General features: G+C 42.4%; 2 protein-coding genes across 3 annotated transcripts; both read left to right on the top strand.

Annotated features, from left to right (window-relative positions):
- The first annotated feature begins 11,653 nt into the window (after window positions 1–11,653).
- LOC108707419 (interferon alpha/beta receptor 2) lies at window positions 11,654–44,545 on the top strand. Its single transcript, XM_041581563.1, has 8 exons — window positions 11,654–12,314; window positions 14,943–15,046; window positions 22,140–22,266; window positions 28,094–28,266; window positions 30,875–31,035; window positions 34,782–34,947; window positions 42,055–42,188; window positions 43,385–44,545. Exons 2-8 carry the CDS (start codon window positions 14,998–15,000, stop codon window positions 44,051–44,053), a joined length of 1,479 nt encoding a protein of 492 aa, XP_041437497.1. The 5' UTR covers window positions 11,654–12,314; window positions 14,943–14,997; the 3' UTR covers window positions 44,054–44,545.
- An 11,127-nt stretch (window positions 44,546–55,672) lies between these two features.
- On the top strand, window positions 55,673–69,115 carry il10rb.L (interleukin 10 receptor subunit beta L homeolog). 2 transcript variants are annotated; one of them, XM_018245931.2, is made up of 7 exons: window positions 55,673–55,839; window positions 60,399–60,525; window positions 63,434–63,594; window positions 65,023–65,183; window positions 65,301–65,451; window positions 66,115–66,272; window positions 68,533–69,115. In XM_018245931.2, the coding sequence occupies exons 1-7, from the start codon at window positions 55,791–55,793 to the stop codon at window positions 68,644–68,646; spliced, it is 921 nt and encodes a 306-aa protein (XP_018101420.1). In that variant the 5' UTR covers window positions 55,673–55,790; the 3' UTR covers window positions 68,647–69,115. The 2 variants fall into 2 exon arrangements, with proteins under 2 accessions (XP_018101420.1, XP_018101421.1); XM_018245932.2 differs by having other exon boundaries at window positions 55,835–55,857.
- The last annotated feature ends 2,974 nt before the right edge of the window (window positions 69,116–72,089 follow it).

Genomic DNA, 72,089 nt, shown 5'->3' with positions numbered 1-72,089 from the left:
GCGGTGTCACACATTGTGCATGCAAATACATGGCCATGGAGGAAGTTTTTAAGCTTGGTGCAGTTCACATAAACTCTAGACTTAATACTTAGAATCACACCTGCTCTCTTCTTGCTAAAAACCTTGTCTGGCTGTTTGTTTGATACATGATCATTATTGATTTAGCTCTCTCCTTGTCTTTCATTGTTGCACAGACAAAGAAATAATGAATATTCACATAGGCTGAAATCTCAGTTTTGATGTATCTATGTCTGGCCACCATTCACCTCCCACTATATAAACAAATATATATACTATACTAGATACAGATTCCTTGCTGACCCATTTATCCCATGCTTCCCTCTCCAGACACGTCACCCCTCTTGTATTTTCCAGCAGTCACTTGTATTTATACCCGGCCAGGGAAGATAGTGGTTGAGGAGCAAACTACCCATTGCGGTGCCCCCATGTCAGAGCAGCCTACTCATCAGCTTTAGGTCCCCCTCTTTACTTCCCAAGTGCTGGGATTTTCACGGGACAGTCTCGATTTTGACAGCTCATCCTGTCATCCCAGAATCCTCCAGAGGCTACTTTTGGCAATTAAGCAATAAGTTGGGCATACCGCCAGTGATTTCAATTATTGGCAATGGAGAGGCATTTTTAGGAGATTTGTACCCACAGCCACGCATAGAAAATTGTGAGTGACAAATCTTCCAGTGTGCCACCTCCCTCATTAAAATATCCCGCACTGCTCTTTGATGTAAAAGCTGCACTGAACGGCCAGAAAAAGTGACAAAGTTCCACAAACTTAAAGAGATAAGGAGGCTTGTGGCAGAGTGCCCAGAATACACAGCATTTCAATTAGATAAAACTGTAATTAATAAGATAAGCAGGTCTCTTGAGTGAACTGAGACTTGTAGCTGGGTTAGTTCACACGAGGAGATTCTAGGAGATTTTGTAGCCTGGCGACTAATCGCCTCGTCTTCTGAGAGACTATCTCTCCAAACTCTTTCCCACAGGCAACTTCGGGCGACTATAGAAAACGCATCGCCACATGTGCATTAGCGCAATCAACTTTTTATTGTAGCCTATGGGAAAAACGCTGAGGCGGTTCAGGGAGATAGTCGCTCAGAAGACGAGGCGATTAGTCACCAGGCAACAAAATCTCCCCTGAATCTCCTCTTGTGAACTAACCCTAAGGGTCTGGCCACACGGGCAGATTCGGTGAGATTAGTTGCCAGACGACAAATAGCCTCTTCTTCGCAACGACTAATCTCCACAGTCTGCCTTCCTCTGCCTTCCGTCGGCTAAAATGTAAATCGCCTGGGGGCAGGCACATGGAGTGCTTCGTTTTTCAAGGTCGCCCGAAGTTTCCTCGTGAGGCAATTACTGGTGACTTCGGAAAACGAATCGCTCCGAGTGCCTGCCCCCAGGCGATTTACATTTTAGCTGGGGGAAGGCAGATTTTGATGAGAGGGTTATTCTAAGCACTTTTGCAATGTAAATTATTTTTTTTTTTTATTCCAAGATATTTAAAGTTACATGTGCTGATAATCGGAATGGATTTTGTGCCACCTGATGGTCATTTTTCGACCAGTCTGACCATCAAAGAGAAAGATAGAGGCTGCTCTGATATTTTTCTGGTTAGGAAAGATTTGAGAAAGGTTTCTAACTTTTTTCCTAAGCGAAAGAATTACTTGGTGGTCAGACTGGTCAGAAACTGACCAGCAGGTGGAGCTGTTGTAACAAAATTCATTGACGTATAACAGTACATGTATCCCTTAATATCTTGGCATTTAAAAAAAAAAAAAAAAAGGAATTTACATTGCAAAACTTCTTACAATAGCACTCATCAATTTACACTTGTTTTTAAGGTTTAGTTATCCTTTAAGGGCAGAGGCTGACAAATCTCTATCCATAACATCCATATCCATTGGAAATAAATGAAAGGAGTGGCAAAAAGCAGCTCTAAGTTTCTAAACTGGTAATTCAGCTCTTCTACTGCAAGAGAGCACCATTGCTCTCTCTGCACTAGCGATGCAGCCCCCCCCCCCGGACAAACACTGGTGCAGGAAGGTAACCACTGAGGGTGAGAGACGGGGGATATGGCATAGAATCACTGCTGTTCCCACTGACACAAATCCTAAGGTATTTTCAGAATACCTCCTATGGGTAGCACAGATTTCCCATGGGTGACAAATCTGTCTGAATGCCACAGGCCTAAACAAAACCAAAAAGGGCTGATACTCAGCTTGGGGATAAACAAAGGCCATGAATCAGCCAATCCATTGGCTCCTGAGTCTGTACCAATAGGCACTGTGTTGGTCTTGCTGCAGACACTCAAAGCAGATTTCGGTGCAAAAATGACTACTCACAAATTTCCTTGCCAAAATTCCTTCCATGTGTCTGTAGCAAGGCTAATGTGTAGGCAAGAGTGCTAGTGTAGGCCAGTAGACCAAGAATCAGCCCCATTTGGCTGTCGCCTTATATTTAAAGTACCACCCGAGACAAGGTTCTATAGAGAAGCAGCCCCAGTGTTGGACTGGGCCCGGCTGGACACCGGGAAAAAAAACGGTGGGCCCCCGGCTCGTGTGGGCCCTGCTGGCCCAGGTCCGTGTCCGTGTCTGCCTCTCAATGCAGCGACCCCCTTCATCGGAGGTCGCGGCAAAAAAAAAATTTGTGCGCACTCTGCACACAACCAAGGCGCCAGTCACATGTGTATAAACGGGGCGCCCGCACGCATGCACAGAGTCACAGCGCACACGCACACCCTGGGGCAGTAGCCCCGATGGGCCCCAGGCTCCCCCCAGTCCGACCCTGAGCAGCCCTGACAAATACTCTTTACAATCATCGTACAGGGTCAGACTGGGGGGTCTGGGGCCCACCAGGGTTGCCAACTCAGGGGCCCCCGCCCCAATTTTGACTTGTCCAGAGGCCACAAGCCTCCCTTTCCTTCTCCCCCACTACATGTACCTTTTCACTGCTGTATTTTTGCGGCTGCAATCAGGGGGAGGAGGTCAGGGGGAGTCATTCAAAAGCCCACAGTTTTCAGCAGGGGTGATGGGGAGCAGGTCTGGGTCAGCAGGGCCCATGAAGACCAAGGCCCACCGGGTTTTTTCCTGGAGTCCCGCTGACCCAGTCCGACTGTGTATAAACAGGAATAGACAGGAATAAATCAAAAACACAGTGATTGGAGTCAGTGATTAGATGTATAATATGACAATTTCATGGTCCCCAAATAAAGAAATAAACAAGACAGTGAGCAATGTCAGTAATTAAATGGATACAATTAAAGGGGGAACGCCACCCAAATGCAGTTTTTTCCTCATAAAAGAAAATGTAATTCTGATCAACATCCATTACACATTTTCAGTGGTTTTTAAGTTATTTGTAAATGTAATTACTATGCAAGAAGCATCTCTCTGTATCTGTTTACATTCGCTGAACTTCTGGTTGTGACTCCTGAAACTGTGTCTCAGAAGTCGGTTGATTCATAACAGACCTGACCTGCTACATTGTTACATGAGTCACAAGCAGACAACAGGCAGAAATGAACAGACACTGCAGCAACAGCAATTCCATTTCTAAATGACTTAAAAACAATGAAGATCTTTCATGAATAAATGGCTTAAAATACATTTTCTTTCATTTTGCAAAAAAAAAAAAAAGGTTTTTGGGCAGAGTTCCAATGTAACGTTTGAACTGTTTCTACAATAGAGTAACCTGTGGGCTGAGGTTCATCATAGAGGTTGAGCAGTCCACAGGGGGAATTACCAGTGCTTGGTGGCTGTGCATTTAGGGGATCCCCTACTGTAAATATATGCGCCAAACTGCCTATTTTTAGAAAGCTGTTCTCAGACACTTCTCACCCGCTTATGACTTTCCATCGGATCTCATTGTGCCCTCCTTTGTGCCCACCAACTTTTGTCACCCATATATATATGCCATCCCTGCTGTACCTCTCTCAAACACTTATGTATAGTGATTGACGGATCTGTCCTGCTTCACCAAAAAATTTGCGAAACTTTGCGAAATGGCGAAAAATTAACAGAATGCATTGAAGTCAATAGGTGTCAAAATAATTACAAGAGCGACCATTTTTACATGCGCAGCTTTTTTGTCGAAATGCATTAAAGTCAATGGACGTAAAAATTAATTTGACACGCAACAATTTTTTACACTAGTGACTTTTTTGTTGCAGCAAAGTTTTTTTGCCTGCGAATTTTCGCAGCAGAAACCATTCGCAGGTGACGGAATGTGGAAATTTGACGCAAATCCATGCCTCACTACTTACAGTATATACTACACGTGTGCTAAATCTTTGCTCACATAGGGGGCACCTAGGAGTTGGGGCAAGGTGTTGGCTCTGCAGGAAAGTACCAAAACTAAGTGTCAAGGATTAGGTAGGGGGCGCTGTGGAGATTGATAGGGAAAGGGCGAGTCCTTGAGGCAGGAGCTGTATGTGCCTAGGGAACATGTAAAGGGAAGGCAAGAACAGGTTGATGAGGGCGAAGTGTCAGTCTGGATCAGGTACAGAGCAGAACAGGACTGGAGTAGGCTGGATGAAGAGGGTGACGACTCAGGACAGGAACAGACTGGATGGGACAGGATGGTGCGGGCGTAGATCAGATCAAACTGGGGTTAGAGTGCAGAATAGCAAGACAGGACTGGAGCAGATTAGCAAAACAGGACTGGAGCAGATTAGCAAAACAGGAGCAGATTAGCAAAACAGGAGCAGATTAGCAAAACAGGACTGGAGCAGATTAGCAAGAAAGGACTGGAGTTGAGGATAGCGAGAGAGGGGTATGAGTTTCAAGGCAGGGTCAGAAAGCAAGAATCAGGAACAGGCAAGACAAGGTCAGTACAAGGTGAAGTCAGGGCAAGGTACAAGGTGGAACAGGAAGCATAAATCAGGAACAAGCAAGGCAGGGTCAGGTCAAGGTCAAGGCTGGGAAGGTACAAGAAAGGGTAAAGCAAGACAAAAACAGGCAGACAAAGAGGAATAATAAGGTGCAAGAGCTAGAACTACCTAGTTAGGGGCGGTGCCGCAGTACTAGGGAGAAACAATGCAATACTCTGGTAAGGAGTGGTCTAAGTGCTGCCCTTAAATAGGGAAGAGTCAGCCCTGATTGGCTAATTGCAACTAGGCAGCAGCTGGGTTGGGGCTGCAGAGGCCAAACAGGCTGGGGCTGGAGAGGCCAATCAGGCGGCAGCTGGGATTGGGGTTCAGAGACCAGGTTACACATAGCGAGCAACCCTATAGGCTGCTCATCTGGCCAAATGGTTAAGGTATTGAGCCAAAAACCCAAAGGTCCCTGGCTTGAATCCCAGCAATACCTGACATGAAGGTAGGCAAAGCCAGCAACAATGGAAACCACAGTGAATTATATGCATGGCTGAATGCACCTATGCTGAAACCAAATTCACATTTCCTGTACAAGTAATTGTACAGTTTCCCACAGGACATATTGTGCAGCTTCAAACACATATTTGAACTTATCTCCAGGAAATGCCTGACAGGATATTATTCTCAGTGTGCAATGAACGGTTTAATATAAATTATTGTCTCTACCAGTGATTCCTACCGGTTACTAACTGCTGATGATCTGGAGTCCCTGTGTTAGTGGGGCTCTCAGTGTTGGCTGATAAATGCATTTTCAGCTTTCCCATTGCAGGGTAGGTGCAAATCGATTGTTAACCTTCTATTCAGGGGTCTTCTCCAGTAACATTCCTTCCTATATAAGCTGCTTCCAGTGATGTCTGATTCACTAGCTGTGTTGGTCTTCAAGCCCAGAGAACCCAAGTCTCTGCAATGTGGCAGCCGCCAGGTGTTAGTGACTTCAAATTACTTACCTGCTAGCCCAGGACTGTGCTCCTCTTGATTTAAAAATCACACCAGCCCGGGGACCTGTTTGCTGAGGGCTGCGCCTTCATAATTTCATCTTTCAGGCATCCCCCATTAGGCTTGGGTAAGGGCACGTGCTTACCCCACTGTTCCTACAGGCACCATCTCTCCCTACTATACCTGCTATCCCACAGTCACACTCCCTTCCCAGAGACTATTATCCACTGTTACTATAGACACCATCTCTCCCTACTATACCTGCTATCCCACAGTCACACTCCCTTCCCAGAGACTATTATCCACTGTTACTATAGACACCATCTCTCCCTACTATACCTGCTATCCCACAGTCACACTCCCTTCCGAGAGACTATTATCCACTGTTACTATAGGCACCATCTCTCCCTACTATACCTGCTATCCCACAGTCACACTCCCTTCCCAGAGACTATTATCCACTGTTACTATAAGCACCATCTCTCCCTTCTATACCTGCTATCCCACAGTCACACTCCCTTCCCAGAGACTATAATCCCACTGTTACTATAGGCACCATCTCTCCCTACTATACCTGCTATCCCACAGTCACACTCCCTTCCCAGATACTATTATCCACTGTTACTATAGACACCATCTCTCCCTACTATACCTGCTATCCCACAGTCACACTCCCTTTCCAGAGACTATTATCCACTGTTACTATAGGCACCATCTCTCCCTACTATACCTGCTATCCCACAGTCACACTCCCTTCCCAGAGACTATTATCCACTATTACTATAGGCACCATCTCTCCCTACTATACCTGCTATCACACAGTTACACTCCCTTCCCAGAGACTATTATCCCAATGTTACTATAGGCACCATCTTTCCCTACTATACCTGCTATCCCACAGTCACACTCCCTTCCCAGAGACTATTATCCACTGTTACTATAGGCACCATCTCTCCCTACTATACCTGCTATCCCACAGTCACACTCCCTTTCGCAGAGACTATTATCCCACTGTTACTATAGGCACCATCTCTCCCTACTATACCTGCTATCCCACAGTCACACTCCCTTCCCAGAGACTATTATCCCACTGTTACTATAGACACCATCTCTCCCTACTATACCTGCTATCCCACAGTCACACTCCCTTTCGCAGAGACTATTATCCCACTGTTACTATAGACACCATCTCTCCCTACTATACCTGCTATCCCACAGTCACACTCCCTTCCCAGAGACTATTATCCACTGTTACTATAAGCACCATCTCTCCCTACTATACCTGCTATCCCACAGTCACACTCCCTTCCCAGAGACTATAATCCCACTGTTACTATAGGCACCATCTCTCCCTACTATACCTGCTATCCCACAGTCACACTCCCTTCCCAGATACTATTATCCACTGTTACTATAGACACCATCTCTCCCTACTATACCTGCTATCCCACAGTCACACTCCCTTTCCAGAGACTATTATCCACTGTTACTATAGGCACCATCTCTCCCTACTATACCTGCTATCCCACAGTCACACTCCCTTCCCAGAGACTATTATCCACTATTACTATAGGCACCATCTCTCCCTACTATACCTGCTATCACACAGTTACACTCCCTTCCCAGAGACTATTATCCCAATGTTACTATAGGCACCATCTTTCCCTACTATACCTGCTATCCCACAGTCACACTCCCTTCCCAGAGACTATTATCCACTGTTACTATAGGCACCATCTCTCCCTACTGTACCTGCTATCCCACAGTCACACTCCCTTTCGCAGAGACTATTATCCCACTGTTACTATAGGCACCATCTCTCCCTACTATACCTGCTATCCGACAGTCACACTCCCTTCGCAGAGACTATTATCCCACTGTTACTATAGGCACCATCTCTCCCTACTATACCTGCTATCCCACAGTCACACTCCCTTCCAAGAGACTATTATCCCACTGTTACTATAGGCACCATCTCTCCCTACTATACCTGCTATCCCACAGTCACACTCCCTTCCCAGAGACTATTATCCACTGTTACTATAGACACCATCTCTCCCTACTATACCTGCTATCCCACAGTCACACTCCCTTCCCAGAGACTATTATCCACTGTTACTATAGGCACCATCTCTCCCTACTATACCTGCTATCCCACAGTCACACTCCCTTCCCAGAGACTATTATCCACTGTTACTATAGACACCATCTCTCCCTACTATACCTGCTATCCCACAGTCACACTCCCTTCCCAGAGACTATTATCCCACTGTTACTATAGGCACCATCTCTCCCTGCTATACAATACCAATATTGAATCCCAAATTAGTGAATTCAGTGCATCCCCAGTTTATATGCAGGCAGAAATACAGCCTGTTATGGCTTTAGAGATATTATTTCTTACATTCTTCCTCCCTACAGCTGCTGCTTGGACCCCCATTAAATATCTTATATCACTATTCTTATATCACTATTTAGTTGCATCTTTTATATTTCATTGTTCTCTTTAGTTGGTTCTTGCCAAGTGCATTACACAACAATATTTCTTGCCCACCCGGCTCCTTCAGTTCATTTTATTTTCTTGCTGCTGCTCATTCCACCCACGCCCCCTAATTTGTTTTTTATGATCAGTTATGGAACACTATTAAATATAATTCTAAGTTTAATCTAGTTGACACTGACAGGAAACCACAACTATATATCAGTATAATGCAAAAGAACATGTTATCTCTTTATCAGAGATAACACAGACCCAAAGAGTTATGCTTAATGTGCCCATAACAAGAAGTAACAACCATAATAAGGAATTTGGCCAACAACAAATCGCCAGGCCTAGATGGATACACTGCTATAAAATTCTGAGGCCATATGCCACTCGACTATTAACAAATGTATATAATACCATCTATCAATAAGGAGACATCACCAAAGAACAAATAGTGGCTTACACCACATTACTCCCCAAGCCTCATAAGGATCCAACTCAATTGAATTCTTATCGCCCAATCTCCTTGTTGAATGCCGATCTAAAAATTTCATCTAAGATTATAGCTCAAAGACTCCAAACGCTACTACCCGATCTTTTAACGCATCACCAATTGGGCTTTGTGCGCCATCGACACTCAACAAGGGGGATTCGAACAGCAATAGCAGCAACATTAATCTCTACAAAACACCAACACACGAGAAATGTCCTTCTAAGCCTTGATGCGGAAAAGGCATTTAACAAAATACTATGGCCCTTCCTGTTCCAAATATTGCGGTGTAGAAACTTAGGAGATAGCTTTGGAACATATACACGCAACTTGTATATCAATGCTCAAACGAGGCTATTAATTAATGGAACCATAACGGACCCCATTAACATACACAGAGGTACGAGACAGGGCTGCCCACTATCGCCCCTGCAATTCAATTTAATGTTAGACCCTCAAGAATCCTTCAAGACATGATGACTTTCCAAGGCATTAAAGTAGGAGACCATGAAACAAAAATCACGGCCTTTGCGGATGATCTCCTCCTATACATAGCGAATCCTAAACAAGCTTTGCCACACATCCTCTCCACAGTCCACTAATACGGGTTGGCCTCACGAAACTGCATCAATGTTACCAAATCAGTGATAATGCTGTTAGGAACCAAGGGGAAACCTCAATGGAGTAATAAATATAACCTAACTAAAGACGAAATTACATATCTGGGCATACAAATACCGAAAAGGCCACATGAGCTATACACCAGTAACATCACACACAGCATAGTGGAAATAACGCAAGATATAAAAAAACTGGCAAACCTATCACCTTTCTGCTATGGGGTGAGCCAATCTGCTTAAGATGGTGGCGTTCCCCAAACTCTTATATAAACTACAGAGTCTCCCCTTACTAGTACAAGACAGGGACATCCAAACACTTTACAAACTGTTTAGGAATTTCATATGGAATGGGAAAAAGGCACGAATTAGTTAAAAAAAAACCTCCAAAAAAACACCTTAAACGGAGGCCTCAACTTTCCCAATATCAAACAATACAACATAGCAGCCACAATGAGACACTTAAAAGACTGGATCCATAACTCTGACATATATACAAACACCTACCAAGAACAACAGTTCATCCCACAGACGAACCCATACCTCCCAACATTTTGGAAGTAAAAAGAGGGACAAAAATTTTTTTTCTGCACGTAGCTCAGCATTTTTTTTGACCACACCCCTTTCTGTGGCCACACCCCCTAATTGCCATGTTTGTTTTACGAAATTTGGCAGGTTATGAAAGTTTGAAAATATTTCTCCTTATCTAAACTGTGTTTTTGTGTCTCAAAATTGTTACAAAGTATCTTATTTGCACCTGTTAGCTGTTCTGGGCTCTCTGCTAAAAGCCAATTAAGTGAGAAACTTTGTTTCTTTTTCTGGCTGTTCAGTGCAGAGAAAAGAGGGACTTTCCAGTACAAATGAGGGACTGCGGGTTGAGCTGTCAAAAGAGGGACTGTCCCTCTGAAAAAGGGACAGTTGGGAGGTATGCAAACCTACTATATATTCTACACATGCATAGAGCGGAACTTACTACTGGCATTATAGACAATCCCTTGCTATATTCCACTTGGCAAACCTGGAAAGAATTAAGAAAACATAACAGCTTAAATAGCAATCACTCACTATATTTACCAATCTTATTTAATCCAGAATTCCAGAGTGGGCGGGCACCGACAATATATCAGAACTGTGGTAAAGAAGGGGTGACAACAATACGCAAATTGACTAAGAATGACACCCGCAAGCCACTTACATTTGTACAATTGCAAACCACATTTCCCTCCATAATGCACAATGTATTTGCCTTTTTACAAGCTCAGATGTATACTAGCAGGACTATGAGACGCCTAACAGATAAAGATTGGGATAACTCATTGGACAGATTCCTTTTACAGACTTATGCTGGCTATAGACACACAGATCCTATCGTACGAATCGAGGATTAGTACGATTTTCGGATTGTGTGTGGAGTGTGCCGACATCTTTCGTCTGGCGGAGATCGATCGTTTGGTCGATCGGTCAGGTTTGATTTTGACCCGACCGATCCCGCCGGAGCCCATACGGCCGAACAATCAGATTACCCCCGATGCTTGTTAATGGCATATCGGGGAAAGATCCACTCGTTTGGCGATGTTGCCAAACAAGCGGATCTTTGCGTCTATGGCCACCTTAACTCTACTAGGGGAACCATGTCGCAAAACTACAAGCAGGATAATATTGACTATGACAGCATACCCAAACAACGGACAGTGGACATACCAGAATTAACCATGGAAGAGATATTTAAAATGTATAAGCAATCATGGCGCACCCTACCTTCTAGCATATATAGGGAAATGTTTTTGAACTTGTTACACAAAACTTATCTGTCCCCGGAAATTCTTTATAAAATGCAGAGGAGGGAGAGTAGCGACTGGCCAAAATGTGAACAAACCGGAGCTGACCTTATACATTGTTTATGGACCTGTCCACACATACGAAGGTTCTGGAATCAGTTACGAGACTATGCAAGTAGTAGACATTTAGTGAATTTTGTCCCATTATCAGCAGCCTGGGCACTGGCGAGGAGAGCAGAAGGAACTGCTCCACCCGAAAACTTGATGTGGGTCAGGCGGGTTCAGCCAGCCTAATCATCACTACTACTTGGGTTGCCACCGTTTCTTGGGCCAGCAAATGGGCAGGGGACGAGGCAGATGACATCAGAGGTAGGGCGGGGGCAGGGCCGGTGACATCAGAGGCGGGACTTGTAAAAGCAGGGGTGAGACTGATGACGAGGTTATCAGCGATTGGCTCATCACCATGTCATTATTTTCTTAATTTTGGAAATCTGAACAGGAAGATTTCACCCGGACAACCCCACCAAATACCAGGCTGTCCATGTAAAACCTGGACAGGTGGCAACCCTACTACAAATGTATTTTTTTTTTATTGATACTTTAATTACTTTTACTTTTTTTTATTCACTTTTATTTACTTTTGAAGCTGCTAAACTAGATTGCTGGAATTGCTGAAAGCTGGAGAGCTAATAAAGTCATAAACCACAAGTAATGAAAACCAATTGCAAATTGTCTCAGAAGATCACGTCATACTAAAGCTAACTTGGAGGAGAACGATCCCTTTCAAACTTCTAACAAGCCGAAACATCAGTGACGAATCTAACTGGAACGCGCATTTACTCATTCCCCAGAACCCGCATCGCTTCCCATACGTCACTTCCAGATACAGACTGGCTCCAAAACTCAGTACTAGACACGTGATGCCTCTCGCTGCCCCCTGGCGTGGTTTGTTGGAACAGACGCCGATCACTGCTTACTAACCAATGAAAACACCGTTTTTTCAGCTATTCGTGACAGCACGGGGGGGCGTGGTTAGAAATTGAAGGCGGCGCTATGATTAGTTGGTGAGTGCCTGTCCCAGTGCTGGTATGAAGGAGGCAAAGAGCTGGTTGTTACCTGTCAGGTAAGTCTGTGCAGAGTGTTGTGTGTGGATAACGGATTCTCTATGTGTAATAATACTGTAGCAAACCACGCCCAGTGACTTTGTCTGAGTGTGGCAAATCCCGTGTTTATTTCCATATTCACGTGGGAATCTAAATCCCCTTGTGTAATGGAGCTGCCCCTTCTATCTGAGCTGTATATGAAATCGACTTTACCTTTACACAGGAATCTGTAGCCCAATAGACTCACATCTCTACGTTATACAATGGCCAATTGGTCTTCATTATTTAGTTTTTCTCTTTTTTTTATTATTTGCCTCTTTCTGAGCTTTCAAATGGGGGTCACTGACCCCATCTAAAAACAAATGCTCTGTAAGGCTACACCTTTATTGTAACTGCTACTTTTTATTACTCCTCTATTCAGGCCTCTCCTATTCATATTCCAGTCTCTTATTCAAATCAATGCATGGTTGCTAGGGTCATTTGGACTGTAGCAACCAGACTGCTGAAATTGCAAACTGGAAAGCTGCTGAATAAAAAGCTTAATAACTCATAAACCACAACTAATAAAAAATAAAAACCAATTGCAAATGGTCTCCAAACATCACTCTCTACAGCATACTAACAAATAATTTAAAGGTGAACAACCTCTTTAAGCATTCCGTGAAGCAGCATACCCCCTGTCTGGTGTCATTCTGTATACCTGTAGCCTGTAGGATTATGAAATCTTTGTTAGGGCAGAGACACACACTCCGATTCGGAGAGATTAGTCACCCAGCGACAAACAAGCCTTTATTCTGGGCGACTAATCTCCCCGAACTGCCTCCCGCCGGATAGAATGTATATCGCCGGGGAGATGGCAATCGGTGCGCTTCTTTTTCTGAAGTCTCCTGAAGTTGCCTCACGAGGAAACTTCGGGTGACTTCGGAAAAGGAAGCGCTCTGAGTGCCATCCGGGCAGCAATTTATATTCTAGCCGGCGGGAGGCAGTTTGGGGAGATTAGTCGCCCCGAAGAAGAAGCGATTTGTCACTGGCAACTAAATCTCCCCGAATCTTCGCGTCCGCCTTTACGCTAAAGGGAGCTTTTCCTACCTTTAAGGGCAAGTGGACCCGGTTTATGTAATTTTCAAATCCTTAGAACCAGCAAGAAAATCTTAGTTCACCTTCCCAATGAAAACAGTATCTTGTAAGGTTTAGTTTGCCTTTACAAATTTTTATTTATTTTAATGCACAGGGTTGTGTTACCTAGTACCCCATTTTTATAGAAATGCTTGTTACAAGGGCAGTGCTAGAGGTTGCAATTGATTCCAGTTGAATGCAGTGGGGCAATTTGACATTTTATTATATAACTTAGAAGCGGTCTCGTTCATATGATTGTTACACCAAACTGGCTGGCAATCCAGCGGCCTCTGGTGGCCAATAACTTTGCAAACATTACTTGTAACTGCTAGATGCCTCAGGGGGGTTGTGCCCATGGGGTCACCAGTCAGTTGGGTTTTGTTTTGTTTGTACCAGTCAGCACTGGTGTGATTGCCCACCTGACGCATGGGTTATTTAAACATGGCCGAATCATACATCTTGCACTTTCCTTTTTAACCCCTTGCCTGCTGGGTTGTGTGGTATTAAAGGAGTGGCTCACCTTTAAATTAACTTTAAGTATGTTATGGATGTCTAATTCTAAGCAACTGGTCTTCATTTTTTCTTTATAGAATTGTCTTCTTCCAGCTTTTAAATAGGGGTCACTGACCCCATCTAAAATCAAATGCTCTGTAAAGGTGGCCATACACGGGCCGATAAAAGCTGCCGACAGACCGAGTCAGCTGCTTATTGGCCCGTGTATGGGGCCCACCGACGGGCTTCCCCGATCGAGATCTGGCCGAAAGTCGGGCAGATCTCGATCGGACGGGACTAAAAATCCCGTCGGATCGCGGCCGCATCTGTTCGTTGATGCGATCCGACCGCCCGTTCCACGATCGGATCAGCCCGATATTGCCCACCTCAAGTGGGTGCTCGTTTGGCGACATCGCACTTGTGTTGTTATTGCTACTTTTTATTACTCTCCTATTCATATTCCAGTCTCTTATTCAAATCAGTGCATGGTCAGTGCTAGGGTCATTTGGACCCTAGCAACCTGATTGCTAAAATTGCAAACTGGAGAGCTGCTGAATAAAAAGCTAAATAACTCAAAAACCACGAATAATAAAACATGGAAACCAATATAAATCTCTACAGAATACTAAAACTTAATTTAAAGGTGAGCAACCCCTTTTAAGGTAACCCAGATAGCTAAAACCAGCAGTGTGGTAGTCAGGGCCTTTACTGATGGGTTACTCATGATGGGTACGATTATCTGCTCTAATGGGGGAAACCTGTCTCATCGTGAAAGAGAAATGCCTTTTGTTGGTCTCAAAATCTAAGGGTCAGGCAGGTTGTTGGGCTAACAGCATGTGTTTGGGCTGGTGATGAGTATGAAGATCATTCAAAAAGAAGAAAAGCTATTAGGAGTCGGTACATTTTTGGCGACTCCAACTCAAGATAGCCAACTCCAGATACCCAAAATTGTTCCAGACTCTGGCTCCACAGCTCTAGTTGGAAATGAAGGCTTCTTTGTTGCAGAAATTTATTGGCATGCTTTATATTTCCTTCAACAGGACTGGATTAAAGGAGACAATGAAGATATCTCATTGGCTGTAATATTCCGGCACCATGACAGGTCTATGTCTACTGCTGCTGATCTGCCATCTAAGCTCTTCAGGTAGGTGTTATTCGGAGAACAAGATAAAATATGAACTAAGCGAGTTATTTATTAAGAGTCGAGTTGTTTTTTCTCAAACAAATCAAGTTTTTCGAGGTTAGTTACACTAAAAAACTCTTTTATGGGGAAAAGCTGCTTAAAGCTGGAATCCGAAAATACTCCAGCTAAAACCTGTCAAATTCATGTAAGACTCAATGGCAGAGGTCCCTACAATTAAACTAGGGATGCTCATGCACCGAATACACTTTTTTGGATTTGGCTAACCCCCTGAATCCTTTGCAAAAGATTCGGCCGAATACCGAAACAAATCTGAAACCTAATTTGCATATGCAAATTAGGGGTGGTAAGGGGGAAAATTTTACTTCCTTGTTTTGTGACAAAAAGTCAAATGATACCCTCCCCGCCCCTAATTTACATATGCAAATTAGTATTCAGATTTGGTTCGGCCGGTCAGAAGGATTCGGCCGAATCCTGCTAAAAAAGGCTGAATCCCGAAACGAATCCTTGATTCGGTGCATCCCTACTTTAAACCATGTTAAGATGTTTTTTGCCTTCTCGATTTTTCGTTGTTTTATGCTGGTTAGCACTAAAAAAAACTCGATAAATTAGAGGTATTCAAGGTTTTTTTTAAGCCTATAATCTCGATAAATTCAAGGTTTTCATCCAATCGAGTTTTTTTTATATTTGGATTCCATCACAAATAATCAAACATTCGAGTTTGTTTAAATTGTGAGTTTATTCGAGGTAGAAAAAAAGCCTCACAAACTCGACCTTTAATAAATAAATGAAGGTGTTTTTTTTGTAGGGAGGGGCCAGGTAAGTTCTCATATCTTGTATTCCTTGTTCATATTTGCTGCAAAACAACTGGAACAATCACAACTAACAGAATACATGGGGCAAGAGGCAGTGATATACATACCGGTAATTACAATGTAATTCTCCTACCGCACACCTGTAGTTCAACAATCCTGCAGTTGGTGGTGCGTTCCTTCCGTTGACCCGGCTGGGTCCCTTAGCAACCAATGTGTATAAGAAACACACACTGATTAATGCAGTCGGGGAATATCTCCTTTTATTCAGCCACCAAACATCAACGTTTCGGGGGGGAAACCCACCCTTCATCAGGATACAATTATTTGTGCAGTAACCCATTGTATCCTGATGAAGGGTGGGTGTTCCCCCCCAAAACGTTGATGTTTGGTGGCTGAATAAAAGGGGATATTCCCCGACTGCATTAATCAGTGTGTGTGCGGATCCGTTTCTTATACACAGTGATATACATAAAGCATCTTTGGCACTGGAATCTAATAACCGTCACAGTTGCGTGTGTTTGTTCAGCATAAGAAAAGTCAAATCGGGTCATCTGGATTTCTCTGTGCACTGCCTGCCAGACTACTGAATACTTGTACAGTACTTCTTTCTATGTAGTAAGCCTTTATGGTCAATATGTTTTTCAGTGACAGTGGCCCAGAATGAAATTTAGGAGATAATACACCATATTTACTTGGCAGCTCATCGGTGGCAGAAGATTTTCCAGTTGTAAATGAAAGGGCAAGGTTTTTGCCAAATCAGGAAACATCTATTTATATTAGTCAAGTGCACATGACTTGTTTTCTGTGGAAGTAGTGCAGAGCCTTACACAATCGCAGTGTATGTCCCACGCTCAGAATCACACAACGATAAAACAACTAGCAAGGGGAGAAAGGGGAAAATCTATATATGCACCCTCTCCTGCTGAGCTGTGTGGTCCTCCACCCTTTTGCATTGTGCCTGTAGTCTTGGGTGCACCTCATTTACTAACCAGTGTGGCAGACGCAATTAGGAAGGAATTCTAAGGGGCAGGAAAAACATGGTGGTTGTATAATGTATATTTTATTTAATTAAAGTATGGAATCCACACTACCCATGTTTCCTTATACAACTTTGTAGCTGTTCACGTTTCCACCCTGGATATCCATTTAATTAAACCATTTTACCACTGGAGGTGGCACCGCTGTGACCCATTTGTGCACTCGCTGCCTGTGTTATTTCTTCCATGGGCAATATTAAAGGGGTTGTTCACTTTCCAAACACTTTTTTTCAGTTCAGTTGGTTTCAGATATTTCACCAGAAATAAAGACTTTTTCCAATTACTTTCTATTTTCTATGTGTGAAAAGTGTCATTCTCTGGGGGGGGTCGCCGACCCTGTAAACTTTTCTAAATTGATACATTTAGTTGATACATTTCTTATCTTTGTCCCTGCTGAGCAGAATCCCTGGGTTTCATTAAAGGCAGCTGTTAGAATTGATACAATAGTTGCTAATACTCCAGAGATGCTGCTGAGAAATGGATCAACTCAATGTTGCAAAATTGTAACAGTTCAGAGTCTGCATCTGAATTACTGAGCTGCCAGACTCAAACACCAGAGACACGGACATTCAACTTTAAACTTAGATTTTGGGAAAAACGGTAAAAAATAAAAAATAAAAAATGGAAAGTCTTTGAGTAAAGTATTTATTTATGGCGAGGAATCTGAAAACAACTGAACGGAAAAAAGTGTTTGGAAGGTGAACCACCCCTTTAAGGAGGTGGTTCACCTTTAAAGGAGCGTAATAGAATAAATCCAGCACACGAAATCTGCTCAAGGGTTATTACCCGTGTTTAATGTCAAGCCAAACAGGTTACCTTCGTTTGGCTGAAGTTCACTTTTAAAGGAGACAATAAATGGTAAAAACCCTAACTGTGTAGGCAATTATAAGTAATATAAGGTGTTGTTTTTACATGGTGCTAAAAAATATATATATCTTTAAAAATAGTCGCTTTATTGGAGCTCCCTATAGATGTTCTGTAGTCCCTGTCTGTGTTTCACATGAGGGGTGGGTGTGTCCTAACTGTCCCTGCCAGAAGCACAGTAGGAGAGGGACAGCCAATCATAGCCCTGCAGTCATACAAGCACAGATAGGCTTTAGTTCCCTATCAGGTCCTCCTAGGTGCTGATTGGTTCCTGTCATGCAGTGCAGTGAGTTGAGATCTGCTGGTTCCTCTGCACAGCCTGGGAATCCCAGGAATTTAGGGAGCAGAGAGGGATTATTGGGGTTTTTGCAGAAATATTCAATAAATCAGCCTGAAACACTACTTTTTTTTAAGCACAATTCTTCTATATCTAATGCACTGGTACGTTCTTATTTTTTTTTACACAATATGTCTCCTTTAACTTTTAGTATAATAGAATGGCCAATTCTAGGAAACTTTCCAATTGGTCTTCATTATTTATTTATTTTTTTTATAGTTTTTGGATTATTTGCCTACTTCTATCTTTCCAGCTTTCTAATGGGAGTCCTGACCCCATCTAAAAACAAATGTGTTGTTATCGCTACTTTTTTATGACTCACTTTTATTTTCAGAGCCCATTCCTATTCCAGTCCCTTATTCAAATCAATGCATGGTTGCTAGGGTAATTTGGACCCGAGCAACCAGATTGCTGAAATTGCAAACTGGAGAGCTACTGAATAAAAAGTTTAAATAACTCAAAAACCACAAATAATAAAAAATGAAAAGCAATTGCCAATTGTCTCAGAATATCACTCTGTACATACTAAATGTTAATTAAAAGGTGTGCAAACCCTTTAATGGTATATATGATATATATGAGAAGTGGAGTCCATTGCACCTTCTGAGCAGTCAGGAGAGTTGCCAACGTATCACAATAATGTTGGTTGTTCCCTGGGATCTGGAAGCTAAGCACATCTTATGGCACAGGATAAAGCTTTTTGTCCCTTAATTTTGGGGCATTTTGCCAAGAGCTTTTTTTATTTCCCAAACACACAGCAGCAGCCAAACACTTCCTCTGTTCACCCCTATGAGAATTTCCCGAAAGCACCAGAACCTGCACTTGGAACATAATTCATGGGGGTGTTTTAAAGGTACCAGTGGGGGGTAGTTTGTGAGGTGTTGCTTGGGTTTTTTTTCGAGCTACTGAAAAGCACTGCAGCACCCAAAAATAGCGTGCTACTACGTGTGTGACCACAACCTGTCCAGTTGTATTGCATAAACCTGTGCACATCTGATACATCAAACACACCAGCAAGACCACATATACATATATATAGAGAGAGACAGAGAGAGAGAAATTATTTGTGTTTTTTTTTAGTTATTTAGCTTTTTATTCAGCAACTCTCCAGTTTGCAATTTATCTGGTTGCTAGGGTCCAAATTACCCTAGCAACCATGCATTGATTTGAATAAGAGACTGGAATATGAATAGGAGAGGACAGGATAGAAAGATGAGTAATAAAAAGTAGCAATAACAATACATTTGTAGCGTTACAGAGCATTTGTTTTTAGATGGGGTCAGTGACCCCCATTTGAAAGCTGGAAAGAGTCCGAAGAAGAAGGTAAATTATTCTATTTTTAAATAAAATGCTTAGAATTGGCCATTCTATAAGAACTATCTTTAAGAAGATTGTTACAGGTTTATTAGCTAAGCGCTCCCATTTTGTGGGTTCTCAGAATTGCACTGGCTGTTCCCTTGTAATCAGAGCAAATGTTCTGAGGTTTCATTAAATGGTAGTGAGTGTGCAAATAAAGAGGTTTGTGTGCTGTCTAAACCCCCCAGACTTGCTTGCTTCCTCCCCTTTGGTTAGACAGGATATCTACAAGCAGTCTGTGTGTACAACTTGTTTGTGCCGTATCAGAACTAAAAGAGGAACCAGCAACTGCTGAACCTTCATAAAAAGCACCGGCCAAGGACCGGCTCCAGCTGTGTAACCATTTGTTTTCCAGGCAGGGGCTCTTGCGATTATACCTCCCAAAGTAACAGACGCAGCATGTTACACTAAGAGTGCAGAATTTACAGTTTAAAAACAAAAATTATGTTCTAAAAGTTTAGCTTTTTGTCTCATTATATTGAGTGGATCAGCCATGTGCAAGAAGGCGAATGGCAAGTATTTGCTTGTTCAGTCTTTGGGCACAACTGTTACATGAAGTTAGGAATGCAGCACAATACATCTGAATCAGTTGTATGTACGTAGCCCAAGTCAGTTGGATTGCTAGTAGGGTGCAGCCTCATCCCTGGATTACCTTTAGGAGTGCAGCTCCAACCAATTACATCTGTAAGCGTGCAGCCCCATCCATTTGCATCAATTGTAGGTATGTAGCCCCATCCATTTGCATCAATTGTAGGTATGTAGCCCCATCCGGTTGTATCAATTGTAGGCATGCAACTCCATCTGGTTGTATCAATTGTAGGCATGCAACTCCATCTGGTTGTATCAATTGTAGGCATGCAACTCCATCTGGTTGTATCCATTGTAGGCATGCAGCTCCATCTGGTTGTATCAATTGTAGGCATGCAACTCCATCTGGTTGTATCAATTGTAGGCATGCAGCTCCATCCAGTTGTATCAATTGTAGGCATGCAGCTCCATCTGGTTGTATCAATTGTATGAATGCTGCTCCATCTGGTTGTATCAATTGCAGTCATGCAGCTCCATCCAGTTGCATCAATTGTAAGCATGCAGCTCCATCCAGTTGCGTAAATTGTAGGCATGCACCTCCATCCGTTTGCGTCAATTGTAGGAATGCAGCTCCATCTGGTTGCATCAATTGTAGGAATGCGGCTCCATCCAGTTGTGTCAATTGTAGGCATGTAGCTCCGTCCAGTTGCATCAGTTGTAGGCATGCAGCTCCATCTACTTACATCAATTGTAGGCATGCAACCCCTATCAGGTTGCATCAATTGCAGGCGTGCAGCTCCATTGAGTTGCATCAATTGAAGGCATGTAGTCCAATCCAATTGTATCAATCGTAGTTCATTTTCTGTTTGGGTGTTCAATCCTCACACTGCCTTTTGGGCCAGCAAAGCCCTGTACTTCATGTTTGGCTAGTGAACCTCCACGGGTGTTCACAAAATGCAATGCCATAATTTAGCACCTTTTTGGGAGGTTGTTTTGCATTGGGTCAGCCAGTGCTCCCCTCTTCTGGAATTCTCTCCCACTGTCTGGCCGACTTTCTCCCAATCTTTCTGCTTTCAAAAGATCTCCCAAAACACACTTAGAGAAGCCTACCCTCACTCTATTTAGCTGCCAAATGCAATACCATATGCCACATCTCTTACCTGCTTACTTCTGATTTTGCCCACTCCTGCGCCTTGTGTCTCATTCCCTTTCCCTTTAAATTGTAAGCTCTTTTGCACAGGGTTTTCCTCACCTCTTGTATCGTTACTGATTGTTATATCTTTAACTCTGTATGTTCCATGTATGTAATTCATGTGATTTCTTTGTATAAACACATTTATTTTACAGCTCTGCTCAGTATGTTGATGCTCTGAAAATACATGTTGTTAATAATAATAATAATTCTGTGTAGCCATGGGGCAGACATTCAATCTGATGTAGCGCAATAGGAGACACAATAGTACATGCATGTAAGTTAGACTCCTGCGCGGAACCAATTTGTTAAACCCGACCCGTGACCCGCAACCTGCATACTTACCCGCTTGGACCCGACCCGCAAGTACCTTATCCGCAACGCGATCTGCGACCTGCTGATCATCAAGAAACAGGAAGTGCTGTCATTGTAAACCGGAAGTGACATCATTCGAAGTTGGCATGATCAGAAACAAAGGTGTAAAACAGGAAGTGCTGTCATTGTAAACCAGAAGTGACATCATTATAAGTTGGCATGATCAGGAAAAAAGGGGTAAAACAGGAAGTGACCTCATTAGAAGTTGGCATGATCAGAAAAAAGGTGTAAAACAGGAAGTGCTGTCATTGTAAACCGGAAGTGACATCATTAGAAGTTGGCATGATCAGGAAAAAAGGGGTAAAACAGGAAGTGCTGTCGTTGTAGACCGGAAGTGACATCATTGGAAGTAGGCGCGATCAGAAAAAAAGGAGTAAAACTCGCTATTGAGAAGACCTGTGACCCGCAAACCCGGAGAACCGCTGACCCACCTCTATACACGCTCCCCAAACTTCAACCTGCAACCCGCAAGGTACCGCAGGTTTTTGTGGGTCTCCCCCGGTAACCGTCCCGTTGCAGGACTCTTAATGCGTGTAGCCTAACAAATTGTAATCAGCCATACCTATTAATGTTGCTTTTTTTTATTTTGTAGTTCTGGCTGTGCTGCGGAGTCCAGAGAATGTCCAGATCCATTCTGTAAATTTTCAGCACATACTGACATGGGAGGACACCAATAATAACTCTCTTGTCTACTACAAGGTGCAATATAAGACTTCCAGGTGGGTATGCTTTAGGTACATTGAGAAACTAATTACACTGTGTATTTCCACAAATATGTTCCTTGGTTTCCAAGTCTTGTCTAGACCCCTCGGTTAATTTAATTGTGGGAACCTGAAGCTCCACTTCCAGCTGACTTTCTCTGTACCATGAGAACTATTGTTCTGCAGTATCTACAGGGAAGCAGCTGTCTTACCCTCCTCATACATTCCTGGATTCTTCCCCAGTCTGTCTGACAGTTGGCAATTGAAAGTTAAAATGTGAATCACTGGGAGCCATTTTTCTGGTCGGGCTTATTCACCTTGGTGTGTTTGTAGTCTGCAAGCCAGAAGGTCGTTCCTTTTCAGAGTACACTTACATGTACAGGTATGGAATCTGTTATCGGGAAACCTGGTATCCAGAATGCTCTGCATTATGGGAAGGCCGTCTCCCATAGACTTCATTTCATCCAAAAAAAAATGTTCTCTGTTATAATTAGGGATGCACCAAATCCAGGATTTGGTTCCATATTCGGCCTTTTTCAGCAGGGTTCATATTCAGACAAATCCTTGTGTCTGACCGAACCGAATCCAAATCCTAATTCTGCATATGTAAATTAGGGGTTCGGGAGCGAAATCATGTGCCTTTTCATCACGAAACAAGGAAGTGAAAAAAATGTTCACACTTTTTCCTTTGCTGTCCTTAATTTGCATATGCTCTTCTCTTCTCCCCTTGAAACTTCAATTACAGCGTTACATATACAGGGAGTCCCCGGGTTACAAACATCCAACTTAAATACAACTCGCACTTACAAACGGTGGCTGTTACAGTAATGTACTGTGGTTTGCTTGGCCTTTATTAACATTTAGCTTTAATAAACCGTATTAAAGTCCAGGCTGAGTATGGGAATGTTTTCAGATGACAAGTAGGGAAGAGATTCTGAGACTCTAGTTGCCCCATAAACAATGCTTTGTATGTTTAATGCCCCGAGAACACACAGCGATATAAATATAGTACAGGTATGGCACCTGTTATCCGGACCTGGAGTTTACGGATAACAGATTTTTCCATAATTAGGATCTTTATACAGGTATGGGACCTGTTATCCAGAATTTTTGGAACCTGGGGTTTTCTGGATAATGGATCTTTCTGTACTTTGGATCTTCATATCTTAAGTCTACTAGAAAATCATGTAAACATTAAATAAACCCAATAGGCTGGTTTTGCTTCCAATAAGGATTACTTATATCTTAGTTGGGATCAAGTACAAGCTACTGTTTTATTATAACAGAGAAAGAGGAAATCATTTTTAAAAATTTGGATTATTTGTATAACACGGGAGACGGCCTTGCCGTAATTTGGAGCTTTCTGGATAACGCGTTTCCGGATAACGGATCCCATACCTGTACCAGCTTCATGTTGAATGAGCACACAGCAATTTTCCTCTGTATCTGCGGGACCAGAAGCATGGAAACCAGTATGGAAGATAAAATCTGACCCCAACAATGCCCCTGGCATTTCATGACGAAAAAATTAGTCCAGCACCCGCAGTTTTAAATAAAACGGCCTTTATTGGTCCAAGGGCATTACAGCACCAGACCCAATGGTCTTTTATCAAGCTAACCAACATGTGATCCAATTGTGCTACTTATACTCTATTACACCATCTAGTGGTCATTTGTGCAAACTAATTCAATTAACATGGAACAATCAATAAATAATTCTTTTTCATTTGCCAGTATAACACCATGTGTCTAGAACAATACGCAAACAAGTGCACAATATCGATTCGAAGCCGACCAAATGTCTAATGTGAAATTATCTGTAAGACATAAAAAAATAATAAAACAAATAAAATCAGTATAAAAACCCAGTCAGAAAAATATTAAAATCATCGGAAAATGGGACTCAAGTCATATTCTTTATTTAGGCCCCGTGGTTCTAGGGTTTCAAGTTTTCTAATCCAATATGCCTCCTTGTATAATAACTCCTTTAACCTCTCCCCTTCCCGACGCTTAGGTTCAATGGTCTCTACAATCTGAAATTTTAACTGATTGACCCTGTGAGCATGCTCGATAAAGTGCCCGGCCGCTGCTTCATCTTTTTTTCCTGTGTTAATTGCAGATTTGAGCTCTCGTATCCGTTCACGGCCCGTTCTCTTGGTTTGACCCACATATGCTAGTCCACATGGGCATTTGATCACATACACTGCATATGTGGAACCACAAGTATATCGGCCTCTTATTTTAATAGGGTTACCCTTATTGTGTAAAACTAATTCCAAACATTGTACAAAAAATTTTTTCTGACACCCATCCATGGAGTCGTCCTTTAGTAACTCGGACGCGACAGCCTCCACACCCCCATCACGTGGGAAAGAGGTGTAGAGGCTCTGAACGTCCAGAGTCACCAACCAGACCCCGTCCATCTCCTGTGGAACACTTGTCAATATAGTCAAAAAATCACTAGTATCCCTGATGTATGACTGGTGAGCCCCCACATAAGGTCTAATAACTTTATCCACAAAAATTGCAATGGGGGAAAGGATTAAATCTACACAGGACACAATTGGTCTCCCAGGGGGATGTTCCAAACAGAGTGGACTCTGCTGTAGAAACGATGCCAATTTACCATCTATTGTTTTTATTTCCAATGCTTCACTTAGAAGTGACTTAATTTTACGCTCTATCTCAGCTATTGGATTTTTCTTTAACTTACAATAAGTTGTATCATCCTTAAGTCGGCGTAATATTTCAGCAACATGGTCCTCTCTGTCCAGCACTACTAATGCCCCTCCCTTATCAGCTGCCTTGATAATTATATCTGGTGAATCTACCAAGTTTTGTAATGCCTGATATTCAAGTTTATTCAAATTGTTGGGTAATAGATGAACATCTCCCTTCCGATATTTTTCTTCCAATTGTTTAACTTCCCTGGAAACATGCTTAAGATACGTTTCTACAAAAATGTTATCACACTTGGGCATAAATGTACTAGGGGGTTTAAGATCTAAAGAGTCACCACAGAAGGTATTGGCCGGATTCAATATATCATTGCCCAATTGTACCTTTAAATGTAGCGTTCTATAAAGCCTGAAAAGTTTCGAGATCTAATTTGAAAAAATCAGGTTTGTACGATAAACCCTTGTGCAATACCTGTGTTTCAATCTCAGTCAATGTCCTATTATGCGATAGATTCACCACCGCATCCGACGGCGCTTGTTGGCTCCCTGCTGTTTTTTTTCTTGTGGTGTTTTCTCCCGCCTCATTTGTATCTTCTTGGTCTAGCGCGATTGAGCCCTGCGACCCACCTAAAAAAGAAAGAGAAGTGTCCTGCGAATCAGACGCTTCAGTAGAAGCGCGCACCCGTCTGGTCTCCCTTGCTTTCTTTGCGAAGTTCTGTTGCTTTCTATTTGCTGCGGTGTATTCATTCCGGTATGGCACCCACTTGTAAACCACTCCGTCCTCATAGTCCGCCGCATCTCGCTGGAATTTCTTTCTTTTGCGGGTCTGCACTTCTGTGCGAAAGCTCTGCAGATGGTCCGTCAACTTCTACTTCCCCTCTGCAACCACCGCTGAGCTAGCATGGTTCCGCAACTTTGTTTCCACCTCATCGCTACTTTGTATCACACAAGGTAATTCTTTCTGCATTTCTTCAATTATCGCCACCATCAGGTCTAGGGAGCATTTGTTCAATTTAGCTTCCAGTTTTTGACAGAAATGTTTGTTGTTAGGGAACATGGTGGGTCTCAAATGGGAACGCAGACCTCGTGGGATCCGCTTGCATTTCACATATTCCCCCAATGTTTGAGCATGTAATTCATATGCAGTTTGTTTCCTTTTCATTTTTTCCAGTTCTTTAAAATCAATTGAGACATCTGGCTTGTTCAGATTGTCCAATCATGCCAGTAATAATGTAGTGTAATGTCGGCATCAGTATATACAAAAGTCATTGTGTGGTTAGTTAGTCTTGCACGACTTACGTGGAACAAACAATTAGCAGACTAGTAGTCAGCACAACTTCCACTCCCTTCCTTGGCTGGGTGCAAGTCCTCAAATGGCCACTATCCACTGGCAATACTGGTGAAAAAATTAGTCCAGCACCGGCAGTTTTAAATAAAACGGCCTTTATTGGTCCAAGGGCATTACAGCACCAGACCCAATGGTCTTTTATCAAGCTAACCAACATGTGATCCAATAGTGCTACTTATACTCTATTACACCATCTAGTGGTCATTTGTGCAAACTAATTCAATTAACATGGAACAATCAATAAATAATTCTTTTTCATTTGCCAGTATAACACCATGTGTCTAGAACAATACGCAAACAAGTGCACAATATCGATTTGAAGCCGACCAAATGTCTAAGTGTGGGTCAAAAACCAAGAGAACGGGCCGTGAACGGATACGAGAGCTCAAATCTGCAATTAACACAGGAAAAAAAGATGAAGCAGTGGCCGGGCACTTTATCGAGCATGCTCACAGGGTCAATCAGTTAAAATTTCAGATTGTAGAGACCATTGAACCTAAGCGTCGGGGAGGGGAGAGGTTAAAGGAGTTATTATACAAGGAGGCATATTGGATTAGAAAACTTGAAACCCTAGAACCACGGGGCCTAAATAAAGAATATGACTTGAGTCCCATTTTCCGATGATTTTAATATTTTTCTGACTGGGTTTTTATACTGATTTTATTTGTTTTTTATGTCTTACAGATAATTTCACATTAGACATTTGGTCGGCTTCAAATCGATATTGTGCTAAAGTCGAAGGATTTTAGCGCAAATAGTTCGATCGAAGGAATAATCCTTCGAACGATTAAATCCTTCGAATCGAACGATTCGAAGGATTTTAATCCAACGATCAAAGGATTATCCTTCGACCAAAAAAAACTTAGGCAAGCCTATGGGGACCTTCCCCATAGGCTATCATTGAGTTCGGTAGCTTTTAGGTGGCGAACTAGGGGGTCGAAGTTTTTTCTTAAAGAGACAGTACTTCGACTATCGAATGGTCGAATAGTCGAACGATTTTTAGTTCGAATCCTTCGATTCAAAGTCGAAGTAGCCCATTCGATGGTCGAAGTAGCCCAAAAAACACTTCGAAATTCGAAGTTTTTTTACTTCGAATCCTTCACTCGAAGTTAGTGAATCGGCCCCATGGTGTTATACTGGCAAATGAAAAAGAATTATTTATTGATTGTTCCATGTTAATTGAATTAGTTTGCACAAATGACCACTAGATGGTGTAAGAGAGTATAAGTAGCTCTATTGAATCACATGTTGGTTAGCTTGATAAAAGACCATTGGGTCTGAAACGTTGCTGTAATGACCTTGGACCAATAAAGGCCGTTTTATTTAAAACTGCGGGTGCTGGACTAATTTTTTCGCCAGTGGATAGTGGCCATTGGAGGACGTGCACCCAGCCAAGGAACGGAGTGGAAGTTGTGCTGACTACTAGTCTGCTACCTGGCATTTCATGACACAGGTGACTCTTAGGTGGCCTCCCCAATTGGTGGCATCAATATGAAGAGTTCAACTTTAGATGATCGTCTTGCATAAGCTCATTACAGAAATTGGATCTGTTATCCTGACTTCTCAGGACCTGGGGTTTTCCAGTTAAAGGGTCTTTCCATAATGTGGATCTCCATACTTTACGTTCGCTAAAAACATTTAAACGTTAAATAAATCCACTGGGATTGTCGTGGCACCAGTATGGATTCATGCAGCTCAGTAACCCTTATGTCCAGAGAACTTTTTTATTATTACAGAAATGAAATCATTTTTACAAATTACTTTCTGAATAAGAGCTCCCATACCTGCATTAACTTCTCATTCTTGCTTCTCTTCCTAGGCTCAGACGCTGGTCTGATGTTTCTGCTTGCGTCAATATCACGAAACAGCGCTGTGAATTGACGGATTATTTTACAGACCTGAATGGAAAGTACAGAGCATGCGTTCTCAGTTTTACTCACAACGAGACTTCCAATGCAACAACCTCGTCAGAATTCAATCCAATATCCGATAGTAAGTATTGTCCCTTGTAGGCTTTGTAGTGTCTGTCGTTTCCCTTTGTGAAATGTCAGGGGTGGTTCACCTTTAAGTTAACTTTTAGTATGTTATAGAATGGTCAACGCTAAGCAGCTTTTAGTTGGTCTTTATTTATTTTTTTTAAGTTTCTTAATTATTTGTCTTCTTCTGACGCTTTCCAACTTTTAAATAGGGGTCACTGACCCCATCTAAAAAAACAAATGCTAAGGCTACAATTATATTGTTATTGCTACTTTTTATTACTCATCTTTCTATTCAGGCCTCTCCTATTCATATTTCAGTACCTTAATCAAATCAGTGCATGGTTGCTAGGGTAATTTTGACATTAGCAACCAGATAACTGAAATGGCAAACTGCAGAGCTGCTGAATTAAAAAAATAAAAATCTTAAAAAACACAAATAATAAGAAATGGAAACAAATTGCAAATTGTCTGGGAATATCACTCTCTACATCAGGGATCCCCAACCTTTAGAACCCGTGAGCAACATTCAGAAGTAAAAGGAGTTGGGGAGCAACACTAGTATGAAAAATGTTCCTGGGTGCAAAATAAGGGCTGTGATTGGCCATTAAGTAGCTCCTATGTGGATTGTCAGCTAACACCAAGGCTCTGTTTGGCAGTGCACCTGGTTTTTATACAACCAAAACTTGCCTCAAAGTCTGTAATTCAAAAATAATCACCTGCTTTGAGGCCACTGGGAGCAACATCCAAGGGGTTGGAGAGCAACATGTTGCTCACGAGCTACTGGTTGGGGATCACTGCTCTACATCATACAAAGAGGCAAATTCCCTAACTGGCGAAAATTCGCCAGCGACGACTCCACAACCATCGCAACACTTGGCCAGGCGTAAATTCCCTAGGACAACGCTAATTCACTAAAGTGTGTGTAAAGTTGCGTCCAGGGCACCGAACGTTGGCGTATTTTCGCTAGCGTTATTTCTGCAATCGAAGATGCACTAGCGTTGCCTAATTTGCATACGGCGAGAAATGATAAAGTTGAATGGACGTATATGTTGCAGCAAATACATTACATTACACAAGCCCAGGGAACCTTAATAAATAAAATAGAGTTGTTATAATGCCCTACACATGAGCCCACTGTATAGTTTATGTTCCATATGTTAGAAAATGGAGGGGGGATCCCGGTTACCCGGAAAACAAATTTACGGAGGCAGGCTATCACTCTGAAAAAAGGAAAAGACGCCAGCGTTTTTTGGGACTTAGAAAAAATTTTCACTAAAAATTGAGGAAGTCCTATGCACTCCATTGCACTTCGCTTGGTCTGAGCTGGTGAAGGCAAGTCTGGCGAATGAGGTAACGTTCAGTAAAATCCGCAACTTACAGAATTTGCATCCATTTGCCAAAGCGAAAATTTGCCTGTAGTTACAGTGCAAAGCAACAATAGCGTCTATCTCCTTTGCTAGAGAACTGACACTTGCGCCCGTTAGAAAATTGGTGAAGTTCTGAAATGACGTCACGCTGGCGAATTTTCACTAGCATTAGTCACTTCGCCCTTTAGGGAATCTGCCCCTAAATGTTAACTCAAAGGTGAACACCCCTTTAATGTTTATTAGTCCAGTCAGTATTCTGCCTGTGTGCCCAGATTCCCCTGTTGATCTTTTATTTAATTCCACCATCAACTTATATCTCTAATAAAGGTCAGATTCAGCAGATACATGGTTTCATTGACTTTGCAGATCTTCTCTTGCATTTATTGGTTCCCAACATGGCCCTGCCAGACGGACAAAGCGCTCATCTTCCCCAGTCAGAAATCTGTTGGGTAGGCTAGAAACCAAATGGCAAAAGGATGTGTTTTTTTTCAAAAAAATCAACCAAAAAGTGTTTTAAAAATTCAAATACATTTATAAGGACAATACAGTTGAAGGCCTAACGCGTTCCGTGCCTATTGGGGCACTTACTCATAGGCAACTGAACACCCCCATGTACAATTGTTATATAGGGGCTGTGACCAATCACAACAGAGTAAAGTTGGCCATAGATGCACAGATAATATTGTACGAAACTAATTTTCGTACGATATTCGGTGCGTGTATGGTGGAAAAAGAGCCGACTGATATCGGCAGAAGACTTGGATATCGGTCAGCTCGTCGATCGGGCTGGATGGAAAATTTTGATTGGGTGCCATTGAATTCACCATTGTTCGTGCTGAATCATCAGATACAAGTAGAATTCTATTGTTTCTACCTGTATATCTGACTATTCAGTTCTACACGTGTGTATTGAAACAAACTATCTTTGTTGGAAAGATCTTAGAAAGATCGTAATTGTTACATCTATGGCCACCTTTAGTCTTAAATAATCACAATTGTTAAAATATATGACCAAAGCGCTCAACTTCCCCAGACAGAAGTCTGTTGTGTATCTAGAAACCACCATCAGATAAGGACCATATTAGCGAATTGATGATCTGCTGGGGGTCAAAATATCAGATGGTGCGACTTATCCAAACAGATGGATCTATGTGTTCATCCATATTTAGCAATTTATGTGCTTGAAGTGCAGTTCCCCTAACTGCAAAGTGAGAATCATTGTGTGCTAATAATCTCTATTTTGTTCCTCTTCAGCTGACCTGGGTCCTCCAATAGTGAATATATCTGCCCAAGGCAGGAATGTGACCATTAATATTCACGCTCCGAAATCCTACTTTAAAGGAACTCCTTCCATGCTGCACGATAACGTCTACCCGTTAATGATTTATGTCTTTAAGCGGTGGCTAAATAATGAGGTACGTTTCTTAACTGCATTTTTACCGCCAAACCTTTTCTTAAAGAGGGTTGTTCAGTTTAAATTAACTTTTAGTATGATGTAGAGAGTGATATTCTGAGACTATTTGCAATAGGTTTTTATTATTTGTGGTTTTCGAGTTACTTATCTCATAATTCAGCAGCTCTCCAGTTTGCAATTTCAGCAATCTGGTTGCTAGGATCCAAATGACCCTAGCAACCATGCATTGATTTAAATAAGAGACTGGAATATGAATAGGAGAGGCCTGAATAGAAAGATAAGTATGACAAATTCTTAATATGTGTTTGATTTTGGCTGTGATAGGTGCTCTTTAATATCATGCTCAAGTATTCATTTTGGGTGTATAGTTTTCCTTTAACTTAAAGGTAAAACGACCCCTTTTAATTATTTTTTATGACATGCAAACCATTGTGTGAGAATCAAATGTTTTCACTAATTATCAGGCCATGACCTTCTTAATCACATTCTGTAGCCCTTACGTGAAATCATAGTTACCCGTATGAGTAGGAAGCAGCCGAGCAGTGCCTTAAATTATTGGTGGGTGAAGATTATCGCCTAGTGTTGTGGGAATTCGACAGAAACAGGAGATCACTTGAGGTTAAGATAGGGATGCACCGAATCCAGGATTTGGTTCGGGACTCGCCCTTTTTCAGCAGGATTCGCATTCGGCCGAATCCATCTGCCCGGCCAAACCCATACCTCCCAACTGTCCCTTTTTCGGAGGGACAGTCCCTCTTTTGACAGCTCAACCCGCCATCCCTCATTTGTACTGGAAAGTCCCTCTTTTCTCTGCACTGAACAGCCAGAAAAAGAAACAAAGTTTCTCGCTTAATTGGCTTTTAGCAGAGAGCCCAGAACAGCTAACAGGTGCAAATAAGATACTTTGTAACAATTTTGAGACACAAAAACACAGTTTACATAAGGAGAAATATTTTCAAACTTTCATAACCTGCCAAATTTTGTAAAACAAACATGGTAACTAGGGGGTGTGGCCAAAGAAAGGGGTGTGGTCAAAATATTGCTGCGCTATGTGTGGGGAAAAAAATTTGTCCCTCTTTTTACTTCCAAAATGTTGGGAGGTATGCAAACCCGAATCCTAATTTGCATATGCAAATTAGAGGCGCAAAAGAAATTGTGTAAAAAATGTTTTCCCCTTCCCACCCCTAATTTGCATATGCAAATTAGGATGCAGTTCGGTATCTTTTGTGAAGGATTCGGGGTCCGGGGAATCCAAAATAGTGTATTCGGTGCATCCCTAAAGTTTATTGACACGAGCTGCGCTGATTCAGTACTCACAAGAGGCAGAATACAGAACAGTATTTTATGTGTTTTATACCCCTTCACACAACACACAGTTACAAGATAGAAAAACAGTGATGATGAAACAATGGTGTGGGAGCTGTACGTAGGAAACTTGAAGGAGTTGTACTTCCCAGTCTAGAACCACAACCATAAAACCATGAAATCATACATAGTACTGATAAGATGTTCCTCCAGTGGTGCAGCAATGAAGAGGTCACGGTGTCCTTGACTTAAAACAGAACTGACTACTGAAGGAGGGGCATGAATCTGCAAGGAGGACTCTGTGTATACTAAGCAAGGCCTGCTAGACAAAAGGGATTCGGTCATGATTGTTTAATGTAGTTTTTATTTCTAAAGTACACTGTTTACATTGCAAATAATTCACTCTACAATATGAAATTTCATCCCTGAACCAGCAAGTGTATTTATTTGTAATATTGGTGTGTAGGTGCATCTCGGGTCATTTTGCCTGGTCATGTGCTTTCAGAAAGAGCCAGCACTTTAGGATGGAACTGCTTTCTGGCAGGCTGTTGTTTCTCCTACTCAATGTAACTGAATGTGTCTCAGTGGGACCTGGATTTTACTATTGAGTGCTGTTCTTAGATTTACCAGGCAGCTGTTATCTTGTGTTAGGGAGCTGCTATCTGGTTACCTTCCCATTGTTCTTTTGTTTGGCTGCTGGGGAGGGGGGTGATATCACTCCAACTTGCAGTACAGCAGTAAAGAGTGACTGAAGTTTATCAGAGCACAAGTTACATGACTGGTGGCAGCTGGGAAACTGACAATATGTCTAGCCCCATGTCAGATTTCAAAATTAAATATAAAAAAATCAGTTTGCTCTTTTGAGAAATGGATTTCAGTGCAGAATTCTGCTGGAGCAGCACTATTAACTGATTCATTTTGAAAAAAAGACAGTATCCCTTTAAGTTGCCACTAATACCTGTAGTTAGGGTTGCCACCTCACCCCTAAAACTGAACACATATGGAATCCATTGCCTGCATAACTAATTAGCAATTGTTTTAGATGTATGCTGCAGACTTAACGGATTTATGTGCAACCATGCATCTAAATGAATTGCTAATTAGTCAAGCAGACTATGGATTCCATATGTGTTCAGTTTTAGGGGGGAGGTGGCACCCCTACCTGTAGTGCTTCCTCCTGATGTATAACCATATCAGTGAACCATAGGTAGAAAGTTAACTGCTGCAATGTCTGTTGTTTATTGTGCTTTCTTTAACTCTGTATCAGCGGGCACAGTTGGGCATACATCCCTAGAGAATGAGCCCCCCTCTGCCATGACTCAATCGGGGTAATTTGTCAACACTGGGCAAATTTGTTAAAGGAGAACTAAACACTAAAAATGAATGTGGGTAAAAATGGCATATTTTATATAGTGAACTTATTGCACGAGGCTAAAGTTTCAGCTTGTCAATAGTAGCAATGATCCAGGACTTCAAACTTGTCACAGGGGGTCACCATCTTGGTGGTCAGTGGGCTCTGATTGGCTGTTGAGAAGCTAAGCTTAGGGCTCGTCACTAATTATCCAGCAGAAAATGAGCTTCCCCTGTAATATAAGCTGATGCTACAGGTTTGCTGATTATTAAATTCTGATGCTAATTGCACTGGTTTCTGTGCTGCCATGTAGTAATTATCTGTATTAATTACTAATCAGCCTTATATTGTTACACTTGTATGATATATATTTAGGGATGCACCGAATCCAGGATTCGGTTAGGGATTCTGCCTTTTTCAGCAGGATTCGGTCCTAATTTGCATATGCAAATTAGGGACAGGGAGGGAAATCGCGTAACTTTTTGTCACAAAACCAGGAAGTAAAAAATGTTTTCCCCTTCGCACCCCTAATTTGCATATGCAAATTAGGATTCGGTTCAGTATTTGGCCTAATCTTTCGCAAAGTATTCGGGATTCGGCGAATCCAAAATAGTGGATTAGGTGCATCCCTATATATATTCAGTATATTGTGAGTGGGTCCGTAAGCTCAGTAAGTGACAGCAGCACAGAGCATGTGCAGTGAATCAGCAGAAAAGAAGATGGGGAGCTACTGGGGCATCTTTGGTGACACAGATCTTTACTGCTAAAGGGCTGTGGTTGCCTTGGGCTGGTACATAAGCCCAAAACATAATGTACAACATTTCTACCTACTTCTTTAGTAAAACTTTAGTTCTCCTTTAAACCATAGAAACCAATCAGATTGTTGCATTCATTGTTCTACTTGCAGCTGCCTGAAAAAAAGCCAATGACTAATTGGTTTCTACGGGTTACTGCCCACAGGCAAATTTGCCCAGTGTTGATAAATGAACCCCAATGTCTCCACCCACCACTATACCAGTCGGCTACAACATGTAGAGAGACAGGCCTTCCCTTCTGACTCCTTCTGACTGTCTTTGTTCTCCTTCTTATAGAAGCTTGCAGAATTCGAGAATGTGACCTATAAAGAAGAATTGACATTTGTGGAAAGTAATTTGCCCCCGAACACAAATTACTGCGTATCGATAATTGTGTCGGCTTCTCTTAATTTAAATGGCAAGATTATCCCATCTGCCCTGAAATGTGTAGCCACCACGGCTGGTAAGTCATGTTACACATTCTCCCCTCAGCTTGAAATCCTGAAAATAAATCATCTACTTTAATCCAAACAAAAATGTCCCTCTTTAAGGGTCAGGACACACAGGCAGATTTGGGGAGATTAGTCGCCTGACAACAAATCTCTTCTTCTTCGGGGCAGCTAATCTCCCGAACTGTCTCCCCTAAATGTAAATTGCCGGTGGGATGGCACTCTGAGCAATTCGTTTTCCGAAGTCACCCGAGGTTTCCTCTGCAACTTTGAGCGACTTCGGAAAACGAATCGCTCCAAGTGCCATTCCGTCGCCAATTTACATTTTAGCTGGTTGTCTTGTTGCTGTTTATAGACCAACTGAAAGGTAATGGGCCTCTATAGCTTTTTATCCCCTATTTTCACTAGGGATGCACCAAATCCAGAATTCGATTCGGTTTCAGCCTTTTTCAGCAGGATTCGGATGCAAATTAGGGGGCAAGAAGGGAAAATACGTGATTTTTTTTTGTCACAAAGGCAAGGAAGTAAAAAAATGTAACTTTTCACAGTATTTGGCCGAATCTTTCACAAAGGATTCGGATGAAACCCCAAATAGTGGATTTGGTGCATCCCAAATTTTCACAGAGAAACAGCGGAAGCCAGAGGAGCTCAATGTACCCGCTCCACTAAGGCAGGGGGTGATATGAATGGTCTATAATTAACAGCACTGCACAAAATGTCTTTAAAAAATCATGCTATTTAGAATGTTTTTTCTATTATTAATGAAACTTCTGTGCAGGTGCATTTTAGCCTTTGTTTCATTGGCAGATTGGCCACATGCTTCTTGTCATCTCCCACATGGAAAGAGCCTGGATATTAGAGCAATGGCCCAATTGGGATTTTAGGGGGTTTGTTGGCTGCTGGCGATGCTGTTAAAGTCTTGGGCAATAAAACTCCTAGAATCACTGTGTGTGACTATCCCCTTACAGTGTTACAAGGCAAAGTTTCTTAATATTTCCAGTCAGCACGCTAGAAAGATAGAAGTACCACACTCCCTTCCCAGAGACTATTATCCACTGTTACTATAGGCACCATCTCTCCCTACTACACCTGTTATCCCACAGTCACACTCCCTTCCCAGAGACTATTATCCACTGTTACTATAGGCACCATCTCTCCCTACTATACCTGCTATCCCACAGTCACACTCCCTTCCCAGAGACTATTATCCCACTGTTACTATAGGCACCATCTCTCCTACTATACCTGCTATCCACAGTCACACTCCCTTCCCAGAGACTATTATCCACTGTTACTATAGACACCATCTCTCCCTACTATACCTGCTATCCCACAGTCACACTCCCTTCCCAGAGACTATTATCCACTGTTACTATAGACACCATCTTTCCCTACTTACCTGCTATCCCACAGTCACACTCCCTTCCCAGAGACTATTATCCCACTGTTTACTATAGACACCATCTCTCCCTACTATACCTGCTATCCCACAGTCACACTCCCTTCCCAGAGATTATTATCCCACTGTTACTATAGGCACCATCTCTCCCTACTATACCTGCTATCCCACAGTCATACTCCCTTCCCAGAGACTATTTCCCACTGTTACTATAGGCACCATCTCTCCCTACTATACCTGCTATTCCCACGGTCATACTCCCTTCCCAGAGACTATTATCCCCACTGTTACTATAGGCACCATCTCTCTCCCTACTATACCTGCTATCCCACAGTCACACTCCCTTCCCAGAGACTATTATCCCACTGTTACTATAGGCACCATCTCTCCCTACTATACCTGCTATCCCACAGCCACACTCCCTTCCCAGAGACTATTATCCACTGTTACTATAGGCACCATCTCTCCCTACTATACCTGCTATCCCACAGTCACACTCCCTTCCCAGAGACTATTATCCCACTGTTACTATAGGCACCATCTCTCCCTACTATACCTGCTATCCCACAGCCACACTCCCTTCCCAGAGACTATTATCCACTGTTACTATAGGCACCATCTCTCCCTACTATACCTGCTATCCCACAGCCACACTCCCTTCCCAGAGACTATTATCCCACTGTTACTATAGGCACCATCTCTCCCTACTATACCTGCTATCCCACAGCCACACTCCCTTCCCAGAGACTATTATCCACTGTTACTATAGGCACCATCTCTCCCTACTATACCTGCTATCCCACAGTCACACTCCCTTCCCAGAGACTATTATCCCACTGTTACTATAGGCACCATCTCTCCCTACTATACCTGCTATCCCACAGCCACACTCCCTTCCCAGAGACTATTATCCACTGTTACTATAGGCACCATCTCTCCCTACTATACCTGCTATCCCACAGCCACACTCCCTTCCCAGAGACTATTATCCCACTGTTACTATAGGCACCATCTCTCCCTACTATACCTGCTATCCCACAGCCACACTCCCTTCCCAGAGACTATTATCCACTGTTACTATAGGCACCATCTCTCCCTACTCTACCTGCTATCCCACAGCCACACTCCCTTCCCAGAGACTATTATCCCACTGTTACTATAGGCACCATCTCTCCCTACTATACCTGCTATCCCACAGCCACACTCCCTTCCCAGAGACTATTATCCACTGTTACTATAGGCACCATCTCTCCCTACTATACCTGCTATCCCACAGTCACACTCCCTTCCCAAAGACTATTATCCACTGTTACTATAGACACCATCTCTCCCTACTATACCTGCTATCTCACAGTCACACTCCCTTCCCAGAGACTATTATCCACTGTTACTATAGACACCATCTCTCCCTACTATACCTGCTATCCCACAGTCACACTCCCTTCCCAGAGACTATTATCCACTGTTACTATAGGCACCATCTCTCCCTACTATACCTGCTATCCCACAGTCACACTCCCTTCCCAGAGACTATTATCCCACTGTTCCTATAGGCACCATCTCTCCCTACTATACCTGCTATCCCACAGTCACACTCCCTTCCCAGAGACTATTATCCACTGTTACTATAGGCACCATCTCTCCCTACTATACCTGCTATCCCACAGTCACACTCCCTTCCCAGAGACTATTATCCACTGTTACTATAGGCACCATCTCTCCCTACTATACCTGCTATCCCACAGTCACACTCCCTTCCCAGAGACTATTATCCACTGTTACTATAGGCACCATCTCTCCCTACTATACCTGCTATCCCACAGTCACACTCCCTTCCCAGAGACTATTATCCCACTGTTACTATAGGCACCATCTCTCCCTACTATACCTGCTATCCTACAGTCACACTCCCTTCCCAGAGACTATTATCCACTGTTACTATAGGCATCATCTCTCCCTACTATACCTGCTATCCCACAGTCCCTTCCCAGAGACTATTATCCACTACTACTATAGGCATCATCTCTCCCTACTATACCTGCTATCCCACAGTCACACTCCCTTCCCAGAGACTATTATCCACTGTTACTATAGGCACCATCTCTCCCTACTATACCTACTATCCCACAGTCACACTCCCTTCCCAGAGACTATTATCCACTGTTACTATAGGCATCATCTCTCCCTACTATACCTGCTATCCCACAGTCCCTTCCCAGAGACTATTATCCACTACTACTATAGGCATCATCTCTCCCTACTATACCTGCTATCCCACAGTCACAGTCCCTTCCCAGAGACTATTATCCACTACTACTATAGGCATCATCTCTCCCTACTATACCTGCTATCCCACAGTCACACTCCCTTCCCAGAGACTATTATCCACTGTTACTATAAGCACCATCTCTCCCTACTATAACTGCTATCCCACAGCCACACTCCCTTCCCAGAGACTATTATCCACTGTTACTATAGGCACCATCTCTCCCTACTATACCTGCTATCCCACAGCCACACTCCCTTCCCAGAGACTATTATCCACTGTTACTATAGGCACCATCTCTCCCTACTATACCTGCTATCCCACAGTCACACTCCCTTCCCAGAGACTATTATCCCACTGTTACTATAGGCACCATCTCTCCCTACTATACCTGCTATCCCACAGTCACACTCCCTTCCCAGAGACTATTATCCACTGTTACTATAGGCACCATCTCTCCCTACTATACCTGCTATCCCACAGTCACACTCCCTTCCCAGAGACTATTATCCACTGTTACTATAGGCACCATCTCTCCCTACTATACCTGTTATCCCACAGTCACACTCCCTTCCCAGAGACTATTATCCACTGTTACTATAGGCACCATCTCTCCCTACTATACCTGCTATCCCACAGCCACACTCCCTTCCCAGAGACTATTATCCACTGTTACTATAGGCACCATCTCTCCCTACTATACCTGCTATCCCACAGTCACACTCCCTTCCCAAAGACTATTATCCACTGTTACTATAGACACCATCTCTCCCTACTATACCTGCTATCTCACAGTCACACTCCCTTCCCAGAGACTATTATCCACTGTTACTATAGACACCATCTCTCCCTACTATACCTGCTATCCCACAGTCACACTCCCTTCCCAGAGACTATTATCCACTGTTACTATAGGCACCATCTCTCCCTACTATACCTGCTATCCCACAGTCACACTCCCTTCCCAGAGACTATTATCCCACTGTTCCTATAGGCACCATCTCTCCCTACTATACCTGCTATCCCACAGTCACACTCCCTTCCCAGAGACTATTATCCACTGTTACTATAGGCACCATCTCTCCCTACTATACCTGCTATCCCACAGTCACACTCCCTTCCCAGAGACTATTATCCACTGTTACTATAGGCACCATCTCTCCCTACTATACCTGCTATCCCACAGTCACACTCCCTTCCCAGAGACTATTATCCACTGTTACTATAGGCACCATCTCTCCCTACTATACCTGCTATCCCACAGTCACACTCCCTTCCCAGAGACTATTATCCCACTGTTACTATAGGCACCATCTCTCCCTACTATACCTGCTATCCTACAGTCACACTCCCTTCCCAGAGACTATTATCCACTGTTACTATAGGCATCATCTCTCCCTACTATACCTGCTATCCCACAGTCCCTTCCCAGAGACTATTATCCACTACTACTATAGGCATCATCTCTCCCTGCTATCCCACAGTCACACTCCCTTCCCAGAGACTATTATCCACTGTTACTATAGGCACCATCTCTCCCTACTATACCTACTATCCCACAGTCACACTCCCTTCCCAGAGACTATTATCCACTGTTACTATAGGCATCATCTCTCCCTACTATACCTGCTATCCCACAGTCCCTTCCCAGAGACTATTATCCACTACTACTATAGGCATCATCTCTCCCTACTATACCTGCTATCCCACAGTCACAGTCCCTTCCCAGAGACTATTATCCACTACTACTATAGGCATCATCTCTCCCTACTATACCTGCTATCCCACAGTCACACTCCCTTCCCAGAGACTATTATCCACTGTTACTATAAGCACCATCTCTCCCTACTATAACTGCTATCCCACAGCCACACTCCCTTCCCAGAGACTATTATCCACTGTTACTATAGGCACCATCTCTCCCTACTATACCTGCTATCCCACAGCCACACTCCCTTCCCAGAGACTATTATCCACTGTTACTATAGGCACCATCTCTCCCTACTATACCTGCTATCCCACAGTCACACTCCCTTCCAGAGACTATTATCCCACTGTTACTATAGGCACCATCTCTCCTTACTATACCTGCTATCCCACAGTCACACTCCCTTCCCAGAGACTATTATCCACTGTTACTATAGGCACCATCTCTCCCTACTATACCTGCTATCCCACAGTCACACTCCCTTCCCAGAGACTATTATCCACTGTTCCTATAGGCACCATCTCTCCCTACTATACCTGCTATCCTACAGTCACACTCCCTTCCCAGAGACTATTATCCACTGTTACTATAGGCACCATCTCTCCCTACTATACCTGCTATCCTACAGTCACACTCCCTTCCCAGAGACTATTATCCACTGTTACTATAGGCACCATCTCTCCCTACTATACCTGCTATCCCACAGACACACTCCCTTCCCAGAGACTATTATCCACTGTTACTATAAGCACCATCTCTCCCTACTATAACTGCTATCCCACAGCCACACTCCCTTCCCAGAGACTATTATCCACTGTTACTATAGGCACCATCTCTCCCTACTATACCTGCTATCCCACAGCCACACTCCCTTCCCAGAGACTATTATCCACTGTTACTATAGGCACCATCTCTCCCTACTATACCTGCTATCCCACAGTCACACTCCCTTCCCAGAGACTATTATCCCACTGTTACTATAGGCACCATCTCTCCCTACTATACCTGCTATCCCACAGTCACACTCCCTTCCCAGAGACTATTATCCACTGTTACTATAGGCACCATCTCTCCCTACTATACCTGCTATCCCACAGTCACACTCCCTTCCCAGAGACTATTATCCACTGTTACTATAGGCACCATCTCTCCCTACTATACCTGCTATCCTACAGTCACACTCCCTTCCCAGAGACTATTATCCACTGTTACTATAGGCACCATCTCTCCCTACTATACCTGCTATCCTACAGTCACACTCCCTTCCCAGAGACTATTATCCACTGTTACAATAGGCATCATCTCTCCCTACTATACCTGCTATCCCACAGTCGCACTCCTTTCCCAGAGACTATTATCCACTGTTACTATAGGCGCCATCTCTCCCTACTATACCTGCTATCCCACAGTCGCACTCCTTTCCCAGAGACTATTATCCCACTGTTACTATAGGCACCATCTCTCCCTACTATACCTGCTATCCCACAGTCACACTCCCTTCCCAGAGACTATTATCCACTACTACTATAGGCATCATCTCTCCCTACTATAGTTTCTAGGCAACATGTGGGTGAAGAAATGCAGAAGCTAGATCTGCCTCTCAAGTGTGTTTAAATTAATACATTTAATTGCTGCTCTTGAGTACTTGAGTCTTTTTTTGTATCTGCACTCCGCAGGAAATAATGTTAAAACACACAAACCCACCTTGTACGTCATTATATCCCTGTGTTGTCATGTTCTCTTTGCAGATTCCCAGCCTCCATATGTTGTTATTGTAGTTATCGTTAGCATTCTAATTCTGATTGCAATAGTGTGTGTACTCATTGGACTCGACAGAGCCGGGTACATTTGCATGGGATGGAATTTCTTCCCCAAAGCTTTGGTATGTGTCTCTTTACTTGTGTTTGTTTCTTGTATCTTTTTTTTTCTTTTAGTAGAAAAAATATTTATATTGTGCAGTATCATAGATGGAATGAGTGAAGGGGAAGTAGTATAAGAGACTTAAAAGCACAATTTGACCAATCAGTCTGGAACAGTCTGGAACAAATGTGAAAATTAATTGTAGGGGTATCTAACTGGCCTTCAGGCTGGGCCCACTTAGCTCATAACAAAGTTACAGATATATAGAAACATTGAAGTAACAGTCACCCTGATATAATTCCAGGGATACCCAGGGCACAAATAAGCACTCACCCCAAATCTCCCCCTAACTGGCCTTCAGGCTCGATCCCCTTAGCCCATAACAAGGTTACAGATATATAGAAACATTGGGGTAACAGTCACCCTGCTATAGTTCCAGGGGTACCCAGGGCACAAATAAACACTCACCCCAAATCTCCCCCTAACTGGCCTTCAGGCTCGGCCCCCTTAGCTCATAACAAGGTTACAGATATATAGAAACATTGGGGTGTCACCCTGCTATAGTTCCAGGGGTACCCAGGGCACAAATAAACACTCACCCCAAATCTCACCCTAACTGGCCTTCAGACTGGGCCCCCTTAGCTCATAACAAGGTTACAGATATATAGAAACATTGGGGTAACAGTCACCCTGCTATAGTTCCAGGGGTACCCAGGGTACAAATAAGCAATCACCCCAAATCTCCCCCTAACTGGCCTTCAGACTGGGCCCCCTTAGCTCATAACAAGGTTACAGATATATAGAAACATTGGGGTAACAGTCATCCTGCTATAGTTCCAGGGGTACCCAGGGCACAAATAAGCCCTCACCCCAAATCTCCCCCTAACTGACCTTTAGGCTCGGCCCCCTTAGCTCATAACAAGGTTACAGATATATAGAAGGGGTATATTCCAGGGGTACCCAGGGCACAAATAAGCACTCACCCCAAATCTCACCATATCTGCCCTTCAGGCTGGGCCCCCTTAGCTCATAACTAAATGATTGGCTGGAATCCTTGGAACTGCAAAGATACAAAATCACATTTTACTGAAAACTAAGGGGTAATAAGGGCAAGGCACTTTTTTGGTGGGGCGGGGAGGTTGCCACCAATATGTTGTTTTTAAACTGACAACGAATGTGCCTCCTTTCTTTATTCTTTATTTTTTATTGAATATTTAGAAATCCTTTCCGACGTCGGTGAGTATGGATGGAAATAAGGAATATGTCTGCCCTGCACAGATTGTGTCAGTAGAAATCCTCAATAATACAGAGAAGGAAGAGTGCAATGATAGTGATGAGGAAATGTGTGGGCAAGGTTATGCCGCAAGGAAGAAGTTTCTGGACAGTGCTCAGAATGATTCCATCTCCACTCTACAAACCTCAGCCCCTTCCTCTTCCAATGAATCCAGTGGGCAAGACTGTAGTTCTTCTGCCGGGGCAGAATTTCCAAGGAAACCGCTGCTAGATCTCCATGAGAGCTGTGCTTCTGATTTAGAACTGCCACAGGCTGTTACCCCATGCCCCATGCTGATAAACAGCGCTGGGGTCTTCAACATCAATTTGAACTCTGTGTCTGTTGGAAATCCTGGCGATCTGTGGACAGACGTTAAAAACCAGGCGCCGCCCATAGAAGAACAAGTCGATATAATGACCCTAGATGTGCCGGAAGTTCCTCAGACTCCCCATGATCTCAGACTCGTTACGAATATATCAAATGTGGGTGCTTGCATGGGGCCAGTTTCGGAGGAGTGCAGTTCAGCGGAATCAGGTGCCTCAGATGATAGTGATGCTGATTCTGGGCCAGAGGAGATGGAGAGGCCCTTTGCTTCAGATTATATGAGTCGATGAGCTCTGCTGGTGTTCAGAGACAGGTTATTACTAATCAGGGATAAACCACATGGATCTTTATTCTGGTCAGTTCTTTCCTTTTTATATGTCCCAATTGTGAACTGGACAGTGATGGGACTGCAAGTGCCGGGGAGCCTGGGCAGTGCTTAATGCTCATGAAGTGTTACAGTTTTGACTCACAGTGTAACTGCCCCTTTGGCCTGGAGAAGCTTTGGCAAAGGTTTTTTTTCCTGTCTGCAGTCCACTCAGGTAGTCAGACTTGGCCCATGCAGGGCCGCCATTAGAAATCACGGGGCCCCTTACACCAACATTTTATGGGCCTGCTCCAGATCCCGGCCACACCTCAGTTAAAAGACCACTTAGATATCAGCGCTAAAAACGGTACCCCACACACACACAAATTCTAAAAAGCCATTGATGGTGAGGCCCCCCTTATAAGTTTAAAAAAAACTGTGGCGCCAGGGCCCCCTTTACAAGTTAAAAAGAAACATTGGGACCCTGGAGAATATTTTTTAAAAAAACATTGGTGGCAGGGGCCTATAGATTATTAAAATAACACATTGGTGGCCAGGGGTTTAATTAAATAAAAAAACACATTGGTGTTCAGTAGAACTTTGGCTCTTTTCATTGCTCAGGGACTTCAGCTTTGGCTTCTTTCGTGGCTTTGGGTCTCTTCGCGGATTCGAGATTCAACTTTGGATCCTTTTGTGGCATCAGTCTTTTCGTGGCTTCGAGACTTTAACTTTGGGTCTTTTCGCGGCTTCGAGAAATGAACTTTGGGTCTTTTCGCAGCTTTGAGACTTCAACTTTGGCTCCTTTCGTGGCTTTGGGTCTTTTCGCGGATTTGAGATTCAACTTTGGCTCCTTTCGTGGCTTTGGTCTTTTCGTGACTTCGGTCTTTTCGTGGCTTCGAGATTTTAACTTTGGGTCTTTTCGCAGCTTTGAGACTTCAACGTTGGCTCCTTTCGTGGCTTTGGGTCTTTTCGCAGATCCGAGATTCAACTTTGGCTCCTTTCGTGGCTTCGGTCTTTTCGTGGCTTCGGTCTTTTCGTTGCTTCGAGACTTTAACTTTGGGTCTTTTCGCGGCTTCGAGAAATGAACTTTGGGTCTTTTCGCAGCTTTGAGACTTCAACTTTGGCTCCTTTCGTGGCTTCGGGTCTTTTCGTGGCTTCGAGACTTTAACTTTGGGTCGTTTCGTGGCTTCTAGACTTCAGCTGTGGCTCCTTTCGTGGCTTTGGGAATTTGACTCTTCAGGACTTCATCAGATGTGGCACTGCTTCAGCGGTGTCAAGGGGACCCCGGCTATTTCGAAAAGTGTAGTACAGCCGGGCCCCCTTTCAGGCCTGGGCCCAGTACAGCAGTACCCCCTGTGCCCCCTAATGGCAGCCCTGGGCTCATTTGCAGTATAGAACTAATTTGGAAAATGTCTGTACTGTATGTGCTAAGTCTGACTACGGTATGTGATACCTGGAGTTAAAGGTAATTAGAGTTTGTTAACTGAGGTTTTCCTTGTCCTTTTTATATAAGAGGAATTACAGACAAAAATTTGTTTTTTGTTTTTTTTTTTGAATTATCAGGAAACAAATCTTAGCATTAAAAAGGGCATTGTTTAGAATGCAGAGTTGCCGCACTTATATCATTAGGTGATAAAGAATGTTGGATTCTGATTCCAAGAACCCCTGCACTGGTCCACTCTGCACCCCCAATACAATAACTGGATTCCTCCTGTGACTTCTCCTTGGCTGACCAAATTGTTAGCTCTGTGGGACAAGCATATGCCATATCATTTTACTTTTAACAGTTGCTGTTTTTAATTATGCAGATTTAGTTGTTGAATGGATATGTTTTTCTACACATGATTATAAATTTTAGTAATTATGGGGCTTGGTGTAGTTCAGCGAGAGCCTTTTATTTTTATTTTTTTTATTTTTTTTTTTTACATCATGTTTTAAAATCCACACTTCTAAGTGTCTCCCCCTCATTTCCTAAGGGGACAAAGTAAAAAACATCCAAGAGCAATTGCCAAGCAGTTCTTTTCCGGAAAACGTGCATCTTTGCTGGTCTTGTCTTGCAGTTCCCAGAGGCAACGAGGCGAGATTTCCAATGTCTTTAGCTCAAAATTGTCTGCTGCAGATAATAGATTATCCCAGAACCTTTTAAAAAATGTAAAAACAATTCAAGATTTTTTTTAGGCCTCACTTCTATCTGCCCTGTCCACACCTAATTACAACCAGAAATCCCACCCATTTTTCCGTAATTGCCCCATAATTGAGCACTTCACCTCTTGAATAGGGACGAGGCACAGATCTGTGTAAGTTGCCATAGGCCGTCACTATTTCGTAGGCTGGTGGGGGCTGTGTGAAATGCCAGGGCCTATTTTGACTCAGTCTGGGCCTAATAAGGACAATTGGGTGGTATGGCTGAAAGTGACCGGTCGGGTTCCTGCAGATTATCCGCACAAAAACGGGTAACCTGCGGGTCACGTGTTTAATGTTTAGGTGCGGTTCTTGTCAATAGCGAGTTTTACTCCTTTACATATGTTTAAAAAACGTATTTTCCTGACCACGCCAACTTTTAATGATGTCACTTCTGGTTTACAAAGATTGAACTTCCTGTTTCTTTTTTTTTTATAATTTAAAATTTTTATTAACCATCATTTCCAAAGAAAGACAAGAGGTACAACAATGATGCAGAAGAATATTCAAGTGACAGTAGTAGCTGCTGCATAACAGAATATGACTGTTCAATTAGCTCAATCAACACATATGCGTCATATCATGGAGATGAATAATGCCATAACGAGAAAATGAATCCGTATGGAAATGAAAGGAGTTTAGTATAAAGGTAGATAGAGAAAAAGAAAAAGGAATATAGAAAAATAGACAGGTCTGACGAGATCTGGGAAGGTAGGAAGGGTAGATTATTGTACTATACCTCGAAGTTGCAAAGTCTCCAGATATTGAGCCCACGGATACCACTCCAGTTCCCCCTCATAACTTCTATCCTGAAGTCTGTTCCTTATGGATTCCATCGCCCTAATCCAATTCACCTTTGATATCAAAATTTGTAAGCTCGGAAGTGTAGGTCTCTTCCAATTTGCTGCCAATAATGATCTTGCTGCTGTCAGGATATGAGTGGCTAAAATACGTGTTTGTTTCAAGCGTATGGCCCTAATCCTCATTCCCAAGAGAAAAGTGTGTGGGGAGGGCTGTACAACGCAACGCAGAGCTTCAGAGAGCAAAGTTGCCACCATCTTCCAAAATATCTGAGCCACTGTACAGGTCCACCAGGTGTGCAGGAAGGAACCCCTCCCTCCACAGCCTCTAAAGCATTGCGAGTGATCAGGGTTACCGCTTAGGGTAGCAATGCGTGTAGGGGTGTAATACCACCGAAAAATTATTTTATAAGCTCTCTCACTAGAGGCTGCACATATTGAAGTTCGCCTGGCCGTGTCCCAGATTTCCGACCAGGATTTATCAGAAATGGCAAGGTTTAAATCCTCTTCCCACTTCTGCATGTAAGGCTGACGGGTAACTGTGTTGTCAGTCGAGAGGCTAACATACAGAAGTGAGATAAGATGTGTTGGGTATGAGTGGTTGCGACACAGCTTTTCAAAGTATGTAAGAGTGGAAGACGTTTGGGCTTTGCAAGCACTGTTCACGTAGTGTCGAATCTGTAAATAGCGATAGAATTGTGCATGGGGAATACTATATTCTTCCCTAAGTTGTTGAAAAGATTTAACAGTCCCTTCAGAGACAAAATCTAATAAGGTTGTCAGGTTCGCAAATATCCAGATCTGAAACTCCATGGGAGTGCTACCTGGGGGGAAGTCTTTATTGTTAAAAATAGTCCTGAATTTTGTGGCAGTGTTGCTCAATTTCATCTTGAACGCTATAGAGTCCCAAAGATCTAAAGCTTGCTGTGATGGGGGAAGGAGGTGTGGAAGGGAGACCCTAGCCGCTTTAGGGATCCAAAATAAATGGGCAAGTTGTAGTGGGGCCGAATAGTGATTTTCGATGGACTGCCAGGGTTCCCCAGTTGGTGCATGAGTGTGTACCATCGCTTCCAACCTACTTGCAAGGTAATGAACTTCCTGTTTCTTGATGGTCACGGATTGGGTTGCAGATAAGGCACTTGTGGGTCCAAGGGGGTAAAAATGCGGGTCTGGGTTGGGTTCGGGTTTCCAAAATTGGTTCCGCATAGGACTCTACCTGTGGCAGGGTCAGACTCCATGGAAACAACATCTTCCAGCATCTGAAAGGTCTAGTGGAATGAGCAGGTCTGGGCTGCTGTTTTATGCCGTAGTCTAGTCATTCGTTATTGGAGCTGTATGGGCCTATATGTGTATATATGGGCCTATAGGTGTATATATGGGCCTATAGGTGTATATATGGGCCTATAGATGTATATATGGGCCTATAGGTGTATATATGGGCCTATAGGTGTATATATGGGCCTATAGGTGTATATATGGGCCTATAGTTGTGTATATATATGGGCCTATAGGTGTGTATATATGGGCCTATAGGTGTGTATATACACACCTATAGGCCCATATATACACCTATAGGCCTATAGGTGTGTATGTATATATATATATATATATATATATATATATATATATATATATGGGCCTATAGGTGTGTATATATGGGCCTATAGGTGTATATATGGGACTATATTCAATCTCAGTGCAGAGCTGTTTTTGAGTATTATGCCTATGATTTTAGGTCAGAAGGTAAACCGTGGGCCTAATTCACCCCATTACTACAGTGAAAGGGATGATTTTACCCCACCCCCTTGACCTTTTCCGTGGATAAAACCAGTAAGCGTTTGGGTGCTATCAACTCTTCTACCTCAGGAACAGTAACTCAGTGTCTCACCTGCTCCTTTTTGTTTGGGTGGGGGGTTTGGAATTTCCTTCCTGACTCCAATACGGCAGATGGACCTGTTTCTGGATCTTTTTATTTTTTTTTCATTTGCACCTATCTAATCTACCAGCAATATTGGCACAGCTTTTGCCCACCTCATCCCTTCTGTATCTTATTACAGAATAACCACTAAGCTGAGCTCAGAGGGATACACAAGGCTGCACGACACATTTACCACTAAACCTTCACCCGATTAGCTTCGCAATTCCCTCCCAGACAAATGAGTCTCTCAGCAACATGCACAGTAACTCTGGTTTTGGTTGGTCTCTGTTGCCTGCCTCGCTGGTGCTGAGCCTGTCGGTGCTGAGCCTGTTTGCTCTCATTGACATAACACAGACTGTCCCAAATAACTAGGGATGCACAGAATCCACTATTTGGGATTTGGCCGAATCCTTCGTGAAAGATTCGGCCGATTCCTAATTTGCATATGCAAATTAGGGCCAGGAAAGGAAAAAGTGGGGGAAAAATCTTTTATGAAGAAAAGTCACATGATTTCCCTACCCGCCCCTAATTTACATATGCAAATTAGGATTCGCTTCGGCCAGGCACAAGGATTCGGCCGAATCCGAATCCTGCTGAAAAAGGCCGAATCCTGGATTCGGTGCATCCCTACAAATAACCCACAAAGGGTCACTGTCACTTTGACAGTGGTTTTATTTTTGAGTAGGTGTGCTCTACAGTTCTTTCTTTTTTTTCCATTTTTTTATTATTTACCTTCTAACCGTTTCCAGCTTTCAAATGGGGGTCACTGACCCCTTCTAAAAACAGATGCTCTGTAAGGCTACAAATGTAATTTTATTGCTACTTTTTATTACTCATCTTTCTATTCAAGCCTCTCTTATTCATATTCTAGTCTCTTATTCAAATCAATGCATGGTTGCTAGGTTCATTTGGACCCTAGCAACCAGACTGCTGAAACTGCAAACTGGAGAGCTGCTGAATAAAAAGCTAAATCTAAACTCAAAACTGACAAATAATAAAAAAAATCAAATCCATTCTCAAATTGTCTCGGAATATCAGCCTCTACATCATACTAAAAGTTAATTTAAAGGTGAACGACCCCTTTCAAGCCATAAAGCAGCCCTACATGCCCAGATCTGGCTTATTCGGACCATATTCCCTCAGCCGTGTAGGAAAGGTGGCAGCTAATGTGATCTGCAGGTAAGAAACTGCTCATTCTGCTTCACAGCTGGTCTGAAGAGCTAAATCATTGGCTGATCAGTCTAATACCTTTACGATTTATTTGATCACACTTGTTTGCCCTCAGGGCTGTATTTAGGTGCTGCCCCAGGCTAGAGTCCTGCACGGAACCAATTTGTTAGACCCGGACCTGCAACCCGCATACTTACCTGCTACCTGACCCGCGTGTACCTTATCCGCAACCCGATCTGCGACCCGCTGACCATCAAGAAACAGGAAGTGCTGTCATTGTAAACCGGAAGTGATATCATTAGGGGGCAGATTTATCAAAGATCAAGGTGAATTTTCAATTCAAAAAATTTGAATTTCGAGCTATTTTTTGTGTACTTCGACTAGGGAATAGTCCAAATCCAATTAGAATTTTAAAAAAAATGTAATATCGAAATTTATCATGTACTGTCTCTTTAAAAATTAGAATTCGACCATTCACCATCTAAAACCTGCCAAATTGTTGTTTTTTTAGCCTATGGGGGACCTCCTAGAATCTACTTGGAGTCAATTGGAGGACTTTTTTGGGGAAAAACTAATTCGATTGAATGTGCTATTAATCGGATTCAGTTGATTCGAATTCGGCCGAATACGGACCTGTTCGATCGAAAACTGTCCTATTAGGCCCAAAAATACATAGACTTAATTACGGTTGGTCTTTTTGAATTCGAATTTCGAAGTTTTTCAAATTCGACCCTTGATAAATATGCCCCTAGAAGTAGGCATGATCAGAAAAAAAGGAGTAAAACTGGCTATTCAGAAGACCCACGACCCGACCCGCGTCTATACCCGCTCCCGAAACGTCTACCTGCAACCTGCACGGTGCTGCAGATTTTTGTGGGTACCCGACCCCCTGCAGGACTCTACAGTCAGTGCACAAACTACTGGAGGAGCAATCATGTTGTGTTTCTTGTACCCTACTGACGGGAAGGGGGTGAATAGAACAAAAGAAAGCTTCAGGTAACCTGCCTGTTGCTCAGTAATGACAATTCTTCATTAATCTTCTTATTCACTCCATTGTAGCCCTGGATTTGCTGGGCTTTATGCCAAAGACCTTCTCAGCTGCCTGTTATGTACTAAGCCATAGATTTTGTTATAACCAAACAAATATGCTGACTGTTTGTAGCTGCTTCCTATATAGTATCTGTGATATAATCACATTCATAAATACTCCATATACAATGTATACGTGTAAATGGTGCTTGGTGATGTCACACAACTCATTGTAACGTCAGTATTATAAGAAAATCTAATATAAGGAGCCCTCTCGGCATTCTCTGATCTGTATAACCGTCTGTGCCCTTTGTGCTTTTATATATATATATATGTTTATTTATCAAATAGTAAATATTCCATATGATTTGAGCACACAAGTAGCTTTATTGTACATTATAGCTTTTATTTAATCCATTCAAAATTCAAGCAGGTTAGTTTCGGTCTCTATCTGTGACCCTGTTTCTATTAAATCAACTAGCAAATGACGCCGGGAAACATGAACTTAGTGAATATACAGGAATGGGATCCGTTATCCAGAAAGCTCCGTAGTATGGAAGGGATGTCTCCCACAGACTCCATTTTATCCAAATAATCCAAATTATTAAAAATGATTTAATTTTTCTGTGTAATAATAAAACAGTCACTTGTACTTGATCCCAACTAAGATATAATTAATCCTTATTGGAAGCAAAACCAGCCTATTGGGTTTATTTAATGTTTATATGATTTTCTAGTACACTTGAAGGGGTTGTTCACTTTTACATTAACTTTTAGAAGTTTATAGAATGGCAAATTCTAAGCACCTTTTCAATTGACCTTCATGGTTTTTTTTTATTATAGGTTTTGAATGATTTGCCTTTTTCTTCTGACTCTTTCCAGCTTTCAAATGGGGGTCACTGACTCCATCTAAAAAACAAACGCTCTGTACGGCTACAAATGTATTGTTATTGTGACTTCTATCTTTCTAGCCAGGCCCTCTCCTATTCATATTCCTGTCTCTTATTCAAGTCAGTCCATAGTTGCTAGGGTAATTTGGACTCTAGCAACCAGACTGCCGAAATTGCAAACTGGAGAGCTGCTGAATAAAAAAATCGAAATAACTCAAAAACTACAAATGATAAAAAAAGAAAACCAATTGCAAATTGTCTCAGAATATCACTCTCTACATCATACTAAAAGTTAATGCAAAGGTGAACCACCCCTTTAAGACGTGACAATCCAAGTTACAGAAAGATCCGTTATCCCAAACATTGTGGATAACAAGTCCCATACCTGTATATACTATATGAGGTAGCTGGCATTGCCTAGGAAATATGATGTTATACAGTCATGTTTCAATGTCACAATATCATTGGTCAGATGGGTGAACAGGCCTGTACATGGCATTTATTATTATTTATTACTGTTAGACCAATAAGGATAGCTAAACTCACATCCTTGGAAATCCCTAAATACTGTATACAGTGTCTCTGGGAAGTGTTCTGTTACAGTTATAGGACCTGGTATCCACAATGCTTGGGACCTGGGGTTTTCCAGATAACAGATCTTTCCGTAATTTGGATCTTCATACCTTAAGTCTAGAAAATCATGTAAACATTAAATAAACCCAATAGGCTGGTTTTGCCTCCAATAAGGATTAATTATATCTTAGTTGGGATCAAGTACAAGCTTCTGTTTTAATATTACAGAAAAAAAAGGAAATCTGTTTCAAAAATGTATTTGGATAAAATGGAGTCTATGGGAGATGGCCTTTCTGTAATCGGAGCTTTCTGGATAACAGGTTTCTGGATAATGGATCCAATACCTGTAATGTACTGTGGTTTGCTTGGCCTTTATTACTATTTAGCTGTAATAAAACGTATTAAAGTCAGGCTGAGTTTGGAAACGGTTTCAGATAAACAATAGGGCAGAGATTCTGAGACTCTAGTTGCCCCATGAACAATGCTTTGTATGTTTAATGCCCCAGAACACACAGCGATATAAATATAGTACAGGTATGGCACCTGTTATCCGGAGTGCTCGGGACTTGGGGTTTACGGAAAACGTATTTTCCATAATTTAGATCTTTATACAGGTATGGGACCTGTTATCCAGAATGCTTAGGACCTGGGGTTTTTCGGATAACGGATCTTTCTGTACTTTGGATCTTCATACCTTAAGTCTACTAGAAAATCATGTAAACATTAAATAAACCCAATAGGCTGAATTTGCCTCCAATAAAGATTAATTATATCTTAGTTGGGATCACGTACAAGATACTGTTTGTATTGTACTGTTGTGTTTTTACAGAGAAAAATAAAATCAGTTTTAAAAATGTATTTGGATAAAATGGAGTCTATGGGAGATGGCCTTTATGTAATTCTGAGCTTTCTGGATAACGGGTTTCTGGATCACGGATCCTTACCTGTACCATGGAATGAGCAATCTCATTGGGCAGGTGTGTGAGTTTGGGCTAAACAGATCGCAGACTGAAGCTCTGCACGTTAATTGGTCACTCTATGGAATGCTGAAATCTGATAGGTCAAATAAAATAGGGACCTTTGTGGCAAGGGGACCAGTGTGAGCCAAAAGTGGCCCTTCTGGATGAGGGGACAGTCCTTGAAAAGTTTTGTTACATTCTGGGTCCAAATGAATGATTTATGTTTTTTTTACTGTGAAACAACGGGGCCCTGAGAGGCAGCGCCATTACACTCAGGGGCCCAATCTTTTGTAGAACTTTGTTTTCCCAATGTATAAAGAACAAAGAGATGGACACACGTTGTACTGTATAGAGAACATATTGCTTTCCTGTAGCTTTGTGTATGTAACAGTCGGATACCTCATTCAGCTGCCTTTCATTTTTATAATGTACATAAACCACGTTTAACTTGTACCTTTTTTATATTTGAAATATGCACTTCAAATAAAAATATATTTCTCTTTTAAGCATGTATTCCAGTCATTATTGTGATGCCTTCTCTGTCTCGGCAGCCGGTATGGTGGGAATCATAGTAACGCGGTGCTTTTCTGGGCTGCTCTCCTAGTAACGGGGTGTTGCTATGGATAATAAAGTCATTACATGCAGGGCTAGAACTAGGGAAAAGCAGAAGAGACGCCTTCCTAGGGCGCAACAGTAGGGGGCGCTGCAGGTACCTCTTAAATTGTCTTCTGCTTCCCCTATTTCATTTATTTGTCCCTCTTTAGTTTTCACCTCCGCCCCTCCCCCCTCCATCACTCCCACCTCCCCTCAGTTGCTTTTCCATCTCTGTCCGCTGTCCTGCCGGCTGCACACAAAGTAGCGCATAAAGTCATGATCAGACGTACAAACACACGGGAGGGGGTGGCCCTGATTACATGTGTCTGGGGTCATTATGAAGTGGTATAAAGTAGTGATGTCCGGCGGGTTCGGGCCGACCTCGCACGCTTCTTGGTGGGTGTGGGTTGAGCTCTTCTGCTCTCCCCGTCCCCACTGTCAAATGCCCGCTTCCAACTTCAGGGTTCGTCTTTTATGACCCTTTTGTGACATCATCAGCGGGGCGGCGTGGGTCTAAAAAAGCAACCCGGAGGCGCGGGCGGGTGCGGGTCAGGGAAATCCCGACCTGCACATCACTAGTAAGAATAACTAATATTGATGATTGATGTAATGTTGTTCCATTCATTCCTGTAGGGTTACCACCTTTTCCACAAAGGCAGGGCCTGGACTGTGACATCGGGGGCGGGGCTATCATTGTGTCAAATTCTGGAAATCCTACCCGGCTTTCCGAATATGGAAAACCGAGCAGCCAATTTTGACAAAACCAGACAGGTGGCAACCCTACATTCCTGTCATGTTAAATATTAATTTTAATATTCATTAGCAGCTTAGCGCTGGGTGGAGTAATGAGAAAAGTTTTGGACACAGGAAGAGGAAGTGAAGGGGGAGGAGCAAAACAGTGTGGCGAGAGCAGCCAGGCATAGAGCTGACTTCTTCACAAGGGACCCATGAGACATATGGAATGACTATAAATACATGACGTGGCTGACATTAATTCTGGGCTAGGCTCGGTGGCCCAGTTCAGGACATTCTGCGGCCCAGTGTTTGGGGACCCCTGAGTTAGAGTTTCTAATGCTAACAGACTACAGAAGCTCAAATATGGTGGATCAGATTGGAAATGTTAAAGCATCTGCAAATACTTTTATGGCAAAATTATAAATAGCATGTCATGACAATATTATGATAAATCTAAAAAAAAGATTTAATTTCTGGTGTCAGTATCTCTTTAAGTGCTCTAAATGATATCAAAAGTTCATTGTAAGGGGAACTTCCCCTTTAATAAGAAAGGCAATATTTGTCAAGCCAGTATGACTAATAAGGGTGGAAATTTCCCATTTCCAGCGAAAGCAGTGATTATAGAAAACTCCGTAGGAAACTGGTTGAACAACCAACCCCTATTAGCATACAGATAATTGTTCTACAGGGAGGCACAAGGGAAGGTGTCACTCGTTGGGTACAGAGTGCAGCCCCAGCCTTCCCAGCAGTCTCCTCCCCGTCTCTTCTTTCCTGTAACAGTAGCTCCCAGTTGATACATATGGGGAAGTGAACATGTCCATACACTCAGCTCGGGGCATTACTAGCCGAGCTCGGAGCACGTACCATTCCAGTCATGTGCCCAATCTGCCTACTGCTGCTGCTGCTCTCCCTCTTCATTCCAGGTGAGAACTGATACAAAGGTATTGGCTGAATTTGCCTGTATGGCTCTTGCTGTCTTTCATAGGGAGGTGCTGGGAGTTGTGCTGGGAGTTTCAATTGGGAAGGAGCTGGAGATTACCTGGAAGAGACTTTGACTTCATGTTAGGGGGATCACTGCTGCTTTTGTACTAAAAAAAAACTCAATATGTATTTTTTTACATGAAGTATGGTGATGGGAGCATCATGTTGGTGGGTGGTTTTATGGCTAAAATAAATTCATTTTGGGCAAAAATGATCCCAAACACAAAGTCACATTAACATGAGAGATATTAACAACAACAATAGAGTATTTCAAGTTATTTTTTAGCTTGCTTAAAATTTAACATTAAATTCATTTATAGCAGATCAGTACAGGTATGGGACCTGTTATCCAGAATGCTCAGGATCTGGGGTTTTCTGAATAACAGATCATTCTGTAATTTAGATTTAAGTTAATTTTTAGTATGTTATAGAATGGCTAATTCTAAGCAACTTTTCAATTGGTCTTCATTATTTATTTTTTATTGTTTTCTGAATACATCTTCTTACTCTTTCCAGCTTTCAAATAGGGGTCACTGACCCCATCTAGCCTCTGTAAGGCTGCACATTTATTGTTATTGCTACTTTTTACGACTGATCTCTCTATTCAGGCCTCTCTTATTCATATTCCAGTCTCTTATTCAAATGGTTGCTAGGGTAACATGGACCATAGCAACTGGAGAGCTGCTGAATAAAAAGCTAAATAACTCAAAAACCACAAGTAATGAAAAATGAAAACCAATTGCAAATTGTCTATGATATTGTATATCACTCTCTACATCGTATTAACAGTTAATTTAAAGACGAACAACTGCTTTAAGTCTACTAGAAAATCATATAAACATTAAATAAACCCAATAGGCTGGATTTGCTTCCAATAAGGATTAATTATATCTTAGTTGGGATCAAGTACAAGCTACTGTTTTATTATTACAGAGAAAAAGGAAATTTTTAAAAAATTTTAATTATTTGATCAAAATGGAGTTTATGGGAGACAGTCTTTCCAAACTACCAAACTATTGCCTCATAGGACCTCACTCAAAATGTTCCCCTATTCTCACACTGATACAAGATTAAATCTTGCAGAAGATTGTGCCACAATTTTCCCAGCAGACCCTATAGGGATGCCGGCCTGGGAGCAATGACACCCTCTTCCCCATGGCAAACCTGTAGATTCTGGCAAGTTGCCATAGACAGTCACTATTTATTGGGGCTGTTTGGGCCTCCCACCCCCGCCAGACGCCATTGCCTTCACCACACTAAGGCTAGTGACACGCTAAGATTTGGGGAGATTTAGTTGCCTTGCGAGGCAACTTCTGGCGACTTCAGAAAAAGGAGCGCTCCGAGTGCCATCCCGCCGGTGATTTAGATTCAAGAGGGTGGGGGGCGGGGCCCGGCCACAGGGCCCGCCCCCACCTAGTTCCGTCTCTGGCTTTCCGGTGAGATTGGTCGCCGGAAGAAGAGGCGATTTGTCGTCAGGCGACTAAATCTCCCCGAATCTGAGCATGTCACTGCCCTACAGATGACCTAAATCTACAGGGTAACAGACAAAAGTTTCGCTATTAGGGTAGAACTACATGGGCGATTTGGGTCTAATCCGACGCCTCGCGGCGAAACGTTGGAGTCAAGACGGAAGCAACGAAGATAAGGTTAGTTGTAGGAATGTCCGATGTTGTCGGCTGTGACTTCATCCGACATTTCTATTTTTTACCTATTTTTTACCTTATTTCCGGCGCATCCGACTTGACGCCAGAGTTTCATCGTGTGGTGTCGGGCCGGACCTAAATTGCCCATGTAGTTCTACCCTTATCCTTATGAGAAAGAGTCTTTTAAAATGGTTGGTTCAGTTTTATTTTAAGTTTATTTTAGTAGGTTATAGAATGGCCATTTCTAAGCAATGTTTCAATTTGTCTTCATCATGTATTTTTAATAGTTTTGCAATGATTTGCCTTCTTCTTCTGACTCTTTCCAGCTTTCAAATGGGGGTCACTGACCCCATCTAAAAACAAATGCTCTGTAAGGCCGCACATTTATTGTTATTGCTCCTTTTTTTTTTACTCATCTTTTGATTCAGATCCTCTCCTAATTATATTCCAGTCTCTTATTCAAATCAATGCCTGGTTGCTAGGGGCCAAATGACTGAAATGGCAAAATGGAGAGCTGCTGAAAAAAAGGCTAAATAACTGAAAAACCACAAATCCTAAAGGATAAGGGAGGCAGGGGATTCAGTGACTGACAGCTTTCATCACAGCCACCATCTTAATCAAGTCACTTCTATAATGAGGTGAAGATGGCAGCCATGTTGAATGCTGGATATTTCTGCAAACTCTGCCACTAATTAAGGGTTAATATTTTTTCATGTGGAGGGGAGGACTTGTGATGTCAGTCTTGCATTAAAAAAGATCAACAATGATTCCTACAAGCTGGGGAATTCTGAGCCCAGTTCCAGGAAAAGGCATGTGATGTGACATATCACTGGTGATGTTTCCCAATACAACCAATCAGCACCAAGCTTTAATCCACCACTTACAAGAGAGAAAACAAAAGCAAAGATCTGATTGGTTGCTATGGGCAACATCCCTGGTACCATTTATCTGCAATGCCTCGTGTCATTCTTGCTTTTCACTCTTAGTGCCAATACTTTTGCCCTTTGTCCTTCAGATATAGCGTCGGCCTTTTGTAATTGTTCATGAAATAAACGTTACCATAATCAGGATTGGTGACTTATATTTAATGAGGCAGTTTTTATCATGAGGGTAAAAGAAAGCAAGCAGCACCAAAGCAACCATATATAAACATACTGAGGATCTTAAAGGAATTGTTCAGTATAAAAATAAAAACTGGGTAAATAAATAGGCTGTGCAAAATAAAAAAAATGTATCTAATATAGTTAGTTAGCCAAAAATGTAATGTATAAAGGCTGGAGTGACTGGATGTGTAACATAATAGCCAGAACACGACTTCCTGCTTTGCAGCTCTCTTGGTTTCCTCTGATTGGTTACCAGGCAATAACCAATCAGAGACTTGAGGGGGGGCACATGGATCATAACTGGTGCTTTTGAATCTGAGCTGAATGCTGAGAATCAATTACAAACTCACTGAACAGTTATGTCCCATGTGGCCCCCCTTAAAGTCACTGACAAACTCAAGAGTTAGAGAGCTGAAAAGCAGGAAGTAGTGTTCTGGCATTTATTAGTGCACAAAATGTCTAATTGTCCTTTATATAGATTATATGCAGATGAACTATTGTATTTGTCTGTATGAATTTTGTGGTCACAGCCTTATTGCACCAATGCCTAATGGTTTTAGTGCACAACTTTCCCTTTGTTACTGCCCATAGGGATAAGCACCAGGTTGTCTGTGAAAAAAACGCCCCTTAGAATCCAATGAGTGAAAAAAAATTGTCGCACGTCCAAAAAATTTGTCGCCCATTCACTTCAATGCATTTGGCAAATTTTTGGCGAAACGGGTCAGATTCGCCCATCACTACTGCCTAGAGTTACACAGCTTGTTACCCACAAAAATCCCCAAATCCAACAGTGAACCTCATTTACCAGTTCGCTGCCCAGTTATTCAATTTCATCAAATCTCTCTGCGGTATTCTGTGTGGATGTTTTGCAGTGCCAACCTCAAGGTCATTAATAAACAACTCAAACAAAAGCAAAGGACCCAGGACAGCAGTGCCAATGTAAGTGTAAGGGATACTTACCCATGGACAAGATGCGCCCGGGAGTTCCACGTGGCACGTTCTGATGCCAATGCTTCAAACGTGTGCGTCATGCTGCCAGCGCGTCAAAACGTGTGCAAAGTCATGAAGCTATCATGCTTGTTTGGCGTGAAAATCCACCTATAAAAGACGCCAGAGCCTTGCAGACCTTGCCCAATTATAGGTTCAACTTATTGTGTTCCTGGGTTTGATTTACTTATTCTGATCTTGATTCCTGTTATTAACCTCGGCCTGTTATATCGACTAAGAACTTTGCTGCCTGAACTGACCTTTTTTGATTAATCTTCTTCTTCTACCGTGAACTGTGTTGGACTTGCTGCTTCCTCCTAGGTCCGCAAATCCTAGCAGAGCCTTCGGGCCCTGACACTAAGGGCAAAATACACCTTTTGAATTAGGTATTTGGCAGGGCCAGAAAAAAAGATTTTGCTGTTGGTCCCAGTAATCTCTAATTCCACCACTATATGAGATCAAATTAATTTGTGCTCCCTGGATCCTGTTGCAGTCACAGCCTCTGCACCCCATGTAATTGCACCCCTCCCAGCAAGTGTCCAACTACAAATCTCATCATTCATTGAACCTTGTCAGCAGCAGACTTGTGTTGCACAATGTAACAATTACTCACTATAACTATTAACCAATTCCATATGCATTTAATAAAGCTTCTCCTTCCATCAGCAGTTTCACAGGATTAATCTCCACTAATTACGCTTGTTATTAATATTAGAAAGATGACATGATTCCATTTGGTAACTCCCTTGTTCTTTGGACGATTTGCAGTGTTTGGAAAAGTTCCCAGGCCACAGAATGTCCGGATGGATTCAGTGAATTTCAATAACATCCTACGCTGGGACCCTCCCACCACCAATGGAAGCGAGGCCTACACTTACGCGGCGGAATATAAGCTGTAAGATATTATCTTTCTGCAGAAATAAAAGCACAGGAAAATGAGGTTTATATCAAATAACCACTGATAAATGACAACGTTTAAAGGAGAAGGAAAGTCGTCTTCCACTTGGGGGTGCCAAATGTTAGGCACCCCCAAGTGATTGTATTTACTTACCTAAAACCTCGGGCCAGTGCTCCTATCAGCAGAAAACTGCACCAGCCCGGGGTTATTCCAGTGAACACCACAAAGTGATCCTCTTCCGGCTTCTTCTCTTGGGTGCGGATGCGCAGTCGAGCGAAACAAAGAGGAACTTTAACTAAAAAGTCGGCTATTTCGTTCTACTGCTCATGCGTCTGCCCCGGGAAATTTGAAGAAAGAAGAAGCCGGAAGAGGATCGCTCCGTGGTGCTCACTGGAATACTCCAAACCGGTGCACATTTCTGCTGATAGGAGCACCGGCCCAGGGTTTCAGGTAAGTAAATACAATCACTTGGGGGTGCCTAACATTTGGCACCCCCAAGTGGAAGAAGACTTGCTTTCTCCTTTAATAAAAATGTTATTTATCCTTTTTTTATTTTTTATTTTTTTTAAAGTGTCTTTTTATTTGAGTTTTCAACAGAAAAAAAAAAGGAGGGGGCGGAACAGAAAGAAAAAGGAAAGAAAGCATACATACACAATGAACAATAGTCGTACAATTAGTCTACATTATTTACACTGTGCAAAATCATTCCAGCAATTAGTGGGTACACAAGTCTATCTTATAAGCCAGTATGACTATTAATGGGGGGTAGGAGAAATTGAAATGTGGGGGTCATGTTCTGGATGTACATTAATCCACGGGGACCACACTTTCTCAAACTTAGTGGGGCAGCCACGAGCTTCATAGGTCAGTTTAATGTAGAGAAGTCCCTTATTAACTAGTAATGTTGCATGTGGGGGGTTGGGGGGACATCCATCGCATGACTACAGATTTCTTGGCATAGTATAAAGCAGTCTTAATAAGAGTTCTAGATCTAGTTAGTGGGAGTAGGTCCGCTACTATTCCCAGCAGACACACCTCGGGTGTAGCAGTACCAGGGAAGGCCAGGTGTTCCTTTAAGTGGCCGATCACCTTTGTCCAGAACCGGGAAACCAGACTACATTCCCAGACCAGATGGTGGAAGGTGACATTAGGGTGCCGGTATTTAGGGCACCTGGCTTTGGGGGATCTGCCAAGTTTTTGCAGTTTGACCGGTGTAATATAAAGCTGATGGGTAAACTTAAATTGAATAAGACGGTCTCTGGTTGATATCAGAAAACTATATAGCCCCTCAGTGGCCTGGTCCCAGTCGTCTGAATTTACTGAGGGGAGATCCACTTGCCACTTTTGGGAGGCTTTAATGAATGGATCTGGAGTACAGAGTAGCAACACCTTGTAAAGTCTACAGACCAGTTTATTGTCAGTTTCATCCCATAGGATGTTGTGATTTATTATTTTTAGTCTGACTTCCAATCACATGGCTGCTTGCTGGGGTTCAGAAAACAGACAGTTTTATAGTGAATCGAATTTTATACTGAAAAGATGCAGAACAAAGCAGTTATTGTTATTATTATTAATAATAATAATAGAAATAGATGTCACCTGCAAATTATGTAATCATGTCAGTGTCTATTTACAAAACTAACAATGACAACAGTATGTTTCCCCATAACAGTATCCCTTTAAAGGAAAACTATACCCCCAAAATGAACACTTAAGCAACAGTTTATATCATATTAAGTGGCATATTTAAGAATCTTACCAAACTGGAATATATATTTAAGTAAATATTGCCCTTTTACATCTCTTGCCTTGAGCCACCATTTTGTGATGTTCTGTGTGCTGTCTCAGAGATCACCTGACCAGAAATACTACAACTCTAACTGTAACAGGAAGAAGTGTGGAAGCAAAAGACACAACTCTGTCTGTTAATTGGCTCATGTGACCTAACATGTATGGTTTGTTGGTATGTTTGTGAGTACAGTGAATCCTACGATCCCAGGGGGGGCGGCCCTTATTTTTTAAAATGGCAATTTTCTATTTATGATTACCCAATGGCACATACTACTAGAAAAGTATATTATTATGAAAATGGTTTATTTACATGAAGCAGGGTTTTACACATGAGCTGTTTTATGCAATATCTTTTTATAGAGACCTACATTGTTTGGGGGGTATAGTTTTCCTTTAAGAGCTCAGGAACATGCCATTTACTTTACAGAGGGGTACATGTAGCACAGAGGGGTAATAGCTGGCCAGTAAATACCATCTGATTGACAAGTAGCAAAGTTAAGACTGTTACATTATCAAATATGTCTTGAGGAATGGCCAGGGGCACAAAAATGAGATTTCCTGCAAGACATGGCACTGCCTCGGCTTCTTATCCTGCAATAAAGCAGCAATTCTGTCTCACTTTATGGCAGAGATTGTAGATATACAATGAGCATAAGATCAAATATGTTGCAAGCCACAGAAAAAGGCACAGGACCAAAGTTTGTACCACTGCCGTTACCTTCTCTTCTTACACAACTGGTGGGACCTAAGTTTGAACAAGAGCTGATTGGGCTTGAATGGCTTGATGTAAAGGATTAATATATATTTTATGAGTCTAGAAAAGCTAATTAAAACATGCAGTGTACTTTGTGCACCAGAATCCCCAAGGCCCGTGGCACATTATGATGTCCATGGTTTTGTTTTCTAATTGTATGAAAACATCACAACTCACCAGCCAGGTCCTCGAATTTAAGTTAGCAGGAGTAAACCGGAAAATCAGCATTTCATGAGATTCCTATTGGCTAGAACAGATGGCAATGGAATGTTGGACTTTGCAGGCTTCTTAAAAGTAAAGTAAATTCAAGAAATGGCCGTGTAGCAACTCCACAAAGCTGACTTTAAGTTTCTTTTCCAGGGATCTCCAAAGGGCAACAAATTACACTAAAATCTGCCAGACAAATGAGACGCAATGTGATTTCTCAGTTATTACTTACGATTCCATTGTGCGGATGAGAGCTGAGCTTAACAGTAGCATTTCTGAATGGGTGACGATTCCCTTTGATCCATACTCACAGAGTAAGTTTCCTCTGTTTCTTCTATTCAAACTCTGCCTCTATCTCAGTTATGCCAAGGGTACTTTGACGGGAGATGATTAAGGTGTTTTATCTGCACACTGGGTGCTTCATTCAGAAGAACACTGTAGGTGGCCAGACATTGGTGCTCCTCTATGGTATACCACCAATCGGCCCAGGGGTTGGACAGGTGGATGCATTGCTAAGGGTATGACTGTCTATTTCTGGTCTGTTCTTTTGGGCCAACATCTGAAAATCTTCCATGATCAGGTCATAGAATCTACAGCAATGATATGGAAGCACCAGCATGAACCAATGAATGCAAGATAATCCTCCAATGAGAGTTGTAATTCTGGCTTCATGTTCTTTGTTTCTGCAACTGGAGCTAAAATCTCCAAAGGAGAACTAAAGCCTGAGTAATAACTGACCCCCCCCCCTCCAGAGACCACACCATCTCCCAAACTACTCCTAAAGGGCCACCTAATCATGGCCATTTGTTGAACCTTGTTCTGAAAAAGAGGGTTGTTGGCATTTTCTTGGGGTGCTCCAGGTCCACTTTGCAATCTCCTGGCAGAGCATGGGCAGGACTTGCCTTCAACTGTGTGTTCTCAGTATCAGTGATCACAGAGCAGAGGACATGAAGCAGCATAAGATGGCACCCACCAGCCCTACAGTGCTACCCTACTTTTCAGAACAAGGTACAGCACATGACCACAATTAGGAGGTCCCCGGTATTGTGGTTTGGAAGGGCTTTAGAGGGGGACTCATTACTCTGGCTTTGGTTCTCCTTCCATCACCAAACAACTAAACAGCTGCATGTGCTCCCCCTCTTGTCTAAATCAGATGTAATTTTTGAGAACCTACAATATGCCCAGTTATCTCGTTTTGTAAGATATCAGCAGGGTGACTGATGGGAGGCTGGCTAAGCAACATGGGGAATGTCCTTGCATCTGCAAGACGGGGTGCAGTGCAACAGTTTTGCACAGGATTTAGATCCTCTTAATTATAATCTGCACTATTGCCACTCACCATTTTTTTTTAAAACGGATATTTAAGTAACTGGGGATCCTTGTACCCTAGAGGGGCAAACCTATCAAGGAACTCCATAGGCTCCCGGTATGATTTGGTCACTTGAACGGGACCAAACGATTGGATCAGCCCAATATGACCAGGTCAGGTGGCCAAACAGGTGGACCTTCCTGTGTATTTGGGAGCACTAGAATGTTAATCCCTACCAACATCCAAACCACCTTCTGGTTTCTAGGATTAGAGGTCCTAGCAACTATGCAGCTGTAGAATAAAATCATAAGAAAACACAGGCCAGATGTACACTGCCATAGAATAATATTGTATCCAGTAACCTACCTTACTGTGTGATGAAGATACGTGCACTTACAGGTAACTCAACTTTCCATTCTGTCTCTGTACCCAGCTGTTATCTCTGCCCCAGAAGTAAGAGTGGCGTCACGGGCTGGGTACCTGGATGTGAGCTTTTTTGGCCCTATGAGAGAATCTGATGGCATGTCGCTAAAGGACTTATATGGGGATTTCAAATATAAACTGTTTTACTGGAGACAGAGCGAGCCTTCACTTGTAAGTAGTCTGTATATTACATTAATTATTTCTGCTCTTGACACTTGACAGTCACATTTACCCTCATGATCGGATTTAGTAGCTGAAATGCAACATCTGGTTCTGTATTTGCTTTAGGTCACCAGCATGGACTCTATACAGAACTTTGAAACTTTGGCCGACCTCGACAAATGGACCAACTACTGCATAAGAGTCCAGGCCTATGCCCCCGATTTTAACAAAACTGGAGAATTAAGCAAAGCCATTTGTGAGAAAACCACACATGATGGTAAGAGCGGCTCATGAAACTTCATCAGCCTTAAAGAGGGTACTGCACTGTAGTGATGTGCGGTTTGACTCAAAAGTCACAGTGACCAGCTGGTTGACCATTAGTTGGGCAGATTGGGTTGAGATTTGGGTACTCCTTTAAGGGGCCCTGTGGTAGAGGCAATTGGAGGGGTTTGTCATTAGCAGTTTTTATGAGCAGATCAGGAATGTGGCTATGGAAGCATAGGGCTTTTTATTGGGGGGCTCACTAGTGTAACTACAGGAGAAGCAGTTGCAGGGGGCCCAGGAGTGTAGAAGGCCCAGCAAGGCCATAATTAATTAGCAATTTCAATATATCTTGGTAGACTTGGTCAACTTCTAAATTTAATTTGTCCATATACTTTCGCCACTGTTGGAGCTCCATTCTCCTTGTTGGCAGGGCCAACAATGGGCTAGTAATTGAAACAATCTGTTAACTTGAGGCCTCATGATTACTGATGGACCTGCATGCTGGGCACTGGCTAGTTTACCCTATTGACCCCATGAGAAAGTACTTTCTGCCCCCCATAGAAGCAGACATTCATTTTTGCCTTACCCAAATCATTGCTATATGTCCCATGTTGGGGGTTGGACAGTATAAAGAAGAAAGGAGATCAAGACTGATCATGTGCTTTCTCTTTTGCAGGTCTTATCCCAGGGTGGAAGATCGCTCTTACCTTCATAATCCCCCTGTTCATATCCGCAGTGATCATCGTTGGAATGTTTTATTTAGGATCTACGATATATAAAGTAGCAAAATATCTGTGTTTCCCTAAATACTCCTTCCCTGAGCATCTGAAAGAGGTTTGTATTTGATCCAATGTTTTTTCCTTCCAACCTGAAACTCAGTTTGTGACTTAGTGGGTAAGACTTAAAGTCCTCGGAGCAGCTTAATGGGCAATAGTGCTTAGAAGAGCCCTTTGTTTTTTGTGAAGGTTTTTATTTCCTTGAAAGTCTCTACTTCTGCTTCTATTAAACCATCAGCAAACAGGCTTCATTATGAGCAGTAAGTAGCCATGCTTAGTGATATCTAGTAGAAATATGTCTAAAGCAACTGGACTTTTTCAGAGGTTTCTTGAAAATGTTTCACAATTTATCTGAGGGGCTTCTTCAGTTGAACAAGGATACATGAAAATCATCATAGCTTAGCGATGTTGCCCTTAACTGTCCTCCTTTTGTTGGTTTTAAAGGAAAACTAAAGTTCAACAAATAATTAGGCTACAAACGTTGCACATTATGTTTCGTGCTTCTGTACCAGCCCAAGGCAACCACAGCCCTTTAGCAGTAAAGATCTTTGTCTCCAAAGATGCCCCAGTAGCTCCCCATCTTCTTTTCTGCTGATTCACTGCACATGCTCTGTGCTGCTGTCACTTACTGAGCTTAGGGACCCACTCACAATATACAGTACTGTACATGTATCCATTCATTATAAGTGTTCAGTAGTTTTAAAGCATATATATAGGAGATGTAAAAAGCCCCTAAAATTGTAGACAATTGTGAATAATATACGGTGATGGTTTTACTTTGGGCTAAAAATTAATATTAATAAAAATCTATATTATCTTAAAAAAATTGCCCATTTATTGGAGCTCCCTATAGATTTGTTATGGTCCTTGTCTGTGTTTAAAATGAGGGGTGGGTTTGTCCTAACGGTCCCTACCAAAACGCAGCCCTGCGTTTACACAAGCAAAGAAAAGCTTCAGTTCCCTATCAGGTCAGACTAGCTTCTGATTGGTTCCTATCATACAGTGCAGTGAGTTGAATGCCGCTGACTCCCCTGCACAGCCTGGGAAAGGAGGCAACAGGAAGTGGAACAGGTGGGTGGGGCTAGCAGAAATTTTCAATAAATCAACCCAAAACACTACTTTTTCAGCACATTCCTTCTATATTTAAGAATATAATACACAGGCATGTTCCCATTTTTTCACAGAATATCTCCTTTAAAGTTATTGGTAAATGTAATTGCTATTGAAATGGGTCTCTGCTTCTAACTCCTCAACAAATGTAGCAGAAGTAATTTCTCCCCTACATCTGTTAATCAGCTGGCTTCTTCTCCTTCGTTTCAGTCAGAACCGGTAGTGCAGAGAACGGGAACAGCCAGATTAATAAAGTAGCTGCTTTCAATATTTTTACACATAAATGTATAACCACTGAACATTCGTAAAAATGTTCTCAGGAAGTTGCTTTGAGACAAAATAATAAAATCCCATTTTTACTTTCTTTAATGAAAAAGCAACCTATCTCCAATATACTTAAATTAAAAAATGTGTACTGTTTTTATAAGAAACCTGACTGTATGCAGAGAAATTCTTCCTTCATTTACTGCTGTGGATAGGAATTGTCAGACGGTCCCCAACTGCTCTGCAGGGAAACAATCATACTTATGTACAGCAGGGGGAGCCCTCACCTTACTTCCCAGCCATGCAGAACTCAAGCAGCTTTGTTTGTTTCCCTGTAGAGCAGTCGGTGACTGTGTAGAGATTTGTATTGGATTTTATTTCTGCCTTTACATCCCCTTTACTGCTTCCAACTCCAGCTGCAGGGACAAAGATCATGGAGCCAGATTTAAACAGATAAACTGGGATTTGGAGGATTATTTTGCTGCAGCCACTGGTTCTGCAGAGTTGGAGAAAGTTTGTATTAAACAATACAAAAACTATAAAATCCCCATTAGATTACATGACAACACAGGACCCAGTGCAGTCTGTATATTCTGATTATTGTATCGTACAGTCTTGTTGTATCGGCTTCTGGCAGATATTATTTGTCTTGTGCTGTTTTGATCATTTATGACGATCCCTAAGCAGCCCAGACCACACTGAGCATGTGCACAGTCTTGGTCTTGCAAAGATGTATAACAAAGTTACAAGATGGTGACCCCCTTTGGCCAACTTTGAAAGCATAAATCATTTGTTTGATTAGGCTTGTTGTGCAGTAAGTTCATGTTTATGTTTAGTATACAAAATACACCATTTCTAACCTTATTCTATTTTAGACTTTACTTATCTTTTTAAAAGCACCTGTACACCTGTACTTATGTATTTTTATTTCCTTATTTCCCTAGTACCTAAGCCAGCCTTTCTACAACCCTCCGCACCTGCCGACTCAGGGCCCGGATGATGTCGGGGAGACTTACGGAACACTGACTTTGGTGTCGGAGGAGAATCAGGAAGTATAACAATGGCAGCCTGGGCTTTTCTCTATTTGCACCTGTGTGTTTGCTGAACCACAACAGACACACCTTCACTCACCTTTACTCAGGAATGTCTTTATGTATAACAAATATGAACTCTGACACACAACCTGCTGGCTTATTTAGAGTCTATGTGGGTGTTTGTACATTATATTTATAGACACAAGTATGGGCTCTGGTATCTGGAATAACTGGAACCTGGAGACCTTTTCTTCATATAACAGGACTTGACGCACATGAAGAATTGTTAAATGCACTGTGGGTAGGAACATTGCCAGTTTTCAACTATTTATAGATATCTTTTCACTGTATATACTGTGCCAAACTGGCCTCGCAGGTCACCAGATGAGCTTTCAGCTGACCCAGGCCAGGGGAATTGCCAACAGCCCGTCCTTAAAGGTGTGGTTCACCTTCAAACAACTAGTTGTTTTTTTAGATAGTTCACCAGAAATAACTTTTTCCAATAACTTTCTATTTTCTATGTGTCACCGTTTTTCTAATATTGAAGTGTAAAGTGTAATTTTTCACCTTCTAAAGCCGCTCTGGGAGGGGGGTCGCCGACCCTATAAACTGTTCTAAATTGATAAATTTAGTTGATACATTTCTTATCTTTGTCCCTGCTGAGCAGAATCTCTGGGTTTCATTACAGGCAGCTGTTAGAATTGATACAATAGTTGCTAATACTCCAGAGATGCTGCTGAGAAATGGATCAACTAAATGTTGTAAAATTGTAACAGTTCAGAATCTGCACCTGAATTACTGAGCTGCCAGACTGAGACACCAGAGACACGGACATTTAACTTTAAACTTAGATTTTGGAAAAACCGTAAAAAATAAATAATGGAAAGTAATTGAAAAAAGTCTTTATTTCTGGGGAACAATCTAAAACCAACTGAACTGAAAAAAGTGTTTGGAAGGTGAACAACCCCTTTAAAGGACCAGTAACATCAAAAACTGAAATTGTTTTAAAGTAATAAAAATATAATGCAGCGTTGCCCTGCACTGGTAAAACTGATGTGTTTGCTTCAGAAACACTACTATTGTTTATATAAATAAGCTGCTGTGTAGCAATTAGTGATGCACCGAATCCAGGATTTGGCCAGGATTTTTCCGCAAGATTCGGATTCGGCCGAATACTTCTGACCAGCCAAACCGAATTCGAATCCTAATTTGCATATCGCGTGACTTTTCGTCACAAAACAAGGAAGTAAAAAATGTTTTCCCCTTCCCACCACTAATTTGCATATACAAATTAGGATTAGGATCAGTATTCGGCCAAATCGTTCGCAAAGGATTCGGGTGTTTGGCCGAATCCAAAATAGTGGATTCGGTGCATCACTAGTAGCAATGGGGGCAGCCATTCAAAGGAGAAAAGGCTCAGGTTACACAGCAGATAAACTCTGTAGAACATAATGGTGTTATCTGTTATCCACTATTTAACCTGTGCCATATAGTCTTTTTTCAATTTCCGCCATTGCTACACAGCAGCTTGTTATGAACTATAGTAGTGTTTCTGAAGCAAACATCAGTTTTACCAGTGCAGGGCAACACTACATGATATTTTCATTACTTTAATTTTTTGGTGTTACTGTTCCTTTAAATCCACAGTAGGCCAATGTTTAAACCTGGCACTATCTATATGTAATTGCTGTGAGAGTGGACCCAGGGTTTCTGCTGGTCCATAGGAGACCCAGTCCGACACTAGGAAGAGGAAATAACTCGATCATTCGCTCAGTAGAGTATGGCTTCTTCGTAACAATAAGGCTTGCCAGAAAAGTGATAAGGACCTTGTTGCTAGAGAACCAGCATTGTACCTCCACTATCCCCCCTTATTGTACAGGTATGGGATCCGTTATCAAGAAAGCTCTGAATTACGGATGGCTCCCATAAACTCCATAAAAATGATTTTCTTTTTTTCTCTGTAATAATAAAACAGTAGTTTGGACTTAGGGTTGCCACCTGTCCGGTTTGACGCAGACAGCCCGGTTTTTGGAAGGGCTATTCGGGTAAAAACTGGCTGGCCGGTTTTCCAAATTTGGAAAACCAGGCAGGATTTCCTGGGATTGACACGACGATTGGCCAATCACCGACAACCACATCCTAGTCCCGCCCCTGACATCACAGTCCCGCCCCACCCCCCGTTGCATTATGGCCCCGCCTCCCCGGGAGTTCGTCGGGGGGGAAAGGTGACAACCCTACTTGTACTTGATCCCAACTAAGATATAATTAATCCTTATTGGAAGCAAAACCAGCCTATTGGGTTTATTTAATGTTTATATGATTTTCTAGTAGACTTGAGTTATGAAGATCCAAATTACAGAAATATCTGTTGTTGGGAATACCCCAGGTCCTGTACATTCTGGATAACAGGTCCCATACCTGTACTGAAAATGTCTGATAGGCACAGGCCCAGGCAGTATCCTAGCTGTCTATATGTGCATTATAATGGGATCTAAAGGGCCACATTATGTGCCGCTACCTGATGCACCAATCAAAAGCTGCTTCTTGCCCCAGATCACTGGCCATTCACTCGACATGAAAGGTCACCCATCACTACTTTTACCTGTTTACCCATAAAAGCCTATAGGGCGTATTTGTTCCATTGCACCTAATCCCAGCGACCAATCAGCAATTTGATTTGATCAGTCTACTGCAGGCAGAATACTGAAAGCAAATATCTGATTGGCTCAAGAAAACACAGAGTAGGAGAGCAAAGGTGGAAGGAAGTAAGAAAGGAGCAGGGCAGGGAGTGTGAAACAGGAGAAACGTATCGGTTATCAGTTGCTATTCCTTTGAGATTCCGATAGGAATAAAGGCAGTTGGGAGCCGATATTATACATAAATAACATTACATATGTGAATCGTTCTTACGGGTAACAATAATGCAGAATTTTTATTTGAAACGTTTCTATGTTTTTTATGGTTTTTATTTAACTGTGATTGTGAATATTTAAGAGAACTTTGTATGTTCGTTTGATCCAAAAGTCTGTAAGTGCATCTTTCTGTTTATACGTAAACATAGTAAACGAGGTTGAAAAAGAGACTTACGTCCATCGACTTCAAACTTTTTGCCTAGTTGAAATCTACTAACTGCGGTCGATTCAGAGGAATACGGGAAAAAAAACCCCCATCTGAAGCCTCTCAGAGGAGGAAAAATGTCTTTTCTGATTCCAAGATCGACCAGCGAATCAGCTTTGTACTAAGAGTTATATAGTAGCCCTGTATTTTCCCACTTTCTATAGAGGCATCTAATCCAATGTATATGTATAAGGTGGGAATACTTACACTTTACTGTATATATATATATATGAGGCAACATAGACGTCTCTGCACTCCAAAATAGAGCATGCATTTGCATAATCTGCCATGCTGTGGGCAAAGTAAAAAAATGGCAGATTGTGGCCCTTTTATTACACTTTGTACACTGC

The sequence above is a fragment of the Xenopus laevis genome, chromosome 2L (genome assembly GCF_017654675.1).
Source record: "Xenopus laevis strain J_2021 chromosome 2L, Xenopus_laevis_v10.1, whole genome shotgun sequence".
NCBI classification, from domain to species: domain Eukaryota; kingdom Metazoa; phylum Chordata; class Amphibia; order Anura; family Pipidae; genus Xenopus; species Xenopus laevis.
The sequence above is the reverse complement of the archived record's forward strand: the minus strand, read 5'-3'. Positions and strand labels throughout refer to the sequence as shown.

What these genes read in the sequence shown, in the direction of transcription:
- LOC108707419 (XM_041581563.1), top strand. Translation starts at nt 14,998, where the DNA reads ATGACAGGTCTATGTCTACTGCTGCTGATCTGCCATCTAAGCTCTTCA. An exon ending in GTGCAATATAAGACTTCCAG is followed by an intron (nt 22,267 to 28,093) that starts GTGGGTATGCTT and finishes TTCTCTTCCTAG; the next exon opens with GCTCAGACGCTGGTCTGATG. An exon ending in ATGTGTAGCCACCACGGCTG is followed by an intron (nt 34,948 to 42,054) that starts GTAAGTCATGTT and finishes TTCTCTTTGCAG; the next exon opens with ATTCCCAGCCTCCATATGTT.
- il10rb.L (XM_018245931.2), top strand. Translation starts at nt 55,791, where the DNA reads ATGTGCCCAATCTGCCTACTGCTGCTGCTGCTCTCCCTCTTCATTCCA. An exon ending in GCTCTCCCTCTTCATTCCAG is followed by an intron (nt 55,840 to 60,398) that starts GTGAGAACTGAT and finishes GACGATTTGCAG; the next exon opens with TGTTTGGAAAAGTTCCCAGG. An exon ending in CTTTGATCCATACTCACAGA is followed by an intron (nt 63,595 to 65,022) that starts GTAAGTTTCCTC and finishes CTCTGTACCCAG; the next exon opens with CTGTTATCTCTGCCCCAGAA.